Genomic DNA, 72,089 nt, shown 5'->3' on the forward strand with positions numbered 1-72,089 from the left:
TGTGATAGACATGAAAATTGCACGTCTCTTCTTTTCCTCTTCCCTTCCTCAGGCTCTGTTTCAGTTTCTTGCCCTGTGATAAATGGTACTTAGATCCAGGTGGATCTTGCTGTATCGCAGGCATGGCTTTCTTAAACATAACACTGTGCTTTCTGTACCAGCATGCGGACAGAGCCGTGTAGTCTGCGTATGGAGCACATACCTCCATCCAGCCTCCTGAAATTGCAGTGAGGATATGGGTGTAATCTGTCCTCTGTTAGGTCAGATCTGGAAAGCAAAACCTGATTTTTGTTTGTATAAAGCACAGAGCCAACATTGTCACCCAACATGACTGTGATTCTGACAATTTCTGCAGATAACGATATCTTTGGTCTAATACATATCATGGGGGACAGTGATGTTATCTTGCTTAATAACATTCAGACCTTTTCAGCTCCCTTTCTGCAAATTATATGACACATTTAGTGCTCCATGGAGAGAGAAGGCCCCTCTTTAGTGGACCAGATGGCAGATTTAGAACCTCTAAAGTCTGTATCCAAAACCCACTGGAACAAACTGACTCGGTCACTTTGCATCCAGTGACTCTTTGCTGAGCACATGAAACAAAGAGCTAGTTTCTGCACTCACAAAGATGCACAAAGCTGATCATTTCAGCTTTGTGAGGAGGGATTAACTCCTGGTGGCTGTATTTTGCCTGTGGGACAGGGGTGCTCCATATTACCGTACCTTGTGGAAGTCACTCTGGCTCCCTCCTAGCCCACATATCCCCTTTCCTCCCTCCAGATTAGGCAGAGGGCAAAGCAGAGGTATTGCATTTCCATATTTCTCCCCAACACAGAATCAAGATGTAGCTGAGTTAGATGGCAAAACATGGGAGCTAAGTGGTGCTCAGGGTCAGACTGCATAAATACAGTCAGTATTAAATTTGTATTATTTGCTTTCACTGCAGTGCCTTGGGTCTCTGAGAACCTTACTGTGCCAGGCACAGTACAAGTCCAGAACAAACTTATCCCGATATAGATTTGAATAAGGACAGTATTGAACCATGACAGAATTAGAACACAGCTTTTAAAGATATCATTAAAAATATTTTAAAACACTGGTTTTTTTTTGAGCAACAGCCTCCCCCACCCCTTTAGAGGGAAGACCTTGTAGGAACTAAATAAATGTTTACAGAAAGGTGTTTATGACTCAACATTAAATAATGATTTAAAGTGGAAATGTTGACAGAGCCTGAGTGCTAGCAGTATTTCTAAGAATCTCGATGCATCTGGGAATTTATTTCCTTTTACAGCCTATGATAAAGAAAAGAATAGCTTTATCTATGTTTTAAAATAAAAGCAAAATTTCACATCAAGGGCCAACCAAAATGATCTACAATCTCTGGAAAAAAGGAACCTCTACTGGAAACAGGGGCAAAATCTCTACTGTAGATGTTTCAGCAGGAAAAACAACATAAAAATTATCTCCATATGTCACATAGATTCCTTTTTCTGTTTACAAGTAATTGTTTCAGAAGTCAGGATTTTTAAGCAGTGCTGTCTTTTCTTTTCTCTATTCCCTTTGTCTTTTTATCTTAAAATGTGTATTTGCTTCAGAAAGCCTTCTTAATTTTGACCCACTAGTGGCCTGGCTAAGCGCTGAGCTAATATTGACCAATATTTCAAAATAAATTGCTCCCTCTAGTGAGATCACAGCAGTACTGATGTCTAGCAGATGTGACTGAAAACGCTTGATTGTGTTTTTCTGTACCACTCGATTAAGTGGTTTGCTCATTACGGATTTGATTCTGCTTTCTTTACTCAATAAAAACTCTAGATGATCTCAAGGAGGCTTGCCTGAGCAAGAAGTGCATGATAAGGCCTTCTGCATTTAAGATAATATTATTTACAAAGGCTTATGCCTCCTATGCCATTAAAACCTTCCCTTAAACAACACGCCAATTAACCAGCAGACCTTTGGAGAAGCATGCTAGCTTGCAGAATGCTAAAGCCTTTGCTATGAATAGGTTTCATGCAAACAGTACTGTTATCACTATCTCCTTCATTTCTTTCAGCTCCATGTTGTTTGACAAAAAACCCCAATATCTAATTACAGGTAGACCTCACACCAAACTGGTCCAAGCATCCAAGCTGGATGCTTCACGGTGCTCCTCTACATCCAGCAGACTTTAAAGTAAAAAAGATATTAATATGACATATTTTGTGGTGTCTTCAAAGGGCTCCTGAGCAAAAAGACATTAAAAAGAAACAGCATTAGCATTAATTTCAGCACCTTGTACCATGTTGGCATAGTAGTATCAGAACTAAAGCAGTTCATGAGGAAATGGGTGCCCTTTCTCTTTTTGACTAATAGGCCCACTCTGGGAATACTCAGGAATAACTCCTAGAGAGGAAAGGACTAGAGCCCTGGGATGCCTCTCTGCTAATTTGTGTCGGCTACTCCTTAGGAGCATTACCCTGAAGCTGGCTATGCAGTGACTACAAGTGCTGCAGACATCACCTGCCCCCCCAAGCCATGTGCCACGCAGCCATAGGAGGCCATTGTCCACGGAAGTCTCAGTGCAGACAATGGCCTTCTGTCCCCACATATGTAGGCAGCAGCTCCCTGACCAAAACTGTCCCAGCAGAGAAGTGGAAAACCAGTAATCGAAGTCTTGTTACCAGCCATCCTGCTTCCTGCTCTCTGTGGGGCCAGTCAGAGGCTACTGCTGGTGGAGGGCTTGAGGTTGTCCTGCCATAGTGGCTGGTGCTGGACCTGCTGCCTGTCCCACCAGCGGGTCTGGGGGGCTCTTGGCAGAGGTTACTTGCCAGCATTGCCAACCTGACGCTGACAGCAGCAGCACTAAGAAGCAATGCTGGCTGCTGCAGGGTGATTTCATTAGCAGCACAGCCTGATTTCATTAGTGGGATGATTGGATTAGCGTCTGATGAGTGACTGTAACAAGAGTGGCCTCAGCCCCCACCCCTCACACCCCGGCAGTGGGGACACAACCTGCCCAAGGTCTGAGTGTTGCCAGCCTTGTGCAGAGAAGGTGGGGTGCTGTAGACCACACAGTATGTGGCAGAGTGTTTCTTCTTTTTCCCTCTTGCAGCCCTGCCTGCTCTGTGGAGAAGACACAAACACTTGGTCAGCTCCTGGCCCCCTCAGAGAGGTCACCCTCATGATGGTGGCCTCCAGACTGCCTGGGACATGTTGTGCTGGTAGGGGACACCCCTTCCCTTGGGCTGAGCTTGTCCCCAAGCACCACCACTATCCACCTGTGGTGAGGATGCAGAGTGGGCTGTGAGCAACACTGATGGGAGAGCCCACGAGGGGAGCTGTGGCAGTGGTGTGTTTGGGGGCTGTGCAGGAAGCTCAGTGCCCAATGGCTGGCATGAGGTGAAGCCACAGCTACCCTGGCCGCCCTTGGGGTTAACAGCTGCAGGAGGCTGCCATGCCCTGGAGGTCCAATGCAGCTGTCATTCAGAGCCCAGCAGCAGGGCAGAGCTCCTACACATGCTTTTAGGGACAGGCTTTTTACTGTAAAAGGGAAAAATGTCGGCTCAGATGGCATGAGTATCTGAAAGAGGCCTCAGCCTCCTCATCTGCATGAGAATAAGGCTGCCCCACTGGAGGAGGCAGGTGTGAGGAAAGGCAGGAGACAAGCCAGAATACCTCGTGCTCCAAACTTCTTTCTGTCAGGGCAACCTCTGCCCCACCACTGGGCATGAGGCTTTGCTCTCCATAGCCTGTGGGTAATCGGCAACACCAGGGAGGCTTGTCCCTCTGGCAGCTTCTCCTCGTGTCCTGCCTGCCTGGCTGCCTGAGGGAGAGGGGCTGCACCGCCTGTGTCAGGTGCTGCCCTTCCAGGACAGATCCCCAGCACCTACCTGACTGCTGTCCTGCCTAGGACACCATTTCCTGGCCTTGCCCTTGCTCTCCAGCCTCCCTTTTTAACACCGTGAAAGTGCTACTGAATGACTGAGACTACAAACACAGCCATGACCGCGAGCCCAGGTACATTTTCTGTAGGTAAAGCTTGAGTGGCCAGTGCAGTTCTCTGGAGGTCTGAGCAGACCCATGTTTGCAGGAGGTCAGCTGTCACAGGCACCAGCGGATGATTCCTTCTTCTGTGAATGAAGTGATGATGACTTAAAGGCAGGTACTAAGGTTTCTTAAACAAATATTTCCTAACTTCTTTTCAGCGAGGAATAAAAGAACATATGACTCCCAAAAGCAATGGATTAAAAAAACCAAACACAAGCCCATTTTGGAAATGTTGAGAGCTTTGTTGTGGGCTAGTGGTAGGCCTGAGGGGGAAACTGCCTCTGGGGGGAAGCAGCTCTGCAGCACCGGCCCTGCCGTTCCCTGCCACACCTCCATCAGTGCCAAGAGCTCTTCTGCCTGCAGCACGGGTCCTGCCATGGCCCCTCAGCATTCTGCTGAGCACAGAGAGTTACTTAGCATGGTAACGGGTAGATGCTTGTTCCCACAACCCCTCAAAGGGCAAGTGTGTGTGTGTGTCTTCATAAAGAAAGGCAGGTTTGTAAGGAGGGGTAATATCTTTTTAATACCTCAGTTGCTATAGGTTGAAAAAGCTAACAAATGCCTGGCTTAGGATAGTGTAAGGGAGTTTATGGGCATTTATGATTGTTGCAAATTACACGTCTGTTTTTGCTGGGAAAACTGGCATGTGTAATTTGCATTTTGCTGGGAAAACAGGCATGTGTAATATTTCTTTTAATTTCTAAACAGCTGCTTGAGGTAACATAGCCATCACACCAGAGTCCAGTGTGCCTGTTGCACAGAGGCATGTATGCAAGTGCTTCTCAACCGTCTTGAGTTCTGAATGTCTGGCTTCTTGGTCCTCTGTAGCAGTGCCCACTGCTTTTTTAAATGTAACTTGCATTTCCAGCATTTTTTGATGGTGAGTGGCATTCCTTAGGGGTTGGTGTTGGGACTGATGCTGTTTAACATCTTTGTCGGCAGCATGGACAGTGGGGTTGAGTGCGCCCTCAGGAAGCTGGCTGATGACACCAAGCTGTGTGGTTCGGTTGGTACACTGGAGGGAAGGAATGCCATCCAGAGGAACCTTGGCAGGCTTGTGAGGTGGGACAGTGCAAACCTGATGAAGTTCAACAAGGCCAAGGGCAAGGTCATGCACTTGGGTCAGGGCAGTCCCAAGCAGAACTATGGGCTGGGCAGAGAATGGTCTGGGAGAAGCCCTGAGGAGAAAGACTTGGGGGTTTTGGTTGATGGGAAGCTCAACAACATGAGCCAGCTTCACTGTGTGCTCACAGTGCAGAAAGCCAACTGTGTGCTGGGGTGTATCAAAAGTATTGTGACCAGCAGGTCAAAGGAGGTGATCCTGCCCCTCTGCTCTTGTGAGACTCCACCTGGAATACTGCATCCAGTTCTGGGGCCTCCAATACAAGAAGGATGTGGACCTGTTGGAGCAATTCCAAATGAAGACAGGCTGAGACAGTTTGGATTCTTCATCCTCAAGAAGAGAAGGCTCTGGAGTCACCTTATAGCAGCCTTCCAGTACCTGAAGGGGACCTGCAAGAAATCTGGAGAGGGACTTTTTACAAGGGCATGTAGTGACAGGACAAGATTCGATATTAGGAAGAAATTCTTCACTGTGAGGGTCTTGAGGCACTGGAGCAGGTTACCCAGAGAAGTGTCCAAGACCAGGTTGGATGGCACTTTGAGTAACCTGCTCTAGTGAAAGCTGATCCAGCCCGTGACATGGGGGTTGGAACTAGATGATCTTTAAGATCCCTTCCAACCTAAACCATGCTATGATTCTGTGACTCAAATGGTTAAATTTAATTTTCAAAAGTGACATAGAAGCTTATCTCATGGGTTGGATTGTTTTGGGTTTTTTTCAAGCCAACAAATTTTAGCCTTAATGATTACCACGGTTAAGTAGTCTTACTCACTGTTACTTAGAAGCAGTCTTTATGCTTAGAAGCATAAAGCTTAATGACTGGTGCTGTTCATAGGATCTTTAAGGCAAGATGTATTGCAAACAGTTAAGGAAGTTTTTCCGTAAGCATGCTTGCCGTGTTAAAAGCTTGCATAATTACATGTAATGGCTACCAACTGTCACTAGAGGCTGCTCTTAATACACTGTGGAGAAATAAAACCGGAAAAACTTCGCTGCAGGTACTCTTATCTCCCATAAAGGAGACTTTCCTTTCTTTCTTTCTTTCTTTTACGAGAGGAAAGTAAGTTAATCACCATAATGCATCTGCATGGTTATCCTATTTGCTTCCATTGTTAAAGCATTCGTTTAACTGTAAAATCATTCTAGCTATTACAACCCTTTGAGATTAGACAGTAAGTGGACAAACCACATTTCCCAGACCACCAATATTCATTTCTTTCTAGTGCACACAGAAAATGCATCAAATTTTTAAGTTACATTTTAAGAATTATCTGAGCAATAAGTCCTAATTATAGTAGAATGTTTTACTTTAACATATGTTTTTCAAGTAATACATTTCCCATAGTGAAATCTTTTTTGGGGCTTGTTGTCTTCTGTTCTTAATCTTCCCCATCTGCCTGTCCTTGACAAACTTCATTCATCTCCTGTGTAAGGAGTCCTGGCTAAAATAATAAATATCCTTTCCATATTTCTTAAGAACTCTTAAATAAAAACTCTTTGTGCAGAACTGTTAGCATCTGAATCAGGTGTGTTTAAATAAACAAAACACAGGCTGTTTGTGTCACTAAGGCATGGATGTCAACCTGCTTTTGGCAACTCAGCTGCCTCTCTATTCCCCTGTCCCACACATTGTTTCTATGTTCATTTGGACAGCCTGGAAGGTACACCAAAGATGTATTTTTCTTGAATAAACCCACCTACCCATAGCATCAGAATGAGCAGTTTGTTTTGGCCAAATAAGGTGTTCTCTGTTATTTCAAAATGCAAAGGTGGTCAAACATTTATTGTCCTTCTCTGTTCTCCTCTAGCCATGCATCTGCAGACATTCGTAAGGGATGTGGGGAGCAGCCTGACCAGGGGTCAGGGCAGAGCACAAGGCACGTTATCATAGCATCATGTTTTCATGAATAATGTCCTTCATCCTAGCCCTGGCTTTTCTCACTGGACCACTCTACTGCCAGCAAAGACATGATGTTTGGCATTGTACCTGAGTTTCCCCTCCTGCAATCCAACCTTAGTTGTAGCTGACCTTCCCCTCCATCATGTTGTTTCAATGCTAATTATGCATTCTTGGCTCTGCTGGCTGTTCCGTTTTTGTAATGCAAGGTGACTGACTCAGTGTTCATTAAAACCAGTCCCTGCTTGCATCAGCCTTTCTCAAATTGTGCAACCATGCTTCTGTTTTGTGGCTAAGGTAATACCTGAGGGTGTAGTTTGCTCTCATTCACCTCCTAGTTTGTGCTGATTCACTTTCATGCCTGGAACTTGTCTTTCCTCTGTTGCAGTCTGGTGGGGAGCTCAGCAGCCCTATGTGAAGCCAACAGTTGTGTTATTTTGGGGCATTTGCTGTGGGGGCACTTTTTTGTTTGTTTTTCTTCTGAACTAGAGAGAAGAGGAGTGAGTCTGTGCAGATTGAATGAAGCTTTGTTTTCTGCTGAGGAAATGAAAAGCTGAAATCTTGTCTCGCCTGACACAGAAATGTTCCATTTCACAGGACTAAGATTTTTGGTTTGGAGTCCATAAGGTGGTAAAGTAAAAGAAGGGCTGGATTTGCAAGAGCACTGGAGGAGAGGAACGCCTCTTATGTGCAGTGGTTGGAGACCTTGTGCAGGAGGTTGAAGACTTGGTGGATTATTGTTTCTGCTGCAGAGAATTTTAAACCACATGTCTACCCTTCCAGGCTATCAGTCAAACCACTGTACTATGCAATGGTGCTCCTCTACATTTCTAGTTACTTAGAGCCTGTTAAGGCAGATCTCAGCTTATTATCAGCCTCTATTAAAGACATCCATCTTTACTTAAAGTAGTAATAAAATATAAGGGTCTGGTGATCATGTTCTCAGGTGCTCATGTAAAGCATCCAAACTAGACTGGTGATCATGTTCTCAGCTGCTCATGTAAAGCATCCAAACTAGAAAGTTACTAATTTGTCTGGCTATTATTTAAGTACAATGGTAGAATTTGGAAGATGAGGCCCAGTACAGTCATGTGGAAGAGTTCACATGCATTTCTGTGGAGGAGGCAGAATGGAGCCTTGATCTGCTTGCGTAAGAAAAAGTGGGGGTGATGACTTTTCATCAGTAGTTTTGTAACTTCAGGTCCATAGTATTTTCTCCAGCTGAAAATGCTTAACGAACCTGGGTGGGCTATAATTTCAGTTTGCTGAAAGTGACTACTTGCTAAAATAAATGGATCAAATCAAGTTTTGGCTGCCCAACATACATCTGGAAAATCTGCTTCTTAGGCTGCCGCAGCAACTCTTTTGGCTCATAAGAACCTGACCTATGGCTTAACATCTTTTTTTGCCCTAGCATTGTGTAATTTTTGCTCTGGCTTCTGCTCTTGGAGAGGTTTCTTCTCTGACCTCTAGTACATGAATGTGTTTGACAGCAGGCAGTACAGAACGGGAACTCTGGAATGACAGAACCTCATGATCTGTGCACTCCTTGGAAGAAATCATACAGTGACCAGTCTCTTGTTTGCTGCAAACAAGAAATTCAAGAGGGCTGGAAAGGATATCTTTCCAGCCATCTTTCATCCATCTGCAAACGAAAACTAACAATGATGATTTAAGCAAGGTTGGGCAGAGAACAGATTCAGAGCAGTCCTGTGGAGAAGGACTTGGGGGTGTTGGTCGATGAGAAACTGAACATGGGCCGGCTTCAGTGTGCGCTCGCAGCCCAGAAAGCCACCCGTATCCTGGGCTGCATCAAAAGGAGCGTGACCTGCAGGTCAAAGGAGGTCATCTTGCCCCTCTACTCTGCTCTCGTGAGAACTCACTTGGAGTATTGTGTGCAGTTCTGGTGTCCTCAACATAAAAAGGACATGGAACTGTTGGAACAAGTCCAGAGGAGGCCACGAGGATGATCAGGGAACTGGAGCAGCTCCTGTATGAAAATAGGCTTGAGAGAGTTGGGGCTGTTCAGGCTGGAGAAGAGAAGGCTGAGTGGAGACCTTATAGCAGCCTTCCAGTGTTTGAAGGGGGCCTATAGGGATGCTGGGGATGGATTATTCATTAGAGACTGTAGTGACAGGACAAGGGGTAATGGGTTAAAACTTAAACAGGGGAAGCTTAGATTGGATATAAGGAGGATGTTCTTTCCTGTTAGGGTGGTGAGGCACTGGAACAGGTTGCCCAGGGAGGTTGTGAATGCTCCGTCCCTGGTGGTGTTCAGGGCCAGGCTGGACGAAGTCTTAGGTGGCATGGTTTAATGTGAGGTGTCCCTGCCCATGTCATGGGGGTTGGAACTAGATGATCTTAAGGTCCTTTCCAACCCTAAATATTCTGTGATTCTATGATTCTAAGCTAGGGTGAAGGTTGCATAATGGGTATCACGTATATAGCTGCAACATCCATTTCAAAATAACTTTTGTTATTTACTAAGAACAATGACCCTGTATCACAAGCCTTCCTTTTGAAGAGTTAGGCTCCAGTCCTCTCTCGTGCCTGGATCTCTTTTCCCTGACCTCATGGTTCTTGAGACCATTCATACACATTGTTTCAGCGTCATTAAAACACCAGCAAGCAAATGTCTGTTTGGTAGCAATTTCTGGGTGTCAACTCATGAAGAAGCAAGGATTGACATGGAAAAGTTTTCTGCAGGTGAGGGATTACTGGAACAAATAGTGGGTACTACTTAAGAACAGTGTCTTTCAGATACTATGTCATAGTCATATTTTTCAGGATTTGCTCTTCTCTCACAACTCTTAGAAATATACACTGGGAAGTCAGAAAACTCTCAGACTTATCTGAACCAAATGCATTTCTGATGCTTTTATAAAGAATTTGTTTGGTTTTCTGAAGCTCATCTTGGAAAGCTCATCTGGGCAGCCGCATGAACCACTGTAGTACCTGTGAGCTGGAAAGCATTTCCTTAGTCTCATGTAGGTTTATCTTTCTTGTACCAGTTTTCCAAATACAGGCATGCATTTAGCTGCCGTAAGTGTGAATGGGAAGTTGGAATACCTCCAGGTCAGCTGGCTTCTGCCTAAATATTCAGGAAAACAAAGACAACCTTGTTTGACTAACTTTCATAACTTGTTACATATAGCACAAGATGAAGTTTTAATCTGGCAGTATGGTATTGCTATAACAATACAGCAACAGGAGAAAGTCCTATCCTTCTGACCCTGTTCAGGTAGTCTCTCCTGTGCCTGTTACAAGCTAGCTTTTTCCCTTTAACCTTGAGTCTCAAAAGCTGTTGGAAGATGCCATGACCCAAAATGATGGTAGCCAAGAAATGGCACTGGTCATTGTGGGAAGACTGGAGGAATACTTTCTAATTATATTCTCTTTTGACAGTGAGACATACCATATGTATATTTTTTGGGGGGGTTTGTTTTTTTTTTTTTATGTCTGCATACTTTGTAGCGATCTTAACTGCTGTTTTAGAAACTGACTCATTTGGGGAGTTGTAGATGCCTTAGTATTTGCATTGCTGCTATTCATTTTTTTTGGTTCTGTGCAGTAATACAATGTTTTCAGTTGTTTCTTTACCTGAATCATCAAGATAAAGCGTTTTCATACCTATCAGGCTTACAGCCTCCTGGGGCCCATGGGCTCAGGCTCTCCGGGACGCACAGCTGTAGCTGATATGAGAAGGATTTACAGAGCTAGTGTAAGGCAACACTGCAACAGTCACAATTGGCCCCTCTTTAACTCTACCGCATCTCACTTCAATTTCTCAAAGTGTTTCTCTACCTCACTGCACGCAATAGCTTTTTCTGTGGTACAGTAGGAGCAGCAGAGCCTCAAAAAACTGTGTGGATCTAAGGGGCCAGCTGGGTCTGCACTCCCTCACTTGGCTTTATCAGTGGAAATTCCTTCCTTGCTGATCGAATGACCGAGGGAAAATTATCTCTTTTTAAAACAGTTCACATTTCTTTGGGTTCAGTTTCAAATTGGCATTCTTAAGCTTATCACAGACCATTTGTAAATGCACTAGTTCCTGACTGAAAGATTTAGCATGTACCAGATTTGTTATCCATCTAGGACAAACAGTCTGAAAGAGGCACATGCCATACTGTACATTCTCCATGAGCTGTTTAAAGGTAGCAAGAGCACTACATAATCTAGAGAACATTATTTAAAATTGACAGAACATTTAGCCTACCGTAAAAGCAGTTACCTTCTAGGGCTTTTGAATACACTTCCATGTTCACCTACCCACTTAAAATCAGTGTAGAAGTTCAGCTAACCTTTCCGTAATAACAGAAGTTCCAGGCACCAGCCAAATGTCTCTCTGATCCAGTGTGGCTCAGATGCAAAAGCTTTCACGTGGTCCCATCTCCCTGAACAGAGTGAGAATCAAATGACAAGCAGCAATTGCTTCTTTTACTCTTTAAATCCACTTCTCCATTCACTCAGGGTCATGAGCTCAGTAGTTGTTCAGGCTTGCCCTAGGCTTCTTGGTTTCTCTTTGCCTTAGTGGTATTTTTCTGTTGTCTCTCTCTGATTGACCTTTTAATTTTTTTCTACTACAGTGATACACAATGCTACTAATATGTGCTTTCTCTTGAACAGTGGCATGTCTGTGTGATTCAGATGAAAGCTGTTTTTGCTATAGCTTTCCAACACCTTAGAAAATCTTCATTACTTGTTATGTTTTCCTTGATGAAAGCCTTGATGAAAGCCTACTACTGTAGCTGATAATGCTGGCTAGCCTGATCCCGCACAGTGGCAGTAAGGGCTACATGTAACAAAAGATAGAAATGTCTTAAAGTAACTGCTTAATTTTGTATCATTCCCATAGTACTCATCTTCTTTCTACAGCACATTGTGACAGAAGTGTATGAATAGTTAGAAAATCAGTTCTTTCTGCCAAATTTCATTAAATCTTTTCTGAAAGAGAAACCGACTGAGCTGTTGCTTGAACATCTTCACATCAGTTTTGCATTGTTGCACATCGTGGTCAGCTGGAGTTAAAAACTTTCAATTAAAACATGCAGCATCAGCAGAGCACAGAAATTTTTTCTGAGCAGATCATCCTGTTGGATAGTCCCAGTGTTAAAAACATGCTGATAGTACTGCAGTGTGATCCTCCCAAACCAGTTTGTGACCTTGAAACCAAGAAAGGAGGTTTTGGCTTCTGCTCCTTCAATTCACTCATCAAAACTGTAAAATTGTGAAGGGTGAGTTGGCATATGTCCTACTGAGCAGGCAGCTGCCTGAGGACAGTCTGCTCCCCATGTGCTGAGCTGCTGGGAGTTTGGGTGAGGGGTTTTCACTGTCCTCTCTGTGTGAATTGGAGCAAGAAGGAAAACTTGAAGAAACTGCCTGGCCTCTTGCCACCTCTTTACCTTAAAGATCAGCTGGTATTTGTAGCAAGTTGTTACCACTGTTAGTCAAAATCCTGTCATGGTTTGTTTGCAGGAGGCAAATGACTGACATTTTCCTTTGACATGTATCTTTGACATAATTTAACCCCATCTGGCAACTAAGCCCCACACAGCCCCTAGCTCACTCCCTCCTAGTGAGATAGGGAAGAGAACTGGAAGGGTAAAAGTGAGAAAACTCGTGGGCTGAGTTTAACAGGGAAAGAAAAGCCATGCACTCAAGCAAAACAAAACAAGGAATTTATTCCCACTTCCCATTGGCAGGCAGGTGTTCAGTCATCCCCAGGAAAGCAGGGCTACATCACATGTAATGGTTATATGGGAAGACAAAACCCTGTAACTCCAAATGACACCCCCCTCTTCCTTCTTTTCCCCTCAGCTTTTATGATGTTGTATGGTATGGAATATCTCTTGAGTCAGTTGGGGTCAGCTGTACCAAATGTGTCCCCTCCCAACTTCTTGTGCACCCCCAGCCTGCTCACTGTAAGGAAAACATCCCTGAATTATCAAAACTGTTTCCAGCAGAAATACAAAATATAGCAGCCAAAACAGAATATCTGACTTGGTCACCAGATTTGTCTGGGCTTGTTGCAGCTGTTTGGGTGTCTAGGGAGAGGTCCAAAACAGTTCCAGCCCTGAATCTCTTGGGAGAACAGGGTAAAGTGTTTCCATCTGGAACTGTATAAGGTTCTCTGTGCTGTACCAAGGTCCAGAGGCAGGCAGAGCCTGTACCCTGGGAATTCTGTACATTAGAGCCATCTCCTCAATGTCTCTAGCTTTCTCTTTGAATAGCATTGAAGAAAGAAGGAAAGTGCTTTTCCATGCTTCTGTCATCTCATCTAGCTGCAGAATTTCCCAACAGCTGTGCCTAATCTCTCCCAGGGCTACCTGCTGTGAGATGCTCGGTGGTCCTGCTCCCAGGGCATCTGGACCAGGACTGGCTCCCTTCTGCTGTGCCTTTTCCCCTACAAGACCTGGGAGAAGGTAAGGATGATGGGGCTGATGCTCATGTTTGCTGCTTGTACAGTGTCAGGACACAGTGCATGGAAACCTGGTAGCTTCAAGACATCCCATCTCTCAGCCTGGGAGGGCAGGCAGTGGCCCCACTGCCTTCTCCAGCATCATAGTGGCAGAAGGACCTGGGACCAAGAGTTGTTTATTTGCTGCCTATACTTCTGTAGTAGGCTGAATTGCAGCAGTGGGACTCATCTGCCCCTCTACTTGAATTTGACATTTCTTTTAGTGTTTTCTCAGAGGAGATAATCGATTCCCCCTCAAAAGCCACTGAAGGTGTATGTACAGCACATCTGGGCTATGCAACAGCTGCTTTTCTATATGCCAGGCAGATTTAGCACTTTATTAGAAACAGACTGAGATTTCCAGGTAGAGTTTTAAATTTTATTTTTACATAAGAGACAGTAAGTACCATATGTCTTGTTTTCAGTAACGGCTGCCACAAACTCTTCTTTTCAGAAGATTTAGAAATAAGACAAAAATAACCAAGACAACCCCTCCTCCAAGCTACAGAATCCCAACTAGTAATATTGAAAAAGAAGCTGATAATATTGATCCCTTATGCACTAGCAGTTAAACTTCAAAAATCAATGGAGAGGGAAGCTTAAATGGCCTTTCTGTAGTACCAGAATGCAAAGCTAAATCCCAAATGGAGATTTTTTAACAGCTATGAATATAGGAGATGATTTTCAGATAATGTTAAAATTACTGCTTAATACCCTTTCCTTCAGGAGAAATCTCCTGTGAGGTGCATGTGGAAAGGAATCCCTGAGTTTACTATGTTGGTTCTGTGTCAACCAAGAAGTAGCTTTCAGAGTGGTGTGAGGAAGGAGTGAGACCAGCTTGATCAGTGAGTACTCCAGTTCTGCCATCACTTCTGCCTTGAGTAACTTTAAATGTTTGTCTTGTTTGTTCAGGCAAATTCACCTCTCAGAATATAAAGCTATTCCTGCTCACCAACTGCAGAAATGTTGCTCTGGCTGTGGTCTCCCAAGTATTTGTAGAAAAAATATTACGCCTTGGTCCTCTAAGGTACCTAAGTGAGAAACCCACATTGCTAAATATCTCTGATGATCTGACTGCCCAGAATGAGTGCCTGGTATTTTTAACAGAGTAAAACTTTAAGGGCCTAGCTGTTCTTCTAGCCACATTTGTATTTCCTCCTTGTTTACTTTTAGCCATTCAATGTTGTTCTTCACCTGTTCAATTGACTGACTCCTGGGTGATTCTCCTGCCCCAGCATTAGGATATTTCTCAAAGAAATTTTCCATCTGGAAAAGAGAAAAATAATTGAAATGAAGCAAACATTGGGCAAATGGCTTTTTGCAGCAATCTGGTTGAGGGCAGTTTTGGCAGGGAGAGATATTTAAGCTCACTCTAGTAGCACTGGGATAGTTTTGCAGTAACTCATTCTGCTTTACACATTTAGAGAACAGAATTCAAGTTCCCTGGACAGTAGATTGTTAAAGATATTGATTTAAACCTGGTAGAAGTGCTGTCACCATACCTGCCAAAGCTGGAGCTCAGTGTGGAAAGTTTGGGTGATAGTCACTATTCGACCAAGGTATCTGTCATTGATAGTGAATCTAGAAAAACAATTTAATAAATGGAGCTTTATGCAAAACTATTTAAAAAAAAAGGCACAAGTAATTATCTGAAGCTTAAATTTCTAATTGTGGTATGATAAAACAGATGCACTCAGGTTTCAGCTGTTTTTAAAATACTTGAAAACTGATACCTCTATACAATATATGTGCTGTTCTCAAATAGATTTACTAATGGAGTGATCTCTATTGGGGGATTTTTTAACCTTTTAATTAGTGACTTTTGTCTCATACTGGAAATCAAGTGTATTGCTGACAAACGCTGTCCAGTTCACAGCTCTAGGCTTGCAGGTGTGCTTTGCTTCTGTGCCCTTTTCAAGCACTTAGAAAGGAGAAGGAAGGAGAAAGAAGTCACTCAAATAGGGAGGAGCAAAGTTAAAAGGTTTGCTGTTACTGCCACTGCACGTCTGCACATCTGCTCCTCGTTGTTACCACCAGAAGTTAAAAAAAATCTATACAGTCTTCTTGTTATGATATCAATAGAAAAAACAGAGACATGACTGACTAATTTCCAGGCAGTAATCATATATCTATATCCTTGGGAGAACTTTCTGTACTTTTCAATTACCATTTTTGGGTAGTGATCATTTAGGGAATGAACTGTTTTCAAGTTAACAGCAAAGAACTTTTTTTGTAGCAGGTGGATAGGATTATGTTAAATATGCTCTCAGTTTTCATTATTCAAGAGCCATTGATTACAGCTGTATAGTGAAAACATAGAAAAGCATGGCATATAACAAGATAGATAGATGGATGTAGACAAAGTTTTCAGTGAGTTCATTAGTATACCTGTCGACTAAGTACTCCCAGTTAAGTCGTATCCAGTCCCAGGTCATTGTTTTCCCGTAGGTGTTATATGAGATGTATCTCAGGACTGTGAATGCATCTTGGCTTTTGATGAGGCTGGTGTTGTAAATATATTTCAGATACCTAAGGGAAATTTCATAAAAATCAGAAAGAGCACAGAAACCAAGTGTAAGTTAACACTTGTAGACTTAATTGATGATGATGAGAAATAATGTGTATATTTCTCAAGTATTTGTCACCACAGTCTACATCCAATTTCCAGGCAGGGTTATTATTTTTGCCTACAGTATTTTAAAGGTGAAGTACACTGATCTAAAATGTAAGTTGAAAACTGGGTCAAGAGATAATTGTATTGAGAGAAATCTAAGCAGTTAGGCATTTCTTTAGAAAATAAATAGGGTTTATGTCTCTAGGTTTCTCAAAAACAGTGAGAAAACCATTAATTATTCCTGTACTTTAGTAAAATAGTGAAAACAAGATTGGTTCAGTCAATAGTCCAGCCTGTTTGTGTAGCCAAGCAACAATAAAGTCCCTTTCCTCCTCTCGAATAACCAGTACTCTGGAGGTCCTGCCTCCTTTCACTGCTTACAAAGGAAACATAGACAACTAATTTTTATTATTAGGCAGCTAAAATTATACAGGACGAAGGCACTGCTTGAAAAGCTGAAGGCTGTTGAATGTGTGAAGAAACTACCATGTATTCAATATCTTTCCACTAAAGGAGCAAGGCTTTTTTCTCTTACAGTACAATCTTGCGGGGAGGGAGGGTAGGTGTTAGATAACTGGTCTTGAAAATGTGTTGCATTCCTCATGCTGTAATCTGAAAAAACTGACAGCCCAGGAGAGAGGAGAGGGGAATAAGCAAACAGTGACCAGCTGTTTCTGTAGGGGAAGAAAAATCTTGGTGTGTTTAAATCACCTGTCCAAAAGGGTGATGTTCTTTACTGATGCCAGGCCATACAGCAGCTTTTCTTTTTCTTGAGCTAATGAAGTTTCTTGGTATTTCTCAAACATGTAATTCCACGATGTCTCATTGCCTGAGTTCTGCATCCCATACCGGTATACTAGGAGTCGGAGATTTGCAGGAATACTAAAATAAAGAGACAATACCTGAATATTCTTCCCCCTTTCTTGCTTGAGTTCTGTGACTAAGTCACATTCTGTGTTCTTCACCAGCAACAAAACCTGTGATCACTCACATTTGTCCTTGTAGCCATTGATCGAATAATTGAGAAGCATTGTTCAAAGATTCTGTGTCACCCATACTGCAGGCAAAGTCTAGAACAGACGTACGAAGGAGCCTTTAAAAGAGAGAGAGAGGGGGATTTTCCTACTTCTGTGTTCTTAAAATCCATCAATAATATGAGGAATAAAACCCTTAATAACATAAGAAGGGGAAAAAAATCTTGTTTAACCTCTCCAAATGACCTCCAACATCATTCCAGTGCAGTTGATCCACAATAGGTTTTACCAGGTGGCGGAAATATTCCTGGGGTAGAAAAAGGGGATTGGTTACTTGTGTAGATTTCTTTAAATAATATATTTGTGTTCATAGCTTATTCTCCTGCATTTTTTCCCAGAACTAGCATCTCTTAATTAAGAAATAATACAAACACACACTATCTTTCCAGATCACTACAGCCTGCAATTCTGAATGCCTGCAGTTCTGATCTGCATCTAGGACAAAGGCAACCTGCTTCTCTCTAGCCTTGCCTGTCCTCCCAAATGAAGGTTGGGGTACAGCAAGGACACACTGCCACAACTATTTTCCAAAGATAATACTGAGTTCAGGACATGCTTATTTTAGTGACCATTAACTCATGTTCAGCACGTTAGGTCAACCAACAAACCTGCTCGCTGCCACAATGAGATATAGCCACCCTTCGTGCTAAGGATGGGTGTCAGAGATTTTGCTGCCCTGTACATATTTCTTTATTGCATACAGGGCAGCCTTGACTAACAAATGTCTGTACTGTGACTTATGGTGATGGATTATAAGAATAACTAACATATTTTTCTCCTCCAGGTGCATAGTCCTGACTTGAGAATCCAAGTAATTCAGAGAACAGTACTAAGCAGTTCTCAGCACTTTTTTTTCAAGTACAGTAAAAAAAGTAAATGCTGATTGCTCAGCAACATTGAAAATGACTTAATCTTCAATATTATTGCTGTTATGTCTTGAGCTATCAGATCCAGTGCTGTCATGAAGAAATGTTTGGTTTTTTTTTCGCTTCATCACCTGAAACCGGGGGTAGAGATTTGTGTCGTCTCCAAGCATGTTTGTGAGATAAGTTACAGATGATATAACTCTATGCCATGGTAAATAGTCTGTTTCATTTATTAGGTATTTTGTGAGCTCCAGAGGAACAGAGTAATTCACTAGTCCAGATCTGTGGAAGGAGAAAACATAACTTCTGTTATTTTAATGAACTTGAAGAACTTGCTTCTTTAAAGATATTAGAACACTGTTTCCTTTAGAAGGTCTGAAATAAATTCTGGGAGGGGTAAGATAATCTCAAATGTAACCTGGGAGGTGTTTTCCAAAGAGATCACTGAGGATCACTGTTGATCAGTGCTGTGAGATGGCTGCTCACACTGTGCAGCAGGCCAGCGTGCCCAGAAGTGAGTAACTGTCAACTGACTATGGCAGCTCCTGTCACACAAAAAGGAATTGCTAGATCTGGAGACATCCTGAAAGGCTGAGGCAATTCAGACTTATAGGCTGTCTCAGAAGGTCATCTAAAGTTTATCTGTATCAGCATGGCTGGGTAAAAGAGCTAGAAGTTTCCAAGCAAACTTCTAAACAAGATAGCTGAGGTGGTAATTTCTTAATGCCATGCTATGCATTGTAGAAGTGCTTCTGATTTTCTGAACATCTTCTGGACTGCTTCTATTCTTGTTACTTACATGGCAAAAAACACCCGTAAGATCTGTGCAATTAAAGCCCTCTTTCTTTTTTCTGCCACTGAAGAGAAGGGTAGCATTTCCCTTGGCTGTGTTGATATTGCAAGTTGACAGTGCATACTTGAATTTGCCCATCTTGAAGACAACACAAGCCAATAAACAATTGTGATGTAACAAATTCTGAAACTTTCTTTCAACCACCTGAGTTACTTCCAATTGATAGTCAATGTAAAGTGAAGAGTCTGTGTTGAAATCTCTGCAGGAAATCAGTTTACCTTGCCAAAGAAAAGACATCATCCAAAATCCCTGCACGGTCAGCAGCTGAAAAGTTCTGTGTGAAAAAAGAGTGGTCAAAATATATATATTTTTTTCTGAAAAAAACGGCTTCAAAAGGCCTCTACAAGAGACCTACTGGGTAGGTTAATATTATTACACTCACTTTGTGGTTGCTGGCCAGAAGAGTGCTTAAACTGGCCCAGTTATGACTATTATAATTCACCCGATAGAATCCAATGTGGTCTGGATTAATATTCACAAAAGAATTGGGAGGTGATGGTATTGCAATTCCTGCAAAACAAACAGTGATCAGTTTGTGCATCTTACATGACACAGAACTCACTGGAGATTCTGTAACTCCAAAAGTAATATTTGGTTTTGATGAATATTGAAATGAGATGCAAACCTTCACTTTATTTTTTTTAATGGCTGTGAGTAAAGATGAGTTATTGTAGACTTTGATGAGTGCCAGCACTTGTCTTAGAATAGTGAATTATGGTAATTACTTGGGAAAGCTAGTTTGTTAAATTTAAAATGGAGATCACTGTGACTAGGGAGAGTGGTGAAAACTGGTGTCATTGTAAAAAGTAAAGTATTGCAAAGAAGCAGTTCTTGCAAATATTTCTAAAGGTTTTTTCACCCGCATGTTTACTGTTAGTTTTAAAGTTCTCACATTTTATCCTCAACTAATTTAATTTTTCAGTTTATGGCAACTAACTTTTTAAGGGTACATGAAGAGAAGAGCTGATTGTGATATTTCTGAAATTCTAACATGTGATGAAATTTAAAAACTCCCCTCCCTCCATTTTTTCCCCTTTTTGGCCACTAGAATTATAACTTCAAATTTGACTGCATCAACAATCATCAAAAATACCCATGTAGGTATTTTCTCATTCCTTAAATCAGCATTAGAAAATGTTTATGTTTAAAGCATACGTAGCTCTTTTCCTTTAACTGAACTCAGATTGCTGGTTTACCATGCCACAGGTGCGTTCACCAGCCTGCTACATCACCTCTTTCCTTAGGCTTGAAAATGGGCATATCAAATTCCTACTGGTTTTAGTACATCATAATTAAGAATATGCTTAGATGCTTTCTTGAATAGGGCTGGATTTAAACATATGCTTAAGCACTTTACTGAATTAAGCCTAAATTGACATGTGTATAGGGGAAATAATCATTGCAGATGTAACTACTAACTTTAGCTCAACAAAGGTCTGTGTTGGTTCTTGGATCTGAAAACTGTAAAGCATGAAAGTTAATTCTGTATTTTCTTTCTTGTTAAAGACATTAAAAAGCTTTATTCATTCATTACTCTTAAAAGAGAAAGGTAAGTTTACCTGCAGAATCTGATAGGTTGTAGAAAGTATAGTTTGTTGAACTTCCAAGTCTCCATTTCACTGGTATATTCCATTTGTAACTGAAATTATTTCAAGGGAAAGAGAATCAAATGACATTTGAAAGCAAATGCTAAAAATAAAATTCCAGTATATCTTTTTAATTTGTTTTAATGCTTAAATCTTGTTTTATGAAGCCAACTGTGTGCTTATGTACACATACATTTACCAAATATCCCTAGTAACAAAACATAGCTTTTTACCAATAGCTGTTGTTTGTGTTGTAAAAAGGTTTCTGTGCTATGATACTCTATTCAGGCAACAAAATGTCACATATTGGTGTGGTATGATTGGAGCAGTTACATTCCCTGAAAAGGAAAATAAAAAGTATGAAGTGTCTGAGATGGGAATAACGGTATCTTGTCTTAATACTTTGTATTTATCAATAGTTTTCAAAATTATCTTGTTAACTGAGAAAGGGATGGGATAAGATTTTGTCCACTGTCTGATGCTGATGTTTTAGACAAGTTAATATGGTACTGTGCAAATTACGTGCCTAAAGTAAAGGCTGAAAGCTGCACAACTTATCTGGTTGGGTTTGTGTTTTTTAAAAATCAATGGAACTGCTGGGGCCCTGTCCTTCTGAATACAATCTTCACCTCTTGATGACTCTGTATGCTGGAGAGGATAATAATTACCCATAATCAGAGAGAGATTAAATGAATGAATTTCCATTGTGCTATACTTTGTAGTTTATTACCACAGCTTTGGAACATGAAATCCTGTTAAGCAGTATCTTCATGTTATGTCTGATAATAATCTAGCAGGGTACAAAGCTATTAATTTAGTAAAAGATGACTATATGTGGATAGTTGATGTAGGGCTTTATGCAGGCACCAGTTAATCTTTTCAATGCTGACTTGAAATAAGTGGTTAGGTATTATTAAACCTTTTTTTTACAGATGAGAAAGCTGAATGAGCTTAAGCAACCACTGCAATACAGTCAGTAGGACCTCTTGCCTTTTCCAGACTGTTTTCCTTCTCCAAGATAATCCTAATTCTTCCAAAAGTGAGGCACTGGATGAAAGGGAGCCACAGCACAGCCTGATCAAGACTGTGACCAGGTAGTCAGGGAAGCAGGATGGCAGAGCATGCCATGAGCATACCTGCACAGCCACCTGCATAGGGCTGCTAAAATTGTTAAGCCATTTTGAGAAGTCAGCTGCTGTTCCATGTTAGCATATTACAGTCCATCCCAGCACTAGTTTTTGAATTTCCATTTCTTTTAAGTGCCAGCATTCAGGAGAGGACTCTTTTAAGCCAAACAAATTTGAAACAGACAGCTCAGGAGACTATCCTTGCAGGATTCAGGAGTTTTTTCAAGGCCTGGAGTTTTCACTGCTTAAATCAAAACCCTGAACCTGGAAATTAATTAGGCCTTTCCCATCTGGGGTAGGATCTCTTCAGGAGTCTCCTCATCTGTGAGGGTGGAAGGAGGAAGTATTGATTTTCAGTGGATTGACTTTCAGGCAAGGGAGTAAGATAGATAATATCAACATTATAATACATATTACTGCATTTTATTTCTAAGTAATTTATAAAGCTTACATATTCAAAACCAAATTCCCCTTTCACTTTGGAAATAGCAGAAGTAGTGCACAGTTCAGCTTCTTGACAGGTTAAGGTAGGCACAACACTGGGATTTCTATTCAAGAAATGACAAATGGCAGTGTACTATAAGTCCTGAAGTCAAGCCAAAGCATGATTCCTGAGTATGCTACCTGAGAGCATAGTGCAATAAGTCAAAATATTTAACACAAACAGGTATTTTTTTCCTGAATAGTGTGTAGAACCAGCCTTCAGATGGCACAGTGCTGTAGTTTGCAGCTAGAGTTGCTTCAAAACCCTGCAAGCTTTTCTGCTTATATTGGGAGAAATACAACATTGCAAATACACAGGTAATTATCTCATCCCAGCTCTTTTGCTACCTATCCAAAACTGCCAATACCATGGGACTTGTCATTGCTCAAGTTTTTTCTTTTGAATCACAATGAAATTAAGCTCCACAACTGTTTCTCCTTGTTCTTGCTCTTTGTACTACAATAACTAGTATAAGCTAATGCAAAATTGCATTTGGGTAGATTTAGTTCTGGTTCATACAGGCAAGTTTTACTGGTTTAGTTGACTGGGATAGTTCAAGGAATGAAAACTTCCTAATAAGAGTTAATTTGAATCTTTTTCACTGAAATGTTAGCAAAATTGTAATGCCTCAAAATTAGGCCTGGCTAAGAATATACACAATGCCAGCTCTGAACATTCATTCAGCTGGTTGATGCCATGGTGCAGCCAAGACAGTTTTCTGTGCAGGTCCATCAACCTGCGAATAGGGTTCATCTCCTTTCAGGCTAGTCATCTGTTAATTGACAAATATGCTCCTATAAAGAATCCCTCCTACCTTGAATACAGTAGGTGAATGTCTGCAGCTGTCTGACTGCCACATAAGAGTCCAAGGTGGCTAACTTTGACTAAATAACTATCTTTTAGATGAGTAAAATTATGCTATACTGTCCTGAGTTAAATAAGAAAAAATAGCTCTTGAGGAGGATTAGTAACATTTATACATGACTAGCTATTTCACAATAACTCATGTTTTTAAGATGTATAAAGAAGACCCTGTATGGTGTGTGAAGACCCTATGATGTGTTACAGATCCTATATCACATAGGAGAAGGAATAAACTCTCATGGTGCAAAATACCTGGGTCATGGTGTTTGGTTTCTGGGCAGAGACAATTTTGTCTCAGTTTTCCTCAGTCTGTCAGATTATATTTTGCAGTGGTTCAACAGATGGCTTGCAATCATCTGAGTTATCTATGTGTGGAAATAAATTTTCTGGAAGACTCTGTCCAAGTCTACTCTGCTGTGTTTGAGAAAGAAACCCTGAAGCAAAGGGCTGGTTATGTCCTAAATTTAAAATATTTGTGTCTAATTTCTGCTGGTTTCTTTTAAAAAACAAATGCTGAGAGTAAGTTTAGCCAGAATGAGTATAACACTGACTGTGTGTATTTCAGTTGAAGAAAGCATCTGTACAGTATTTCTGCCTGTTTTGGGTAGACATTTACAGCAGGAACTTACCCAAGATCAGAAGGAGGGTAAGAAGCATCTGCATTGGGATCCAAGAGAAAACGTTTTTGTGTGAATACTGAATTAGTTCCCATCTCCAAAACAGGGTAGCCCATCTGCCTAGTCCATGTGTCCATGACTTCTTTCACAGGTATGTCACTTGCCTATGAATGATGGGAGAAGGTTGCAGTGAAAAAGGAAATTCAGTCCAAAGTGGAAAAAAAAAAATATCTCTGATACTGAGAGAAAGAAGAGCAGAAAGGGGAAGAGGAAAGAGTATGTTCACTGCAAAAAATATTAAATCCTTTTGTGGTGCCTGTCATTGACAGAAGAAATGAGCTGGAAACTTGAACACAGACTAAGAAAATCAGAAGTATGTGGGCAGGAGACTAGCTAGTAACATGGACAAGAAATACTGAGGAAACTTTGAGGCCCCTTGTATGTTCTAAGATTATTCCATTTTTTTCTGAGAAAACAACTGATCAGGACAGAAAGTACATAAAGAGATTTTTCAGAGCCAGAAGTCCCCTTGCAGTATAAGTGCACTTATGAGTGTGAAGCCAGTAATAAACATTAGCAGCTGCACTAATGTAAAATGTGATCCATTCTGTGGACTGTGAACTTCTATCCTAGAGACTGGTGCTGCAAAAAGCTGCCACTGCCTGCCCAGGGTGCCATCTGTGAGGGAAGGGAGCTAAAGGTCACAGTTTCCTTCTTCAGATAAGTAGATGGTGTCAAGATGCAGACAGAGAGCAGGAAGAAGTCTGGCCCAAGGAAAAGAGGAAAACTTGAAAGAAGACACAAGTTGGTCTGTGTGAATGTCCATAGTGGTGGAAGAAAAGGTGGTATCATTGGGGAGAAACATGGCAGTATGCATGTGGGCTTTTGGGGGTAATGAAATAGATGGAAAGAGACAGGCAAACCTTAAGGAAAAATTAGAAAATTATGGGATAGAGAATGACCCAACTCAGAAGGGAAAGAAAGTAGATTTAGATTAGACATCAGGAAGAAATTCCACCACTATGAGGGTGGTGAAGCACTGGCACAAGTTGTCCAGAGAAGCTGTGCCTGCCCCATCCCTGGCAGTGCTCAAGGCCAGGTTGGACGGGGCTTGGGGCAACCTGGTCTGGTGGAAGGTGTCCCTGCCCATGACAGAGGGTTGGAACTGAATGTTCTGTAAGGACTTCTCCAGTGCTATTCTATGATTCTGTGACTCAGAAGCTAGAAACAGAGATAAGCAGCAAACTTACTTGGGAATGGATACTGTTGAGAGGTTTCGAACAGCTGAATCTAGTTAGAGATAATGGAGAGTATGAGGTGCATATGTGTGGTGGATGAGGAGTGTTTTCACCCATGAAGTGAGTTTGAGTTGTGGGGGAAATTTTTCAGTAGCAGGCTGTTTATTAGCAAGGTGTCCTTTCTTGTTTCTTATTCCACTCCCACAGTCTTATAAAAAAAAGTTGAGGAAATAATATATTCGCTAGATGTAAGATGCGTTGGGATATACTGCAAGGCTGCCTAGCTTGTGGTCTCTCATTAGTAGAAAAGCTACAAAATATAAAAATGTTGGGAAATCAATGGGTGAGATATGAAACGTTTATTAGTAAGGGTTTGGGTTGTTGCAAAACATACCTCTTCCAGAGCTTCCCAAAATTGATCTGTCTTGGCATTCTGGAAATGGTGTTTTTTCAAATATATCTAGAAAGAAATAGAAGACTGTGAAAATACTACCAGGTCTTTCTTTGCCTATGAAAACATATTCAGTTGTATAGAGATATAGAGGGTACAGAGAGCATGATTTGTAGTATTGGGAGCTGGAGGTTGAATGGATCAATATTCAGCTGATGAAGTTCCTTTGTTTTCCAATGCATCCTGTAATGCTGAAAGTCATCATTTTCCAGTATGACTTGTTAGTACAAAGCTAATTTGTATTTGAAGAGTTATTTATATTTTGTTTGAATGGACATCAGCGTACCCTGTTGCAAATTTCTGTCTGAGGTTGTTCAGAAGGAGGAAGCTGTTTCAGGAGGTTTCACTAGCTGTGGACTCAGAGTGAAAGAGGAAAGTCTATTCACCTCTAAACTGTGATAAAAATGATTGTTGCAAGGAATAATGGTATTCAGGCAAGTGTTTGCACCTCCTAAACACTCTTCCTGTTCTGTGTCTTACCTGGCTGCTTCACAAGTGTTTTTCTGCCGTTATCGGGATCCTGGTGATGTTTAGTCAGTAGATGGTGCTACTTGTTTCACTGTTAGCTACCACTACCTATTTCAATGATCTTGAAGGGTCTGTGTTAATCTCTTGTGAACAAGGTGGCTGTATTTTCACATCTTGTGGAACTATCCTGATTGAATATATGAAAGGAAAAATAAAGGAAAATACAACCGTCTTGTAGCATCCTACAAGTGTGCTCTCCAGGAGGGAGGGAGGTAAGAACAAATGTGGTAGCCTGTGCTATAACACTTCAAAGATGACAGATGTCAGTTCAGTGTAAAAGGCAGATAATCTTCCTCTTTTTTGGGAGGGCTCCTTTCTCCAATTTTTTCTTTGCATAATATTGTAGCATCATCCTTTTTCTTCCACAAGAAAGGACTATGAAATGTGCAATATCTCCCCTTTTACCTTGGTAAATTTCTAGGGCTGGGTGCCCCTGCAATAGGGCACCGATGAGCTAATGCCTGTGAAAGTGCCCCTGCATCGCAGGCTTGGGTGGGTTGGAGGACCGTGGTGATATGAAGCTGCAGATGGTAAAGCTGACAACAGGAAAACAGTGGGGTGGAGGAGGTTTCTCCACTAAAAGCAGTCATGAATTTTTGTCCTCACTGGCAGGCTAGCAAATCTTAATGAAGTTCACATTCCTTCTTCTATGGGAGAATGGAACTTCTTCCCCTTGATGTTGTCCACTCAGTACTGAAATGCATTAAATACTTTTGTTACTAATAGCAGGATCTCTGATCTTAATTTTTTTAATAATGATTTTGCTACTGTCACATGAGGATGAGCTGTATTTCTGGCGTGTTTTGGTGCCACCTTTACCTGACAGCCTTTCTGGAAGAGGTCTGGTGTCATTAAGTCTTGAAGCATTCTGAGGATTGATGCACCCTGAGGACAAAGGGAGAGGGTTAGGTCATTCTGAAGGTCATTCTGTGTAGAAGGTCATTCTACACAACTTTAACACTGAATTTCCATTAATCTTAAAAGCAACATGTGAATGAATATTTTATAAGGCAGAAATAGAAACCATCCATCTGAGAAAAGAAGCGTTTTTTCCGATTCCATCATAGCGTGGCATGCTTGTCTGCAGGAGCTTAATTCTGGATGTAAGAATGGGTCTTTAACTGTGATCAGACATGCATTTCCACATCCAGCTGTGTTAGCAGAAGGGCTCCCGAACCCTGCTGCTGGGGATTACTGTCTTGCCACTCTACTGGTTTGTGTGAGCAGGGCCCCCTGCTTCTCTATGAAGAGGACAGGGGTGAGAGCAGCTGGGAACTAGCGCTGTCCAGCAGCACAGCCTGATAGAGGAAGTGACTTCAGTTGAACACCCAGCAGGTAGGAAACTCAAAAAATGCTGCAAGTCTGGGCCTTTCCATGTTGTGGAAGTCATCTCAACATTCATGATGAGAATTTCTGAGGACTTGTATAAGACCTTTGGCCTCTGAAGCACGGTAGAAATTGGATCAGAGAACCTACTTACTTGGGCTTCACAGAAAAACAACAACTCGGACCTTGAAAGAATAAAGAAACAAAGGGAAGATAGGAGAGAGAAGCAGAAGAGTCACGTGGAACAAAGTGGGGCACAAAATGATGAAAAACAAAAGCAGTGCAAACCCAATCTAAAATGCAAAATATGATTTTAGGATTATCATATTTTCATTTTCCCAACTAAATCAAAGGGCTGCAGAGAGCCTAATGCCATGAATAGTTTAAAAATCCAGTTGTCCCATGAAAACAAGAATGTTATCTGAATTCTCAGTAAATCCTGTCTCCTCTATTTAGGTGTTTGAGAATAACAACTTGATTGCACAATGTATGGCAGAGGGAGTGTTGGAAGAGATATGCCCCAAACTGCTTTCCAGACTATTGTTGCAGAGTCAAGGTGGTTAGCAGATGACTCTTTTCCGATACAGTAATTTAGCATGCTTGCCATGAAATATGTTCAAAAATTATTCAGTAAAATTTAGAACAGATATCCATCATAAAAAATGTTTATGATTACTCTAATAATGCATGTAAGGCCACATGTATGCACTAGAGTAGCTCAGTTGCTCAAATTTGTCTATCAGCCACATACCTGATATCACCTCTCATAGACCATCCCCTCCCATTTATATTAAAAGTGAGAGTAGAAATACTCATTTATGCATGCATTTGGGAACAGTGAAGATTTCTTTTGCTTTAAATTGCAGTGTCTAGTTAGCCCCTTGCATCTTCTGCTGCTGTTTTTCAGTCTCTTCCGCCTGGTTTTGTTATTTGTCTGTAGTCTATGGTGAAGTGCATTTGAGAATAACTCAGATGCTCCTATAACTGGTTTAATAATTTTCCTTTCTTTCAACTATCTGGGGAGGTTCAGAGAAGTGACCTTGATTTGAATGGCTGACCTTGTCTGATGGGGATGTGGGGGGGGGAGTCTTTTATCAACACCCACATAACTTCTCCTAAAGAGCTGTAGCAATTGCCAAGTATATGACAAGATTGTATATGGCAGAAATATGGAACATTTAATCCTAAACTTCTTTAGCTGGGAGGTTCCAAAAGTGTGGGGATCTAAGAGCAAATTTCTAGCAGAACTTAAATTTAAGCATCTGTTTTTCTGAAAAGGTAGTCAATGTTTGAAGTCCAAAGACAAAAAAAATCTCATTGTTACTTTAACAGAATCTTTTAAACTAAGAAAGAGGATTAAACTGGAAAAGAGGTGAGACACAATTACTTTTTAAGAGCATATTAAACAAATTTATATGCATTAATTGTGTAGTCACCGACTCAACTTTAGTAGAGCTTTGCTAGGCACATAATGCACTACTGATCATACAACAGTTAAATGTTCGCTTACAGAATATACTGCAACGACTCCCCAGACCCTTAGGCAATTCATTAGAGTTTTAGGATTGTATAAGCCCTATAATTGCTCTGGTAAAACTAGCAGAGAGCATTCCAAAACATGCTTTATTTGTTTAGTGATGAATATTACTGTGAGGAGATTGTTTTCATAAGAAAAATGCAAAAGAGAAGCCAAAATAAAGCCAAAAAGAAACAAGTTAATTTTTTGTCACGCATTTATATGTAAATACCAACAGAAATTTGAGCTAAACCTACACGAAGACTTTCTCATTCAAGCCAAATTATATCCCAAGCAGACTGTTCCCATACAATGCATGAGTCCTCAAGTGTTTTCATTTAAAAAAGAAAAAAATGAGTTCATGTAGCAATTATCTAGGCACAAACAGATGAGTAAAAGCTAGGGTTTTTTTTCTCCATTGTTTGTTCAGACCATGCAAAAGTATGTCTCTTGCTTAGATCACCATTAAAATACATTTTGGTCCAGAGTATTTGATTTAGCTCTGTATGTTTCTTGACTTTTTGTTAGTTTGATTTAAGAACAGTGTTACACAATGCAGGTTTTCACAGAGTTTATAATTTGACTGTGAGGCATTTATGATGCAATAAATACTGGTTGTATTGTTGGATAGAGGATTTAGCAATTGAAAACAGAAAAGTGATGGAAATGGATGGAACAAGTCTAGCTAATAAAAGTAATATCTACAGCTACGGACTAGCACAGCTAAAGCTAAAGTCAATGCAATACATCCTTTGTGTTTAGCCAATAATGGGAGCTTAGTGGGAAAGCAACAAGCAGTATTTAATAATGGTGGATTTTGTGTGTTTAGTGGAAACTTGTTATGGCATCAGATAGGAAACACTGACTGAGTCATACAAGAAGCTGTCAACACAAACATGGTGTATGAGGCTCAGAAGTAACATGGGAGTTTGCTGGTTGAGGAGAGAGAGTCCCAGCTCCTTCCTCATTTTGTTGGCATATATGGGGGTGAGAGGGAAGAGGGACAGGGGTGTTTTCTCCTGTTCTTCTTCAGACTTGTCTTTCAATGCACTGAAAAAGAATAACTAGAAGCAAGCGTTGTCAGAATAACTAGAAGCAAGTGTTGTCATTGCTCGAGTCAAGGGACTCCCTCGTTAGATACCAGATAGATAGGGAGTCTGGGGGACACGTGCTTTGTTCCATGTCTGAGGTTGTCTAAGGACAAAATGGCTTTGGCTATATCTGATATGGAGTGAGACAAGTTGGCTTCAGAATCCTAGTCTGGATCTTAGCTGATCACATCAAAGTGGTGATCCTCAGCATGGCAGCCGGCCTCTCTAATGCTCTGGACCTCAAAGCAGTTTTCTATAAGCGCTGAGCTCCTGGCTGGTGTCCCACACAGCTAGTGCTACTAGAGGCTGTGGGTGCAAGGAGCCTTCTGTGTGCCCTGGTCACAGCAACAGCTGGATTGTACCAACATCCTAATACCTTGCTGCTCAGAAAAATCCAGTGTATTCTTCCAGTCAGTTCCAGCTGGCTCCTGAGAGAGCCTTTATGGCCACAGGTCCCCACCACCACTGACAGCGACAGCCCCAGGATGAGCATAAAGCTTGTCAAATACCTAATGTGGTGTTCACTACCATCTGCAGTCAGTCCTGAGCTCTACAACTGTTAGTGAAACGTGGAGCTAATTTGTCTCCCAGGCTAGGGCCAATGCCAGTAGAGGCTGGTGTAGTTCATCTTTGGTAAGGCTTCTAGAGTGGCTGGGATACTGTGAGCAGTATGAGACAGAAAGTTACTTTCCTGTTGTCACTGCTTGGTTATACTGCCTCAAAGGTGAGATGGGAAAGTGAGAGAGTGGACACCTAGACATCTGCTCTTGCATCATAGAATCATAGAATAGTTAGGGCTGGAAAGGACCTTAAGATCATCAAGTTCCAACCCTTGCATTATTAGATTATGAGGCTTGACATAACTGGGCTGTATCATCGCATGAGGTGGTGGGAGAAGGATGTGCTTAGTATATATTTTTGGATAATTTTAAACCCAAAATCTCCAGTGGCAGAACCAGCTGACGCTGTGATATCCCTGCATGTCTGTGTGCAGGTTTGGAGCACAGTGGCTGACTGAGGTTCTGGCTGCGCTGCTTCTCTCACAGTTGCTTTTGATTGAATCACCACTGACAACAGTCAGAAATGTCATAGGAAAAATATCCACACGGACACAGACCAAGTGGGTTAGGAGCTATTAATATAAGCTCTCCTGAGTTTATAATCTCCCTTTCCAAGCCCCATTTTTTTTGCATCTAAAGTCACAACAGGAGGATACCCTACCTTACTGTAGGATATCCCATCAAACACAGACGTGATTTCAGCTGTAGATGACACATCCACCACAATTGGATGGGAAGACTGCAAAGAGTCATCCATCATTACAGGAAGCACATCATCAATTAAAACCTGTTCAAGCTGAGAAAGAGAAGGTGTTAGGATAGAAACAAACGCAGGAGTATATGACTAACTTCACAAAATAAGTAGCTTGAACTGCAGCTTCTCTAGGGAGAGGCAGTAGGAAAATGGAATGAAATTTTACTTCCCCTAAAGAAGGACTTGCAAACATCTGCTTTATGTCTGAGCGGGGAGGGGTAAATTTTTTCCTTAACTAAGATAAATTGCCTTTTGAAAATCCTGCTTTCCCATGTGTATCATAACACAAAACCCCACACACTAGGCAAAAAATGGAATTGCATTACCAATTTCAGAAATGTGACAATATCTGCAACACATTATGGGTTCCTCTTGCAAAAATGGAGCTCAAGAGGAAGAGAAGGAGGGAGGAAGGATGCAGATTCCCCATCCCAAGGTTTATGGTTTTTTAAAGGAATTATTAATTTTTATTATTAATTATAAATGATAAATGATAAATTATTAATTATTAATTTTTTAAACAATGAAGTTGCCGGCAGTCAAAATCCCCTTACTTCCTAATCAATATTGACTGAAAAAGACTAATTCTCTATTTAGTTTTCCTCTTCTACTCACTAGGATGCTAACACTGAAATGGCTTTAGATTTTAAATGAACATGGTATCTAGATACAAAAAGCTATTTCAAATTTTAGGCTCATTAATTACTTCTTTTTTTTTTTTTTTAATGTAGTTACCACAACAGATCCTCTACTCCAAAGTGTAAAAGAAGTGACCCAGGAATGATTTTATTCTCAGCCTCACATAACGTGGATGAGAAGAGATATTTATGGGGAGCAGGGGGGAAAGCCGGGAAAGCACCAAATAAACATTGCCTGCTTCTAAAGTCACTAGGTGAAGGGGTGAGTAGATTTTGACAACAGGGTCAACCTCTGCAAACCTACCCTCCTTCCTTTCACTGGCATATGTTATATATTTTCTGGTAGCCAGAAACTCATTACACTTGTACAGCTGAGGGAAATATTGCATGCTATGTGCCATTGCATCTGTTTGGGAGGGGAGGAAGGAGAGAGCAAGCCTCCCTTTATTCACATGCTGTTATCATTCCTCAGAGTATAATGCATACTTACAGCTACCCTTTTGTCTGCAACCCCCTTAAAGTGACTGGAGTTTGTTTTGCTGCACAGCCAGTGCTGTGGGCCATTCTCTATCACTACCTTTTTTTGCAGTGTGTGTACTACAGATTGTCTGAGCTGGGGCATTTGAAATGACACTTTAAATGCTGGCAGCAGCTGAATGGGGGAGCTGATATTTTCCTTAACAAATAGCCCAAACTGTGAAGGCAGGCCCAGGTTCCCAGCCCTTAGACAAGTCTCATGAAAAGACACTACAGCCGAACTAAATAAATGAGAAACTCCATCTTCCAGTGTTAGACCTTCCAACAACCTTGCAAAATTGCTAAAGTTCTGTCCAGGATCCACCAAGTATTACTTGCCATAATAATAACCAAACAATTGACCTACTTTGTTAAAAAGAATGACTTTTCCATGCAGACCGATACTTTACAAAGTTTTGTTTGACTAGTCTCAGACTATAACATAGGTAGGTAGAGAAGCTTAAAATAACTTTATGTTGCATTGCACTATGTTAGTTTTCTAAAAACATACTTTAAATCTTCATCATCCTTGTCTAATTTTTACTCCTTTCCAAAATGCCTCCCTCAGCCCTGCCAACCCTCCACAAGACAGAAATAATTACCATTTGCCAATCTGGTTCTGCAGCATTTACTCCCAGGAACTCGAAATAACTGGCAAATCCTTCGTTTAACCACAAGTCATCCCACCAATCCATGGTCACAATATTTCCAAACCACTACAATTATAAACATTGTTTATGTTTAGTGTTAGCTAAATGGTAAATGTACATTTTAGTGTCTCACATCTCCATATATAACATTAATTTGTTCACTTTTCTTCCTATTGCAAGATGAAAATTACCATAATACTGGGGTTTAAGTAGGAATTCAGGCTTCGCCTTGTGTTAAAACATCCCTTGTATTATAAAATTGCATATTACTGGGGAGATTGCTAATGATTCATGAGCCAATGAAAAATTTTAGTTTCTTCCTCTTGATTTGATGATTTGTGCTTGTAAGGATATGTTTTCAGGCAGCCCCTACAGTGTATACTTCTCCCTATTTGTTTGCTTGAAAGAGACATCTGCACATGCAAATTAGTTCCTAAAAGACATTTCAGAGACATTTTCATAAACTGGCTCACTGTCTGGACCTGAGCATCTACCTTCCAGAGAAGAATTCAAAGGCAGTAGGTAAAGCTCTAACGGGGAACTGTTTTAACATGAAATTTTGCAATCAAATTGTGAGCACACATAGAAGATCCTGAGATGGAGTGAAGAACAGTATTTGCAAAATAAAAACATTGGGAGTACCCTTTTGAAGCATGGTAAAAGTGAATCATAAAAATGTACCTGATGAACAAGCTCATGGGCTATCACAGCAGCTACTCTCTGTTTGTTGGAAGTGGCTGACTCATTGGGATCATACAGCAGGTTTGTTTCTCTGTATGTGATCAGCCCCCAGTTCTCCATAGCACCTGTCCCGAAATCTGGAATAGCTATTTTATCTACATTGAAAGAAAGAGAACATGATTACCACTGTATCCTTTATGCCACTTATCTGGGCCTCTTACTGTGTATTCACAGCCTGTTTTGCTTACCATCTGTGGTTCTGGCTTACTACTGTGGACTGCAGTCTCTAACCTATGTTTAAGAAGCTGGGAACTGGCCTGGAGCAGCTGATAGCAAGGCTCCACTGAGATTAATAGAGATAGCAGCAATTGCACTACTGGGGATCTGTCTTGCGAGGTGATGGTATGCCACCTCCTGGGAGCATGCATATCATACATTATTTAATTTTGGCTCTAGAAATTAATAGTATTGTCTGGGGATGTGTTGTAGGCCCTAAACCTGAAACTATCCACAGCATAATGAGGCACGCTGTTGTTTGTCACACTGTTGTATTAAAACTATTTATTGACATGTTAACTGAAGTAAATCCCCCATGTCGTGAACAACATCTGCTTCTATTCCTGGCAATTTGTGGGGGTCAATACAGGTTTAAATTAGAACTGTGAGTTCAGTTGGCCTGGCATTTTCTTCTGCAAATAATGACCACATTATTTGGGGTTGCTGAAAAAGTGCAGGTGGATTTAAAACTCAATAGAACAAACAACCTCACCCCACCCTAACAGAAGATAAGAATTTCTTATTTTAATTTAAACAATTTGATTACAGAATCAAAGCTGATAGTCTGCCAAGGGGTTCACCAACAGTCTAAATGAGAATCACAAAGAGAATGTCAATGCCAAAAGCCATAAATCAACATGAAACATAGTATTTAAACAAATCATTATGCATAAACATATTTGATTCATCAGGGTTGATCTTGATGTCTTCTTATACAGAGAGAACAACATAATAAGTAAAGATCTGTTATCCAACAAATAGACATTCTGAGAGGAACAGTATAACATCTGCAAGAGCATCTACCTTCTGATACTGCTGACCTGGGATTACCAGTCCACCCTGTAGTGGAGACAGGCCCTTATCCATACTCTGAAGAAAGTTTGAATATGAAGCATAGGTAAGATATAGTCTCAGTTATTACTGGGTGTATGAAAGAACTGGTTTCCCTAATTCAGTTGTTATGCAAACAAATATTTACAGTAAACTCAGATGATGTTTTTTGAAAGGATGTAAAAAATCTGTTGTTAAAGTAACAGAGGTTAGCCATACATGTACATGTATGAACAGCCAGTAGAAGGTTTGCATAGCATTGTTAATCATCTTCGAAGTTGTTTGTTTGTTTGTTTTTCCCTATTACATTGGCTTAACTTGTTTATAGTTAATATTTTTACATCCTTTTAAGTTCATGAACCTAACTGAATTACCCCTTTGGAGGTCTCAGGAGGGGGCATTTCCAAAACCCTGATTACATTCTCTACTTTATTAGTTCAAACTGCACAAATCAGATCCAGAATCCAAACAGCCGAGCTAGAGGACACCCAACTACACAACTTTTTCTTTGCTTGTTTTGTAACCATGGGCAAAATTTGATTGTGTGCCCACTGTTGTTTAGCTTTGGGTCTTTATTTAGCCCAGCAGTAGAAACAAAAGTTATATGCTGGACCACGCTCATTCTAAGAAGTGGATACACACCCACTTTGCACTAAGGTTAATAAATAGTATGACTTTCTCTCTGGCCGTTTGCATCCTCACTTATCTCACTGCAGACTTCTGTCCAGAAGTTCCCATGGAAGTGGTACATATTTTTCTCAGACTTCTTCTGGCTCTACTTTAGCTCATGATATTCCTTTGCTGATGACACCAATGCTTCCTTGATTTTCCACAAGATGCTTGACAAGACACGCGGGGACTGGTGCTTCAGTTCAGCAAACTGAACTGTGAGAACTGGTAACAAAACGGTTACTGAGACCAACCCTCATGACATTTAAGAACATCTTGAACCACATGGTATGGTTTTAAAACCTCCTGACATCATAGCAGCATCTAGCAACTAAATGCTTTTGTGCTATTTTCCACCAAAGCAGAAAGACCTTAAGGAGAAACATAACTGTTACAGTGAGTTAATAAAATGGAAAAAAGTAAGTAATAATAATCACCTAGTTTTGGAAGAGAATAGCTCACATTAAAGTACTCTTCAAAGAAGTCGAATACAGTTTTTGTTACATTTGCTGCATATTCTGCTGTGTGTATTTGCAGTGGCTGGGCATAAACTCTCAGCTGTAAAATACAGAGTGACAAGTCTTCAGTTAAAAGAAGTTAGAAGGTGGCAAGCATTGAAAAGTCATTTAACATACATACCTATAACACTGCAGGTTTTCCTAAGAGACTGGCCTGAATAATGAATTCTGTTCCATAACACATTGATTCCATAAACTTTTTCAAATATTGCATGTAAGGGAGACCAAGTCAACATAATCTGTGCACGCCAGAGTATGCTTAAATTGTGAAATGGCAAAACCCATGTTCAGAAGCTCACAGAGGCCAATCTTGAAGCAATGCCTTGGTGCATATTAGCCCCTCCTTCCCCAAGGTCTAGTTTTCTCAAGATGGAAGCCCAAGTAAGCACAATTGAAGGGAATCCACTTGTTCTGAGCAGTTCATTGGTCTAGAATGATCCCATCAGATTGATCTTTAGGAGCACAGCTATACTGAAATCTGTCAGAAGCCCATAACACCTTATTTTCTTCAATTTCTCCCTACCTTTTCTACCTACTGCCACCACAATTTCCTCTTGTCCTTTTATGCTTGAAGATCTCAGACCCTTTGAAGTTAGTGTGTTTACCAGATCTGTAAGTCTTCCTGGGCATGCTGACCCATGCAGGTTGAGTGGCTGGTTGCCTGGGACCTCAGGCCATACAGCCACCCGGTCACAGTTAGGGTGCCTGCTGGGCTGCTGCACTTCTGGAAATACCAGACAAAAATTAACTCTCTGGCTCTCCTCCAATCAGGCAGATCCAGGAAAACTGGCCTGTTTGGTAGCTCTGTGTGTGACGAGTGACCATTTCTCTGCTCCTTTTGCATATCTGAACATTCTTTTTTTCCTGAACACAAAAATTAGTGTGTTGAGTGCTGCCCTTTCCATCTCTGTGGCTTGGTGCCTGTACTGCTTTAGCTATTACTGTCAAGCAGCAGGAAATCTCATGCCCTGGAGGACTAGAGCCCTTATGGCACCCATAAGGATGAGGAAGCCTACAGCTTGAAAAAGCTTTGTGGGATGTTACCTCCACATCATGAAGACAAAGTTCAGCTTCAGAATTTATGGAGCCTTTTGGGGGTCTTTCCCTCAATCTCTTTATCCCAAATCTCACAGAGGTCTCTGCCCCAGAGCAGAGCCATAGCACTGGAGTGTCCACTGGCAGGAGCTATAAGGTGTTCTCTTTACTGTCCTCCACAATCTTCAGTGTGGGAAGTAAGAGGTATTTATTTGGAGTGAAGTTTCTGGCTTTAGGAAAATGGACCCATCTAATTTTGCAGGCTCCGTGACTCTTATGAATGGGCCACATTTTTCTGCCTGTGCTGGCGTGGCTTGTTTACTCCTCAGTGCTGTCTTACAGCCAGGAGTTTAGAGTCCAAATGGAGCAAAGGAGCTGGCCTACTCTAGAAGCCCTCTTAGAGCTTGACAGCACATTGATTTCGATACCATGAAATTACACTCTCTCCAGTGAGAGGGGAGGATGGGTAAGTGGTCAGAAATAAAGTTGGAATGAAAAAAACAAAACCAAAAAAAGCTTATGAAATTCAATCGGGAATTCATTCCAAGCCCAGGGATTTCCCTCAGGGTCAGTTTGCAATTACAGTTTGCAATTTCCACTTCAGTAAGCTCTTCACCCAATTTAGCAGTCTTTGGTCCCCTAGCTGATCCATGTTAATGGTTTCCAAAACCTTCAGCATGCACTAGAAGTGACTTTGGGTTTCATTTGTATAATCTCCTCTGTGATTTTCCAAACCAGACATTTGGTACCTGACAGGTAATCAGCTCAGGAACATTGTTTCCAGCTGTAAGCTCATTTCCTACCACTGATTCCATTAATATCTTTAAGACAGAATGGCAGAGTTTTTAAATAATTTACTGTGCCACGTGAGCTGTATGCTGTTGCTGTTGTTTATGAAAGCAATATATGGATCACATGGATTCTTTCTGTTGGATGAGGGATTTATAGCTAGCAATTTATACAGCAAACTGTGGAATGTTCTTTTCAGCAGTCTGTGAATCTAAATACCTCATTGCTCGGCTGGGCTTCAAAGTTTTTGGAAAGGAACACTTTGGTCAGGAGAAGGACTTTCTAAATATCTGATTAAAAAACTCCAAAGGTAGCCTGGTTTTTCCTGGAGAAAAGGTAATTTTTAGTTATGGAGGTTAAATGGCTCCCTTAATTAAGAACATTCTTACACATATACTTTATATTGGTAAAGCTAAAGTCCATGGTAAGAGAAAGGAAATGGTTATGATTTTAACCTCACTTAAAAACCCAAGTGTGGGCAACTCGAGTGCAGGCAAGCCCTCAGACATTATTTAGTGAATAGCATTAATAAAATATGTAGTAACCAAGGTCTGAATTAGAAGATGTTTCCTCAGGCAACCTCTGTACTGACATGAACACTGCTGCTTCTACACACACAGCTTTAATTACCACATTTCAGTGGAACACTCCCTTTTATTTAGAAAAGTTACAAGCAGTCAGGAACATTGTGGCTTTACTGTTTTGCTTGGAGGGAAAAAAAAGTAAATATTGACCATAGCCATAGTCTAGAGCATGGCATGGATAAGCAGAGAATGCTAACTTTTGCACCTAGGAAATAGAGTTTTACATGCTTCCCCCACCATATTATATTGTACAAATCTGCACAAATTCTGATTCTGAACTTAACTGTAGAGAATATCTATCAAGGCCAAATAATCAAAGTCCTGCCTCTGATAGTGAATGGAGCAGCCACGCTTATCTGGTTAACAAAGTTGTGTGACTGGGTGGCCTAAAACATTTCCCTGTTTTACAAATTAGTAAGCCAAAAACAGGGATCTAAGAATATTGCGTTGCTATCTCAAACCAGGCTCTGTTTGCTTGGCTAAGTGTAATTTAGCCTTCGCTATTTGTCAAGAAATAATATAAACATAACACATGATGCTAGCGAGGGTGTAGAGGAGGGAGGCCTCAGCACAGTGCTGTGCCAGGAAGTCTTTGCTAAGAACTGGATCAGCACTTTGGAGATTTATATAAGGCAGATTTTCACATCAGTAGAGAGCCTTAAGTAGGGAAGGATTTGTTGAGCTTTTTCAGATAGAGAAACTCAGGAAGAGCTTCCTTGCTAGGGGAACAGTGGTTTGGCTCAGGCTTTGCTCTAGATTACTTGTCCATCAGTGTCACTTGCCTCCAGAAGAGGAGGAAAGCACTGCCAGCTCAGCTGGACTGCAAGACCATGTATTACATCCCTAAGGGGAAAGAACAGGGAAGCAGCAAGCGCATACAGTCCTGAGATCATCATCTGTCCCAGATTAACATAAAATGGAAACCGATAATTAGTTAACACTAGTTTGAGCATCTCAGACTAGGTGTAGGCCAAATGAGAAGTTTATGTTGAGAAGCAAATTGTATTTAGGCTTTCAGGTTGTGATTCAATGTAATGTCTTGTGATCTCCTTAAGCCTCATCACCTGCACCTTCAGGAGATTTCAGTTCAAGTGAGAACTGGGTATTACTGCATGTTACATCTAAATAAAGGTGATATTTTGATTTAATGGATTCAGATTCAAATATATTCACTTCATTAGGACACCTACCAAATATCCAGCTGTGCAGGCAGGCACTGGCACTGCTTATTTATTGCTGCTTCAATACTTGTTTGTAAAGAACTTACACTGGGCAGCTACCTTTAGACACTTGTAAAGTAAAGAATATTAAAGCCAATACATAATGGTACATAGCATTGTAGTCCTATGTCTCCATGACAGGAAATAGGAAGACATCAAATGCACAGCTTCACACCTTTTAATCCACAGAAAACTGTAAAATATTTGTATCTATGGCCATGAATGTCTTGTACCCCTGAACTTGTGCATTACCTCATACTCATAATCAGGGAGGATGCTGGAGTAATAGTGCTCTTTCCTCACCCATGCACCTGTATGGGAGGTACTGACTGGTATCTCACTAAGATGGAAGACAGGGAAGGACTGCAAAACACTGTATGTAGTCAAAGTCAGAAGGACCACTGTGAACACCTAACCTAATAAAACAGGCCGCATAACACAGATATAGGAAAGGAGAAAAAACATTCCTGTTTGTATCATAAAAAGAGATGTTTGGTGTTTTTTTTTTTAAATGCAAATCCCAGTACATCTGTCATCTGAACCATGTTCAGGAGGCAACAGGACTTACAGGTTTTCCACTAGCAGATATTTTTTCTATCCACTGAAACTGATGCACCGCAAAGCACACCAAGTATGTGCTCATGGGAACTGATTTTTCAAAAGTTGTCCGATTCCAGTTATTGCCCAGCTGTACAGTTTGCTGCAGAAATGGAAAAATAATTAATTTGATTTTTGGAATTGCAAACACATGCAGAATAGGGTACAATACGTCTTTAAAGGCTGAAACTACATAGGACTCATAAATCACCTCTCCAGATTCATCTCTTCTGGCATCCCAGTGCTGATGGCATGAGAACAGATAAAATGTTTTTTCTTTTTTTTTCTGCAATACTGCAATACTGCAAAGTCCTACACAAAATAGGACTTTGTTTTTCAGCACTAAAAAACTTTACCTGGTTCTAATTTTCATCAAGGATTTGAAATCATTCAGATGCACAGGCATTTTGCCAGCACTTTTGCAGTGTATGCTAGTGTGTTTTGTTTTTGAAACAGTTGTATAAAACAACATCACTTTGGACAGGTTAGAGAAGAGGCTGGATTCTCTCCTCTCTTAAATACATGCATCATGTAGGAAGCAGGGGTTGCAGAGATGCTACTTAAGATAAAAATAAGTCTAATGAATATATTCTGAACTCGTTCAGATACAAATTAGCACTGCTAGTTGGTGGATTGTTTAACTGTATATAAGGTTTAGTGCTGATCATAGTTCTTACATTTTAAATACCATTCCTGATTTTCCCAAATGTCCTTAACTCTCAAGTGAACTCTGTGACCAAACCTGCAAGCTGTTCTATGTGATTCATCCTCTAAATATTTACTTCTGCTGTTCATTATCTGCTGTTGCAGGTCTTGTAATTTTTTTGTGGTTCTGACTGGATGACTAACTTAACAGGATAAAAGCAAACAACATATAAAACATACTAACCTTCTACTAGATACAATACTTCAAGAGATGTGATTGTTATAAATACAATGTAAATAAAGCACAGATAATGAATGTTAGAGGTAATATGAGCATGATTCCATGTGCAAAAAAAATACCAACCCTTTTCACAAATTTGTTTTTTTCACAGAGATGAGATATTCACAGTCTACTTTTACATTACTTGACTAATTTTGACTCTATTTTGATATATTTTGTTCTTTCACCAAAGTCAGAACTTCACTAAAAAAATAAAATTTAACTCCAGTGAAAAATGCAAATGAAATATACGAGTTTCTGAATTTGCTGAGTTGATTTTGCAGTGCTAATTATAAAGCTCCACACCACCAAGACTGCTGTGGGATGTGTCACCCACAGTTGTGTGCATTTACAAACAGTTATATTTCCACCCATTTAAAAGATTTCCCAACAAGCTTTCACTGCTAAGAACAGAGCTACTGACCTCATGAGCACACCATATGAAAAAACACCCTGCTATCATCTGTTAGTCAAACCTGAGTATCAACCCAGTATAATATACATTTCCCTGCTTGTACTTGGATTTTAGAAGATTAATCAACAAGTGGTAGCTAGCCCTTTGAATTTGAAAGCTTATTTTTGTATGTCCATATTAGAGGCAAAGTGTGCATGTAAAGATATAAAGTAAATCTCAAAACTGACTAAATCTCCACAACATCTAGCCTCATCCCCGCACTTTCCTTGCCAGTACTCTCACTTATCTGAGGTCTGCAAGGAAAGGTACAGCAAATACTCTCATTTGTTGTTCATCAAAGTGCCTGATGTTCTATCATAGAAAGATTTTTAATAACAATACGTCAGAACTTTAAGTTTGCAAAGGGTCTGGGAGGCAGCTGTAGCAGATTGGTAATAGTTCTGTCAGCTGCATTGCTAAGGGATAATTAAGGTTTGGGGGACTCTTTAAATAAAGCAGTACACATTAAAGCAACCCTTTGTTTTCTGGGTGAAGGAATGATTTGGAAGATGCAAATGTCAACAGCCTGGAGGCTGGAAGCTCTTTATTTATTTCTTCTTTTATTTATTTTTTTTTTACTTGGCACTTTATTTCCCACTTCAGAACATATTTATTAGAAATTATACATTGGACTACACGTTCAGTTAAGCTATTCATTAGAAACTCTCTCAGATGAAAGCCATTCAATCTTCTTCCAGAAGGCCCAGAGGTAAATAATTGATGCCATTGAATTTCATTAAAAACTTGGAATTTGAACCACCAGGTCCAGAAATAGATTAGTTAGGAAATTACATTCATGGTGTACTGACAAATGTCCACACCCATGATCTGAAAGATGGGATTTTAATTTCTGTATTATTAAAAATAATCCTGGACTTTCTTGCTAGAAGGATCCTTTACCGTCAGATTATGATCAGCAGACCCTCGCTTTGGATTGTTATATTGTTTCAGTGAATATTTTGGAATTCCCATCCTGGAAGCAGCTGTCTTCCAGAGCATTCCTTCTCAGAGTCCACCTGGTTTGACTGAAGAACCTGCCAGTACCTATTTATAGTTAGTGAGGGATGCTTATCTAGAATATCTGAACAGAGGGCCAGCTAGCAGAAGACAGAAGAGATGTTTTGTTTCTGCTTTGGATTTGGCTCTGTGTTGCCATATTGTGTGCTTGTGGACCACTGGGATTCCTAACTAACCATCCAGTCCTGTTTTATGGAATATTTATTAACCATTCACTTTACAGTGTCTGGATACTAGAATCTGTGAATATGCAAGGACCTTGCAATCCATGTTACCTTTCCAGTGCCTTTATAATAAGAACCATTCCACTTAGGCAGCAGAGCTGGGAAATACATACCTGTACTGGCATGTTTGATAGTGCTTGGTATGTGTCTTGATGGATGATAGATATGTTGTAAGTCGCCTTTTTGTTGGGCTCGTCAAAGCAAGGAAAAGATTTCCGTGCATCTGTTGGTTCATGATCTGTAGCTGCAATGCTCCTTAAACAAACAACACATTGGCAAGCCTTCATTACGTACCTTTTAAATCCTATCTGCAATTTCTAAGCACAATTTTAGCAATTTCATATACTAAAGTCAACTACAAGTATTTGTGTTTACTTGTCCATTCATAAAAGCAGGGAACATCAGAAATGCAGAAGCTGGCATCATAGAGGCATGTGTAACATGTATACCCCAAAGTCTGTCATCAACATTCTCTAGGTTTCAGAGTAAAAGCTAAAATCAGTTGCTTATCACAAAAAATTTTTAGGAGCCAGGCAATGTTAGGAATGACCACTCACGGATGGTAAAAATTTTGCTCACCTTCCTCATGAGCTTTCCCATTGATTTATGTGTCTAAAAATAATCTATTGATGTTATAATCTGAAAGAAAATTAAGGTCATGGTATAGGGATGTTTACTTTAGTCACTCCATGTGACTTAAGTCTTTCACCCACTAGAGCAGATGTTCAGATTGGAGTCCTGAACATCTCCTGAGAAGACACTTTGGAATTGCATAAGTGCCCCTAAAATCTCATCCTATTTGTGTGTTTCTTTTTTCTGCAGTTACCAATTACAGTTTTCTGCTGGTGCTTCCCTGATTCCATTGATGAAACTGCTGGAGGGAGCATGTAAATTCCAGCTGAACATCATAGTATGTAACTGATGCTATGCTAGCTGCGTTGGGGGGGGGGCAGTTTAGAATGTCGTCTCAGCTATTCAAAAGCAACTGGAGGAGCTAGACAATAAGGGTCACATAAAAAATAAGGTGAAATTTAAGAACATTCATATCATATGATTACTTCTCACAGTGACATCAGGCTCCCACATACAGTAGCAGAGAATATTTTCCAGTGATTGATGGTGAAAGGGATCACAGATGCTTCTTCAATTAATCTGGAATGTTGAGCATTTTCTGACAGCACTTCTACAGCTGCTCTAACAATATTAAGGTAGTTTTTCTTTCCAAAAAGTAATTAAAAGTGCACATCGTAAATTACTGATCTGCAGCAATCCTACAAGCTCACTTGACAAACAATTTTTTCGATGTTTCTGTTGCCCTTGGCATTTCCCTGTGACAGTTAAATTCTAAACTGGTCTTTAGGAACTTGTAGCAACAAGGGTCATTTACAAGCCTGATGGAGGTAATATGTCTGGGTTCTTTCTATTCATGTTCATAGGAATAGTAACTCAAAGGTTCATGGGCAGAAAGCATAATGAACATTCACCTTAACGTAACTTCAGGGTCAACAGTTTCTTTTTTTGCTTGGTAATTTTTTTTTTTCTTTATGTCACCCTCTACTTTCTGCAGGATTTGAAAGCCATTTCACAATTCAGTTAACTTCAAGTCCCCAGGGCAATGCTTCACAGCTGTTGCTTAAAAAATTGTCTCTATGTTTTGACACATTTATATCTTGTTCCTTCAGATTGATAGGACTGTGATATCTCTGTTGATTTATAAGGTGATAATCCATCTATCCTCATATATTTGTGGAGGCATACAGCCTCCACATTTGCTGATTTGTGCATCAGCAGTGCAAAACCTTAGCACTACGGGATAGATGATAAGTCCAGGCAACATCATGCATAGAAGTGGCGCTAGAAACATAAAATGCCATTTCCTTTCACACTGTATAATGTAGGTTTTGGATAAGATTTTCTTCATTGCTTGGTGGCTTTTGCCCTTCTACTTGCTGTTGATATCCAGACCTTTAAATGTGAACTGGAGGTGACGGTTGTAAATATCATAGTAATAAGGAATGAAGATCTGGCTGAGACTACATCCAGCTGTTGTTCCCAAAATAAAACAGTGCTGCATTTAGAACCATGATGAGTTTCCACCACCACCCCTCCTTTATTATTTCCAAAGCAGAAAGGGTTGTGCAAAGACTCCTCCCCTTGGGATAATTAAGGCATTTTTCTCCTAGTCTTTCCTAAAATTCAGATTCACTGCTTCTTCTGAGAAAATTTCCTCCTTGAAGAAATCCGGAAGTGCTAGTTCTGTATGCTAAAGAGTGTTCTGCCTTTCCCTAATCAATCAAACCCTAAATTCAAGTCGCTCTGTTAGACATGTGCCCAGCTAAGTATATTTTATAAGCCTCTGGTTTTCCTCTTATGGAGGACAGGGGGAATTCCTATAACAGAGAAGCCACACCTTGTCATTAACAGTAATGCAAAATAAAAAAAAAAAACTGTTGTGACATTTTTGTATTATCTGCAATATTAACAAAATTAAAAGGGGTTTTATTACATTCCTTGAGAGTTAAAAGAACCCATTACACCAAGTAAGCACTGCTGTTGTGTTCCTTTCTGTAAAATATTTGAGAATAACATATTTATGCTCACTGCATCATGCAAAGTAGGGAAGAACTGTTGTTCCCCTTTCATCAAAGGCGAAATGATGATATGCGCAGAGTAGCAGCTTTACAAAAGGACTTCAGTTCTTACAGCTGGAATTGGGCACCCATAGGAGGATCTAAGTAGGTGCAATATAAAATCTGCATTCTCGAATTTTATGCTTTCCTGATCCCTACCCACATGTGCACATCAATTTAAATAATCGTGTTCCCAAGGTATCTCAAAATCCACTTCTGAGCATGTCCAAAACCACCTTTGTCCTCATGGGGATTGTGTGATCTGTTTGAACAGGATTCCCAAATGAAGCATTCTTCTCCCTAAGCCTCACAAGGATACCAGACTTGCAGGTGTGTTCATTGCATGTCTACCTGTTTTCCGTGACATGTGATGGGACATTTGAATCTCAGCAAAAGCAGAGCCTGGGCACATGCCCAGTTTGTAAAAAAAGGCATTATATCAATGCTTTGGCAAACCTTTACCTTCACAGATAGACAGCTGGGGAGCAGCTCAGCCCTGGGATCTGACTTTCCAGTATTATAAATTTGTTCAAAAAGTCCCACTGCTTTTAGCACTGCCCGGAAGGGAGGAGGAGTAAGTTAATTACATGTTGGCTCTCATTTTCACCTCAGCGCCCTTCTCTCTAGCATCCACTATTAATAGTCTTGCTTGACTTTTGCTATTACCCAATTTGATCTGTATTTACTTATAACATGACAAAAAGGGAACTATTTGGGTTGAAATTTTCCAGGGTTGATGTCTGCCTCAGGCAAAGCTGAAGTAAAAAAAGATAATTCTAGTCAGCACTGTTTCTTAAGCAGAAAGCCAGGGGGAAATGCAGTTTCAATAGGTAATAAAATCCTTCTCTTGCCATCCTTCTTCACCCCATCCTATCACCTACCCCAATTTGCATAGCAGCAACTTGGCTGGTGGTTGCTTTCATTTCAAAGCTGTACTTATCACTGTCATGTACATTGCTTCTGCCCAAACATAACCACATGGAAAGCATTACAGAAATTACCATTCACTCATTCTTACTAAAGCCCTTCTCAAGCTTAACAAACACACACACTCAAGTTCCTTTTTGTATTGAGTGTGTCAGACTGCTGGCTAAGATCACCCTTGCAATTGTAGCTTTCAGCATTCAAATCAAGAAGTAGGAACCCTCTTGAAGTGAGCTCACATTTTATGCTTTCTTTAGCTTATGCAGTTCTCTTTTCTTCCTAACATCAGATGCTTGGTCATTGTCTTCCTATACTGTCTGGATCTGAAAGATGGTCACTCACCTATTCTGCTATGTGACTCCGGAGACCTTCATTCTGGCTCTGCTGTTCTGGTGTTGTGACAGACCTGGAGCAATTCACTTAATATCTAGGTATCCCTCACTAATACAAAGGAAGTAACACACCTCAACTTAGAAAGATGCTAACAGGTTACACTTTAAAATTCTGCAGGCATGTCAGATACTCAAAGCATAAAACCAAAGCACCTTCTGAGTCAGAGCAATACAAAGGTGGTATTTGGAGAAAAACAATAGGGAAAGAGCTGTTTGGGGTCCAAGCTGTTCTTTACATGGCTTCTTCCCAGATCAGATAAATACATTTAAGTAAGTATGAGCAATTAATGTTTTCTTTTTTCCTCTGCTTCTTGGATTTTCTGCTCCTGGTGCCTGTCACTGCTGCTACTCCTGGCATTGCCTGCCAGCAGCTGAATTGGAGCTGAGGAGACTCCCACTCATGACAACATTATCCCAGGGGAGCAAACAAGTGAAAACACACCAGTGTTTGTCTCCATGTTCTGCTACAGGGACTTGGAAAAATCTATCCAAGTTTATCTTCTAGACATAAAGGCTGTAATGAGTCACTTCAGAAATGTAAATATTGAAAAAAATGAGTGTTCTCTCCATATGTTAACTGCAAAGAAATGTCTCTGAGCAGTAGGCAGTGGCTTTTTCAAGCTTCCACCTGAAAATAGTGCAAACCTAGGAAGTGGAAGGGGTTAAATGGACTGGCAGAGGCTTTGTAATCTTTCAATAACTATTGATACATTAAAAAGGAAGAGATGGAGAACAAAAAAAAAATCCAAGTCAAAGATAACCTTAATCATTTGGACTTTCCTACCCATAATTTAAAGCAGCTGAAGAGGGGACAGGGAAGTCTGGATATTCCTCAGGCTTACAACATTAAGGAGGCATGATGTCAGGAAAACTATCACAGGAACATTTTGCACTAAACCTGTTATGTTGGGGAGTGACAGGAGAGAGCTGTATGCTCTTTATAAAAAAAGGCCTCAATCCTCCAGCTCTTTGACAGAACCATTTGTAAAGCTCAAAGGTAACCTGGGACCAGTAGAGTTTGAAAAAGTTTTTCAGAATAATAATAACAAACCCCTCATCTCTCCAGCCCACACTCAGCAGCCAAAGGGTTTTGAATACAGCATTTTCCTTTGGGGAATGAGAAAACTAAAGAACAGCCCAGAAATGTCAGCAAATTGGTGAGAGACAAGACTGAGAAGCTGAAATAGGAATAGAGCACGCCTGAAGAAGTAGGGAAGAAAGTGTAATAAATAAAAGAAAAACTGCTTTACTTGATAAGTCCGTTCTCAGTGTAGGTGGTCCTATAAAACCCAACCAGGGAACCATTCAGCCAGCCTTGAAACTTCAGGGTGAGTATATAGGGATCACTTTCATCAGTGACAGAGAGCTCTGTTTCTGCCTTCATCACTATGTATTCTTGTGGCTCGTAACCAAAGCAGTCATTCACAGCAATTTGCTGTCCTGAAGATTTCTGGAGTGTTGGCATTTCTGTAATCTTGGTCTCTCGCAGGTGGAGCCACAGGTAGCTGGTAGATTTTTCCAAAGCAATGGAAATACTGACTGTCCCAGTGTAAGTGTCTGTCTCCATTTCAGGCTTCATTTCCAAATCATAGTGGATAGGCTTCACATAAGTGGGCAGTCTAAAATGGGTCCAGTCTCCAGTCTCATCATTTCTAGAAGGACAGGGACTCAAGTCCGCTGAGGGAGGAGGGTTTGTTGGCTGATCTGTTTCCCCTGAATGTTGCTGAGATTTAGGTCTGCTCAATCCCACGCCAAGCCCCACGGCAAGACCTACAATGACCACGACGCCACAGATGACAGCCACATGCTTTGTCTTCATGCAGTACCTCTTGGTCTTCTCATCCTCAAAATGCATGCCCTCCATCTCTGGTCCTGGGTCTGTCCTCAGAGGAAAACATTAACTGTAAAAAAGCTTATTAGTCACTTCAGCACTCGCATTCAGTAAACTCAGCAGACTTGGTTTGTATTTTAATGGTGTAGCTATAGCTGTTGTCTGCCCATCTCCCCCACCTCGCTTTCCATGAGACACTCAATTAATTAATGACAACATGCATTTGGAGGAAATGTGAATGATCAAAAGGAGTGCAGCTGGGCTGGGAGATGGAGGGAACTGACACAGAAGAACATTGTTCCTGCCGTGCTCCCCTTATAAGCAGTGCAACCCCACCCCCAGCCCCTCCTGCTCTGGCCTGAGTTAAATATAAAACACTGCTATGTTAATCAGCAGTCAGGGGATGATCAGATGCCAAAGCTCTGTCAGCAGCTTTCAGAAAAGTTTTGCACATAGAGGTGTAAGTGCTCCGAACCCTCAACCTTTGCCACTACCTCTTCCTGCTTTTCCCCCTGCTGTGCATTGTTTAGGTTTTCAAGGTTTGACTTTTTTTACTTTTTCTTCTTACTAGCAAAGATTTTCTTGAACTTTCACCCTATAGTTTGGGAAATGACATCTCCGAAGGCTCAAAAACCCAGCAAAAATCGCATACATCTTTCAAGGCCTTTTCAAATGTTTCCCCTCTTTTCTAGGCTCATTTACCTTTACAGAGTAATTCAAGGGAGTCATGGCCTAAAGAATGCACAGAGGAGCAATAAATTTTGATCACTGACTTCAAACTTTAAAACATGTTAAATTCCTCTTCCCTTCTCATAGGGCCAGTTCTTGGGAGATTGCTCGTAACATGCATGCAATCTGGTAGCCTGGGATTGCATTGCTTTGTTGGGCTGCACAATTACAGTGCAGACTGTGAACTCTTGCTGTGAGGGACACTTGTAAATAGGCAGTTATGTGATTTATGTACTAAAGATCTAATTTAGTATTTGCTGCATGTCATCACAATGTGGTGCTCCATCAAAACAAATTAATTGAATAAAGCCCGATTCTGCTTGGTGAAACTTACTGTAAGTAAGGCCTTGCTAAGCCTGGAAGCAAAATGTTGTTAATGCAGTGTGAAACTGTGTAAAGCAGTCGTCTTGACCTTATCTGATGCTGAACTAAAGGAAAATGGTGTAGAATAGAAACCTCAGTCCCTGGATCTCTTAACCCTTTTTCTCCATTTACGGAGCCCACTTGAGCAGATTTTTAATCAGGCATATCAGTTTGGCTTCAAGCCTCCTGTTTTAGTTATTAGGAGACAGGTTAACATCACTCTTCAAATCAGTTACAAATCTCTGACAACTGCCTCTTTGTTTGTTGGGTTTTGTTTTTTTTTTGAGATGGATGAATTTTCACCTGGATGGGTTGACTTAAGCCCTAGAATCAGTCAACATATGCTCTGAGTGAGATGCATTGAATCGGGGAAGGAGCTTTTCCAGGATAGACTTATCCAGTCTGTTTAGAAATGGATCTGCTCACAAGCTTTATAAGTCTCACTCTGAAATGTCACCAGCCATGGGGAACTTTAGCCACCCAGTCAGCATCAGCACTCTTACAGCACACTACTATTTGAATAGCATCTTGTTTTAAAGGCAAGATTTTCCAACAGGAACTGAGAAAAATATAAGGTCTTTTTCTTGCAGAGCATCAATCTTACGCAGATATTTTCAAAAGTGAAAAAACAATGAAAAAAAATCAAGCAGAAAGCAAAAAATCTGTTTCATATTATGTCTGTTTTTATTGTTTCTCATTTTTTTGCTATGATCAAAACTAGATATGACATGGGAAATAAGTGCCCTTTAATGGATTGGGTAAGAATTTAACTTCTAGCAACAGAGCCAGCATTGAAGATCATGGACTTAACATTTAAAACCATTTCAGCTTTTCTCTTGTTCTGATTGGACAGGACATGGAAAAAAGCAGGAATAGATTTGAAATAAGACATTTTAAACCAGAGCAGACCATAAGTGACAAGGTAGTGTGTTTTAATTTCAGGCATGTTTTCTACATCTGTCCCATTTTCATTCTCAGCCATAAGCTTTTCTGCTACATTTTTAATCTGAAAATTAAAAATGCTGTTTGAGCTTATAGACTGCAGAGCAGGTTATTTACTGTAATTATGATGAGACTTGCAGATTTCTTCACTGGTAACAAGTATCTCCTTCAGTAAGAGCTAGAAATGATGAGCTGGTCCTAACCAGCAAAAATATATGTGTTTCTTATCCTAAGCCTTAAAACAACACTAGCAGTAAAACCCATTACAAGCCAATGACAAGTGACAAACAAATTAGCTGAACAAGCAGCAGAGATAATAATCTCCAATAGGTTTCTCCTGCCAGTCAATAGCGGAAGTGCAGTTATGCACAAGCTCAAGCATTGATCTTCTCTTTATAAGGTTCAAGCCTAGTTGAAGCCAAAAATAGGTATAATATATTTCTGATAGTGGTAGTTATGAGCAAAGTTATCCCTCCCATATCAGAAATATGTTTTGTTCCCAGCTGACACCGCTGGGGTCAGATAGAAGCTGCCTAGCTGCATTGACCTAATATACATGTTCAAGGATAAGACAGGGCTCAAACTATTAATTCCTCTACACAGCAGCAATAAAGGATGGCAGAGCTCCCAAAGACAATGCCAATGCTTTCCCTGCTCTGCTGTCTCCAGGTAGAGAGGGGCAAGGAACAAGATCTGCTTCCCCAGAGGAGATAGATACTTTGTCTACCCTCTCACCTCACAGGCATAAGATAATGAATCCCCATACGGAAAGTGGAAGAAAGCTCACACCAAGCTGCTCCAGCATAAACTGCAAGTATGACTGCAGGCAAGAGCTAGCCAAGCTTGGACAAGTTTAAATTGCTTTAGTTTAATTTCTGGAAAAATGAAAAGATATTTTAATAATCTTATCAGTCACCTGGGCAATGCTAACATCTGCTATCGTTTGGTGCTGATTTGTAATTGAAGCAATTTCATCTGAAGTTAGTGCTTAGTTCTCAGTCTGCACCATAATTATCACACTAGCTTTTTTAGGTAGCCGATTTAGCTACCTAATGTGGGCATGAAGTCACTCTGCTCTGCCATGAAATTGCTGGTGGGGACATGTACACACCCCTAGAAGAAATGCCCAGTGATCTTTTCAGACAACTACCAGGAATATAAATGAGTTTTAATTTTTATGTCCAGATTGACAACCATTCATTTTCAATACAATATCCAATTTTAAGTTTGGAAAATGGAATAAAAATCAGCTGAAGATGACAATGAGAAAAAGAGCTGCTCTGGAAAGCATCAAAGATGTGGAATGGCTGAAGCATAAAAAAGAAGAAAAAAACCAACCTTTCACTGCAACTCACAGAGCTAGCCAAGCTTGGACAAGTTTAAATTGCTTTAGTTTAATTTCTGGAAAAATGAAAAGATATTTTAATAACTTATCAGTCACCTGGGCAATGCTAACATCTGCTATTTTCGTTTGGTGCTGATTTGTAATTGAAGCAATTTCATCTGAAGTTAGTGCTTAGTTCTCAGTCTGCACCATAATTATCACACTAGCTTTTTTAGGTAGCCGATTTAGCTACCTAATGTGGGTATGAAGTCACTCTGCTCTGCCATGAAATTGCTGGTGGGGACATGTACACACCCCTAGAAGAAATGTCCCGTGATCTTTTCAGACAACTACCAGGAATATAAATGAGTTTTAATTTTTATGTCCAGATTGACAACCATTCATTTTCAATACAATATCCAATTTTAAGTTTGGAAAATGGAATAAAATTTTTGCAAGTGACAGCCAGGATCAGCACTAGCAGAAACCTGCTGTAGGCATTCAGGAAAGAGTCACACAGTCCTAGGAAATCCTTATTGAAGATGACAATGAGAAAAAGAGCTGCTCTGGAAAGCATCAAAGATGTGGAAATGGATGAAGTATATTAAAAAAGAAGAAAAAAACCAACCTTTCACTGCAACTCACAAATGAAAATCCAAGCCAAGTCCGTCCTTGAAATAACTCGAAACACTTACTGAACCTATGCCAAGGAAGTCTTTGGCTCCCTGTTTAAAGGGACGTTAAGGCAACGTAAGGGCAGCAAGAGCCTCAGGAGGACTGCATTATTTCCTGCTGCAGACTGAAGAGGTTCATGTATAACATGCTAGACGGAAGTGCAGTGCAGTCCCACCACCTATTTTGAGTTTCTGCAGTGTTTCCCAGCAGGTCAGTGCTATTTTATTGCTAGGGTCAAGGCTGAAGGGAATTACCTGAAAGCCTCTTTGCAACAAACTACTGGGAGTTACCTTTAGTAGAGACTTTATTTTGTTCCTTTCCTTTTTTTTCCTGTTAAATTCCAGAACATAGATTCTTTGCCTTGAAATGTGAACGTCATCTTGTACTATTTGTGTAAGCAAAGCAATTCAAACTGTATTCATTTGCTTTGATATATCATGTCATATATCTTATCATGTCACGTCACATCATCATTTAATCTTCCATTTCATTGCTACCAAGATGTGCTTGCTTTTAATCATTAATATCTAATTAATTAGTTTTTAATCATTAATCTCTAATACAAAACCAGAATAGTCTGGATCCTGGGAATACAGTTCCAACTTTCCAATTCTGACATATTTTATTGTTTTTACATCTTAGTACCATATTTCTTGTCAACACTGGTCATTAAAATAATTACAGTTTATTGCTCTGCACTTCAAAGAGCAGAGCTTCCAATGTGAAATTTCATTCTTGTCTTTAAAAACATGCCTGAGGAGGGTTCTACTGTATGAACAAAATACAATTTATCTTATATGGACATTTTTTCAAATTCACTCAACATACATTTTACTTATCAACTTCCTAAGCAAAAGTGAGAAGAGCAACAAGCTTTTACAGTGAAACCTCTGGATAGGCTGGGCCACCAGCAGGCCTACCAGAAAACAAATACTGCAGTTTAGAAATTCAGTGGGAAATTCCTTGATGAGCTTCTGAAGGCATTTTATCCCCTTAGAATGACAAAGTTACTTTCCACTCTCTTCACTTTTTTTTTTGAGGGTGAGGGACTATACCCTAGAAAGCCCCCTCCCTCCACTTGCCATCCAACAGCCTTTAATCTGTCTAATTTGCAATTCCCTGAGGTGTCACCTCTACCCTTGAGCACTGTTGTGTCATTTGGTGCAGTTATATTGGTCCATTTCTATGTCTAGATAGCAGGGCATAAGAAGAAAAGCATTTTGATGGAGAAGTGTAAAATTTCCTTCTTACCTTGACTGGCCCCAACCTGAAACTGTTAACCTTCAGGGCAGGCTTATTTGTACTGCTTTTCCCTTCAGAAGCAGGGTAAGTTCACGGAATGAATAAATGAAAACAAAGCATTAGTCAGCCCAGTAATGATTTCTGCTCAGTGTACAGCAATAGTACTAAATCCAAGTATGAATCTAGCTTCACTGAACATTACTCTGGAAAACAGTATTTTCAGTTGAAGGCATGCTTTCACTTACAGTAAATTGTTGGTTTCTCATTTTACTGAAAAAATCTATAGTGGGAATAAAAGAAGGCATCCAACTAACTGGCACAACAAAGAGAATAGAAGGATCGATCATCCTTTTAATCACTAAAAGAGATTGAGACCCTGAATCTTGCTCGATTACAATGGTGTGCACTGACAGCAATACCATAACAGTCAATAGCAAAGTGCTTGAGAATCTGAAAAAAAGAGTGACATGATAACAGTGCAAACATAATGGGTAGCTTAGATTAAGCTATTTACCTGTGCCATAATATAATACTAAGGAAACTCATAGAGCTTTAAGAGGTAGTAAATTTGACACAGGCTAGGGGAAAGCCTTTCAAGTTTCTCTCACATATATTTCTTTCATAGTGGCATTCATAGTGAGTGGCCATAGATGCTATTCATGAAGCATCTAATGCAAGCCACTGAGAAGCAGAACAGTGGACTGAGGTTTCTGACCTGTTCTGCTATGTAAATTCATGTAGTCCTTTCCTACTTAAGATGCCTCAGAAATCATGCCCAGTCACATGAAAATAATTGCTTGCATGATTTCCAGCACTAAAGAACTTAATAATTTAATTTCATAAATGAAACCAAGTTAATGGAAGAGGAGATGACAGTTAATCATTTTTGCCCAGTTGGAGATGTAATCTCAGGGGAATTGTCTGTCAACATGTATTTAGGTTACTTCCAAGCCATTTTCTTGGCCAGAGTGATGAAGCTGATAAACCAGTTGCAGTGGCAAAAAAATATTTCATTTACTATTATGTAAAAAAAAGAAAAAAAATCCTTTTTTTCCCCTTTGTAAACAGGATTGTAGTTATATTAAGGCATTTGAGAATTAATCAAGAGATTGGGGGATGAAAGAAAGTTGACAATTATAGATCTAGCTTCCTCCCTTCTGCCCCACCCCTTCCCCCAGAAGGGAAGAACTTTGAGTACTAGTGTTTTACAGGACAAGTTACAGAATGGGATATTGGTACAGGAAGATATTTCCCGTAGAGCTTTTTTCCCCTTCTCACTTTAATTCACATTTTTTTTTCCCTCAAAGCCCAGTGATAGACTTTAGCAGGAATCTTTCTTTGCTAAAACAAACTTCCTTCTGATCACTTCTGGTAATAGAAGCCATGAAAATACCAACAAACCTAATAAAGGAAAATGGACATAAAAGACAACTTTTCAGCCTCTGTCCTAATTCTTTTAGAAAAACGTACTACTACTTGTATATGCTATTTTCGGGCTATTTCTGGATCCTTCTGAGGTCAGTAATAATGTTTCCATTCACTAAAGAGAGATCAAGAAGTAGGGCAGGGAAGGCCTACATTTATTACTATGTCTGAGGGGAGCATTTAGACATAGGGTATCAGATGCTTCTTCCTCACAGAACTTTTTTCTATTTATATACTTACATTCAAGAGCAGTCTAATGCTTTTAGATGGAGTAGAGGCTTTGTCCTTGCCCAGAGAGTGCGTCTATTGTCATGTGACATGAGAAAAAAGTAGGGCACTAAGAAATGGAAAGGGAGAATGAAATGAAGTCGTAGGACAAGTATATTGGTATAGCCATGTAGGCAAATAGGTATTTACTATTCATCTTGATTATTTGTAATCCAACATACGCAATTCATATTACATGTAATTCACATTACATGACAGGCTTTCATTCTGTTGGCTTGCTTCTCATGATGATACAGGACTTTATTTAAAGTTCTTCAAATTAAATAACTCCATTAAGATATCTACTCAGTAGAGAAGAATACTTACTGGACTCTAGGACAAAGCAATTGCCAGCTGAGTTATCAGTACTCATATCTATGGTGCAATCAACAGTGTTCTTCAATGCTTGTGTGTCAGTCTAAAGATTAGAAAGTCAAAGGACAAACTGTTCAGCATAGTTTTACAATGATCATACCTTATTTTGCCAAGAAAAGGAAGCTGTTTCTGAAGCATATGCATAGGGTAACAAATGAAGCAAGGTGCAATCTACTGAAGTCCTCACACCTTAAAGTTCCATGTGATTTTTTATAATGGAAATAACTTTTTCTTTTTTTTTGAGAAAGATACACTACTACAACAATACACGGCAACAAAAGAGCTCTCTCAGAGACAGAACTTTAACAATTTTATTTTTTTAAATAAAAATCTGTGCACCAAGTTGACAATGACATAAGGGCTTGTTTGTACAAGAGCTGAGTCTGTCTATTCCAGCTGGAGGGCCAGCCTGTTTTTTTGACAAAAGCTATGCCACTCCCTTCCATGTTGTTTGGTCTGTAATACCTCTATTATTGACAGAGATGTTAAAATCTTCAGTCTGTCCATACTGTCTGCTAATCAAGTTGTTGGGGAAAAATGGGAAAAGGTGCTAAAGCTAATCACAAATTACCGAGAGGCTTAAAACAATACTGTCTTTGTAGTCAACTACAAAGTTGTTAATGTAAAAGGATACCTATTTCCATCCCCCAGTTCTTCCTGATTACTATTTTAATTGTCCATTATCCCATACCAGGGCAGATACCTGAATTGCTGATATTTGGGGATATTTTGCCTAGATTACAAAGGAATGCTTCTGACTGTGTAACATTTAAGAGTGCTGTTTTAACAATAGTAGGTAAAAACCCTTTAATGTTTCAGATAGAGAAATAGAAAGGCTCCTTCTGCTTTGCCCTTTGGTTTTCTTAATTCCTATTTTCCTCTAAGTGGTATCTGCACATTTAGTGATGCAGGGAAAGCAGAGTTCATACCCTTGCTTTCAGGCAGACTCACTACAGTTTAACATGCTGCACAAGCTGTTCCCTATTGTCCTGTTGCAATATTTTGGCACACACTCAACTGAGACTCCCAGCTTCACATGAAGCATTTAAACAAGTGGCCCAGTTTTTCAAGTGCTTCCTAGTGAATGTAACCATCCAATCTTACGCTTAATCTTCAGAATAATGAAATAAATATTAAAAAAAGAATTGCCAAAATTGTAATCTAGTTTAATATTTTTGTGAAGGAAAAAGCAAAAAAAAGAAGATATGTAGGAAAACAAAAGTCAGCACTTGTTTTCCAAGGTTATCCTGAAAGCTTGTATGTATTATATGCTGCAGCTCTGTGTTCCTACCATTCTATCAAAACCAGTGTCATACCCTTGGCTATATCTAGATTTGCAGACAGATATACAGCCTCATTTTAACAAAAAGATGAGTTCTGGTTATGCTTGTGTGATCATTTGGATTATTGCCATCACCACATTGAGCTGTGTGTCTGTGCTCACGTTGTGCCAGACCTTCCTTGTGGTACAGGAAGACTTAGGACTTTTTGTCTCCTGAAATATACTGAAAAATTCCTACAGACAGGGAGTTGATACATTGCTTTAGGTCACACACGTGATCAGTAGCAGTGTCCAAGCGAATTCTCTATATGGATTCTTAGTGCCTTTTACCTGATGACTCAGTGCAGGGCTCAGATGAGGACTCTGCAATCTGGCTCTGTCAGGAAATAAAATTCAGCACTAATCCCACAGCCTCACCCAGGACAGAAGACCCAGTGCAGCAAGGATTAGAGCGGTCCTCCTGAGCGGTGCTGACCCCATATTCAGCCTGAATCACAGTCACTATTAGTAGCCAAGTGTAATACTGTGTCCCAACAAGGGGTACTGTCTGTCGATACTGTCTGCTTACCAAGTTGTTGGCAACTAGTTCAGTTCAGACAGACCATCATTTCTACAGCCTCTGTTTAATTTCTGCAACCCTAAATACCATGTCACCTCAAAGCCTTTGTATTCCTCCATGGGCGTCAGTAAAGACCCTCACCCATTAATGCCTTCTGATGAGGGAAAATTCTAAAATTCAGTTCCTCAGGTGTTTTCCAGCATACATTCACAGATTTAGGAGTGTCAGAAATTGTAACAAGGCAAACAAAGTGCTTTTATGCAGCAAATCACTAAAGCCACCTCCCCCCTGGGAACAGCATGAGCTAGTCTCTTAAATACAGTTCCAAATCCCTTGATCTGCTAGGATTTACAGCCTCACCCAGAAAGCAAGTGGTGAAGCCAGGCAATGACCAGAGGAGCAGAGGGAATGGCCTTAACTGTTCTGAACAAAAGAGCTGGGGAGAAAGTGGTCAAAGGAGGTGTTGACTAAAGGAATTCGCTTTCTGAGGTGATGACTGGGTGAGATTTCTGTATATCTGCTGTAGAGGATGATTATATGTAAAAATATTTCCCTGGATGGGCAGTTTATGAGGCAACCCAGTTGGTTTTGGTTGGTTTATTTTTGGCACTTGTGTGACTCAATGACAGATGTGTGGCACTTCAGATTCAGTTCTCTTGTGCTAACATTATATGCACAGGCTTTTAATGTTCTTCTCCCACCAACATAAGAGCAGTCAAGACCAGACCTGTGTTTATGCCTGTTTCCAAAGCTGTGTGATTATTTCTATACTTCAGATAACCAAGTTACAAAAGCTATGAGCCAAGTGACTCAGCAGAGATGGAAATGTGGCTCTGAGGGATGTTTGTATCAGTTTGTGATTTACTTTCCTGTTCCAGCAAGTGGAAACCCACGCTGTTTTTCTGAGCTGTGTATCTTGAAAAGATACTTTTGCTATTCTCATGAGGGCAGACTGCCATTATCTCACTCTGTGGCAACTTCGTTGCTCATTTATAAATAGGAACAGATGTTTCACTCACATACCAATGAAGAACAGGTGTGGAGAATAACATTGTTTCCTCCCGATTTAGTAGTGTTTCTCTTTCTTCACACTAATGTCTCTGTGAAGGTAATCCACTCATGTTGGCGGGCCACTCAGGCTGGAGTGGGAGAGCTGGGTTGTGCTCCCTCCTATGCATGCTGCCCTGAAAACACCTGGATTTAACTTTCCTTCTCTCTTCAATACCCAGAAGTACAAACCAGATTACTTTCTGCAGCTGTATGAAGGTGGCAGTGAGGGAACCTGAATCATATTTATTCAGGTTTGCCTGGTTATGCAAATGGTGTCACGGTACTGTTCTGTTTTAAACTTCTACTGATAGATTTGCAGTATTTTGAGTTTAGGTAGCCACAGCTGTTGGCTCTAAGAGAAGCATGTTGCTTAAATGAAAACTGAGCATTCATTTTCAGAGGAATTCCTGTACTATAGTAGTGCAATTAGTCTCCTAGTTTAACAGGTTAATAGTTTACTCAGGATTCACCAGTATGTTTTGAAATGCTAGAAATGGTTCTATCTTATTGCATGCAATTGGACTTTATTCTGTCATCAGGAGTGGCTTTAAAAGTTGCAAATTACACAGAAATAGCATTAGTGTCCTCACATATGGAAAGTGGAACAAGCATAAACCATAAACTGATATGAATGTTTATTACCACAGAAAGAACTTCAGCTAAATAACCTCAAAGTTGTATGATAAAGGCTGTGCGTTTCAAATGCTGTTTTGTTCTGGAGATTACCCTCACGTGATGGTTAACTCCCATGTTTTAGCTGCATCGTTCAGTGATAGCTTTTGCCAGAAAGAAACCAACAGGCTAAAAGGACAGGCTTTTACTGCATCTATGTGACGTCCCTCTACTCAAGTAAACAGCAGAATAATGTTTCCCTGCCATGCCACTGTGAAGTTAGATGTTTAATATTGCTGATGCTTCAAGTGCACTTGATCACCCTGCTTCTAAAATGTACTTTCTTTGAACTGTGCTACTATCGTTTTTACAACTTAGATGTTTTTAGAGCCAGACTCCAACATTTCATTACAATGTAACTTAAACTGCACCATTGCTTGCCCCCGGTAGATGCAAGTTACTTCTCCGGAATGAAAAAGGAACCTACTCCATTAAAATGCTTGAACTCCTAACATGCACTGGATTCATTTGCAAGACAATACACAGGCATCTGGAAGTTTACATGTTCAGATCCTTCATGCTAATTCTGGTGCCATCCAAGAGAAATGCTGTATTTTCTAGAGTATGACGATAAAGTCTCTGTTCATGCTTTGCTGAATCTTTCCAAATTTTGCAGTAATTTTTCCAAAGCGATGGGAGGTACATCGGTTTCTTTCTTACCTCATCTGAAGGTGTTCTTCTCAACTCCATTATGCCATGACTGTGTTTGTTGGTGTTATCCAGAAGGCAATATTAATGTTTCTTTTAAAGAACTTTCAGGAGGGAGCACTTATAGAAGATGTTTAGTGAAGATGCTTAGAAGCCTTTGCCCATGCACAGGGCTAAAATACTATCTGTAGTGGCAGTTGATGAATGACATAGAGTAAAATGATAAAACACATTCTTTAGGAGCTTTCAGGTTTTTCATATCTGATTACATGGCAAGTAGCACAGCTTGCCTTGCCATGAAATTCTGGGCTCAAAGCTTGAAAGCATGCTAGTAAATTCTGATGAAGCGCCAGTTCACCATGTGGGTGTCTACAGTGATGAAAGAGGGCTGAGGTCTAGTTGGAAAGTGAGTCCATAGGGTAAGAGTCCTAAACCACTGACTGGCAGTGCTTAAAAAAGGGGATAAAAGCCCAACCTGATCCTAGATAGGGCTCCAATACGTAGGGGTGTGGGTCCCAGCTGGAGCTGGTCAGGACCACAAAAGTCTGTTAATGTAGTCTGTCCCTGATTTGAAGCTTTTGATTCTTGTTAAGTATTGAAATGGCTAGTGTGTGCTAGGGCAGGGGAGTCAGGGCAAGATTCAATTTTTCTAACAATGCCAAGAGATCTTGAACAATATCTTTGATGAGGATTTGTGTTTTTGTGGTTTTTTTTTTTGTTTTTTTTTTTTTGTTTTTTTTATGAAAAAGAAGGAAAGCTTTGCCAAAATGCAGAATGTCAGCTCTAATTTAGCTGGAGAAGGATTTTGCTATGGTGGGATGACATGGTTTCATGTGCTGCAGCTAGTAATCTGAGCTCGGGGTAGCATTTGGTTGTGTGGCTTATATGAGTTGGGGCAGACACCTTGCCTGTGCAGGTTGCTGCCCAAGAAGGAAGAAGATCTCTGAGCAGAGGTGAACCCCGGAGAGGTACAGAAGCTATTTGCTTCCTGCCAACAAAGCTGACAGTTCCTGATTGTTCGTACTGCTGTGGACTAACTAGAATGTGCTCCTTTTCAAAAGGTGAAAGGGGTGCTCCTTCAAGAGACCAGAGCACCCCATTCCTTCTGTCTGCATTTTATGTTCCTCTTGAACACTCTCCCCTTTCCTAAGGTGTTGACTAGCTGAGGGACATGTTAACTCCGAATCTAAATGCAAGGGTAGCAAGAAAATCTTCTGGAGGCAGAGATTTGAATTTGCACAGTTTCCATGCTAAAACTCAGATGCTTATGTTAGATTCTTTAGACACTTTTACAGCACATTAAATACAGAGATACTTGCAGATGTAAAAATGAACATGAGCAGGCATTGTGCGCTTGCAGACCAGAAAGCCAACCGTATCCTGGGCTGGATCAAAAGGAGTGTGACCAGCAGGTCGAAGGAGGTGATCCTGCCCCTCTACTCTGCTCTTGGGAGACCTCACTTGGAGTATTGTGGGCAGTTCTGGTGTCCTCAACATCAAAAGGACATGGAACTGTTGGAACAAGTCCAGAGGAGGCCACGAGGATGATCAGGGGTCTGGAGCACCTCCTGTATGAAGATAGGCTGAGAAAGTTGGGGCTGTTCAGGCTGGAGAAGAGAAGGCTGCGTGGAGACCTCATAGCAGCCTTCCAGTATCTGAAGGGGGCCTATAGGGATGCTGGGGAGGGACTCTTCATTAGGGACTGTAGTGACAGGACAAGGGGTAATGGGTTAAAACTTAAACAGAGGAAGCTTAGATTGGATATAAGGAGGATGTTCTTTCCTGTTAGGGTGGTGAGGCACTGGAACAGGTTGCCCAGGGAGGTTGTGAATGCTCCATCCCTGTCAGTGTTCAAGACCAGGTTGGATGAGGCCTTGGGTGATATGGTTTAGTGTGAGGTGTCCCTCCCCATGGCAGGGGGGTTTAGAACTAGATGATCTTAAGGTCCTTTCCAACCCTAACTATTCTATGATTCTATGATTTCCTGCATGTTCCAAAGTAAGATATATACTCAGTGCATCGAACTGAATTTTCTGTGCTGTGTAAACCAAGTATTATTCATACAGTGCAGACTGATATCAGAAAATTCCATATACTCTTTTCATACTTTAAAGAGATGTAATCTAGGTTTAAAAGATGCAATAATGTTTCGTGTAGTCAGAGTTTGTTCTGCTCCTTAGATATGCTTGTGCTAAAGATCAGTGTTATTGCTAATACAGTTTAGTCCTACAAACCTTGAAGGCAGCCATAAAAACTTCAACATAAGTTCAGCTCAGGAATAGCCTCTACTGTTGCAACACTAAGAAATATAGAGGGAATGGTGAGATCAGATCAGAAATCAGAGATGTTATCTGTTCTGTACTGCTGACACCAGTTGGCAGGAAGATAATCATTAACAGGATTAATACAGTAAAGATTGTACCATCTATGTGATAGTTTTTTACTCTTTGCTTGGTGTGACAAACTTTAACTTTACCTGGTGAAGACCAATTTAGATAAAAGGAGGATCGCAGGAAGTATTCTGACGCAAGGGTCTATTTCCTTGTCAATCCATTTCTTGATCTCTGATTTTGCAGTCTAAGGGCTTGCACATCACTCATGGTATTACAGCCATTTCCTTGTGCTAATGGCCTGGTGTAGAGGCAAGGCTTCTTATTGTCAATAGTAAGTTAATATAAAAAGCTGGAATCCTGTTCATAGCAATGTGAAAGGGTCAGAGAACAAGTACAGGTAAATATTCTTGTTTGCTCTTCTAGGGACCTCAGAGAAAAACATTCTCCTTATCTTCAAAAGGGTTATCAATGGCTGTGCAGCTTCCATGTGTTCTGTAGGCACTCCAGAAGTAATGGACTCAGTGGGATCTCATTGAAACAAGTAGCACTGTGGCCTTACTAGGAAAGAACCAGGTCCTTTACACATTTAAGAGAAGCCAACAACTAGCTGCACAACATCTTTTTTTCAGATATGGACAAAAATTCAGTGACAACAATCACATTGGATTTAAGAGAGTCAAGAAACCCTTGTTCTGAGAGGTCTGTATCAGAAGTACTAAAGCTACTTCAACTGGGGGAGTTGTGTGTCTGAAATTTACAAAGTCATCTTACAAAGAGGAACTTAAACACCATTTAAAGACTTAGTTCTTTTCCTCATATCACTAGTCTTAAATTTGGATACATTGTAAGGAATTTTATTCTTGTCATGTATGTGGAAAAAGATGCTAGAAAGCAAGATCTAATATTACCTTAACATCTCATCACAAAACTGGAACAAACAAGGATCTGGTGGCAAAACATAAGGAGGAGGTTGAGACGCTGAGGACCATCAGGGAGTGTGAAAGGGAGATCAACTGGTGGAGTAACTCCCTGGCGTGCCAGTCGGAACGGTTCCAGGGAGATACCCCCCAAAAGGGGAAGGACCCCCTGCCTTCTCACACAGAGGGGGATGGCCCGAGACAGCCCCTGCCCTGTAGCTGTTGCGCAGAGGTAGGGGACCAAAAAGACGATGAGGGTTGGAAGCGAGTTCCGGTTCGGCATCATCGGAAACCCTCCCCCCTTCCTGCCCTGCTTCCCCAGATGTCCCTCCGTAATAGGTTCGAGGCCCTGGATCTTGAAGGAGAGGTAGGTAAGAGTGTGGGGCAAGGCCAGCCCACAAGGCCACATAGGAAAAGGGGGTCGACTTTGCACCTCAAGACTGCCTCTGATAAGAAAGAAAGAAGGGTCATTGTAGTAGGGGATTCCCTTCTGAGAGGAACAGAGGGCCCGATATGCAGAGTTGACCCTCATCATAGGGAAGTGTGTAGTCTGCCTGGAGCAGGAATCAGGGATATCACCAGGGCACTCCCCAACCTGGTGCACCCGACAGACTACTACCCGCTGCTGGTCTTCCAGACAGGTGAGGGGGAAGCTGCTTCCCACAGTCTGAGGGGGATGAAGAAAGACTCAGGGCCTTGGGGCGGATGGTGAAAGAGTCTGGGGCTCAAGTGATCTTCTCCTCACTACTTCCATCTTCCACTGATGATGTGGGAAGGAATGGGAAGATTCAGTTCATGAACAATTGGCTTTGAGACTGGTGCTGCAGGCAGGGCTTTGGATTCTTTGATAACAGCTGGTTTTATAGGGCACCAGTCTGGACAATGACAAGTGGGAAAGGTTTATCTCACAGAGGCAAAAGGATGCTGGGGCATGAATTAGCAGGGCTCATTTGGAGAGCTTTAAACTAGATTCGAAGGGGGATGGGGTTGTAGCTGGGCTTGCCCCAGTGGGGCAGCACTCCAGAATTGATGAAGACTGGGAGGCCTCCTATAATCCTAGGGTGAAGTCGGTGTGCTCAGCTCGCTCCCTGGAATGTCTGTACAGCAATGCGCGCAGCATGGGAAATAAGCAGGAGGAGTTGGAAACCCGTGTTAAGTCAGGAGACTATGATCTGGTGGCAGTTACAGAGACGTGGTGGGACAGCTCACATGACTGGAATATAGTCATGGAGGGCTATGTCCTTTTCAGGAAAGACAGGCCAGCCAGGAGGGGTGGTGGGGTTGCTCTTTATGTGCGGGAGCAACTACAATGCACCAAGTTCTGTCCAGGGACAGATGACGAGCGAGTTGAGAGTCTGTGGGTGAGAATTAAGGGACAGGCTGGCAGGGGGGATACTGTTGTAGGTGTCTGTTACAGACCACCAGATCAGGGTGAGGAAGTTGACGAGGCCTTCTACAGGCAGCTGAGAGCGGCCTCACAGTCACAGGCCGTGGTCGTCGTGGGGGATTTTAACTTCCCTGATGTTTGCTGGAAGGACCACTCGGCAACCCAGCCACGGTCCAGGAGGTTCCTCCAGTGTATGGATGATAACTTCCTCCTGCAAATGGTGGATGAGCCGACCAGGAGAGGAGCGCTGCTGGATCTCACCCTCACTAACAAGGAGGGTCTGGTCGAAGCAGTAAGGGTTGAGAGCTGCCTTGGTTGCAGTGACCACGAGATGGTGGAATTCAGGATCTTGTGTGGTAGGACCAGTAGAATAGCAAGTAGGATTGCAACCCTGGGCTTTAGCAGGGCAAACTTTGGCCTTTCCAAGCAATTGCTAGGGGAAATCCCATGGGCAAGGCTGCTTGAAGGTAAAGGGGCCCAAGATAGTTGGTTGGCATTCAAGGATTGCTTTTTCCGAGCTCAAGATCGGAGCATCCTGACAGGTAGGAAGTCAAGGAAGAGGGCCAGGAGACCTGCGTGGCTAAATAGGGAATTGCTGGGTATGCTCAAGTGGAAGAGGAGAGTTTACAGGTCATGGAAGGAGGGGCTGGCCACTTGGGAGGAATATAAGGCTGCTGCTAGAGGATGTAGGAAGGCAGCTAGGAGGACTAAGGCCTCCTTAGAATTAAACCTGGCAAGAAGGGTCAAGGACAGCAAAAAGAGCTTTTTCAAATACATGGCAGATAAAACTAACACCAGAGGCAATGTATTCCCACTGATGAATGGGATGGGTGCCCTGGTGACAGATGGGTGCCCTGGTGACAGAAGATACAGAGATGGCAGAGTTACTGAATGCTTTCTTTGTCTCTGTCTACTCTGCTGCAGGCAGTCCTGAAGAGCCCTGTACCCCTGAGACCTCAGATGAAGTCAGGTCAACGGAGCGGTTTGCCTTAGTCCATGAGGAATGGGTTAGAGACCAGTTGAGCAATCTGGACATCCATAAATCCATGGGTCCAGATGGGATGCACCCGCGGGTGCTGAGGGAACTGGCAGAAGTCATTGCTAGACCGCTCTCCATCATCTTTACCAAGTCTTGGGAAACGGGAGAGGTGCTCAAGGACTGGAGGAAAGCAAATGTCACTCCAGTCTTCAAAAAGGGCAAGAAGGAGGAGCTGGGTAACTATAGACCGGTCAGCCTCACCTCCATCCCTGGGAAAGTGATGGAACACCTTATCCTTGGTGCCATCTTAAGGCATATCAAGGATAAGAGGGTTATGAGGGGCAGTCAACATGGCTTCACCAAGGGGAAATCATGTTTGACCGATCTCTTAGCCTTTTATGAGGAAATAACACGGTGGATGGATGATGGCAGAGCAGTGGATGTGGTCTACCTTGACTTCAGCAAAGCATTTGACACAGTCTCCCACAGCATCCTCACAGCTAAATTGAGGAAGTGTGGACTGGATGATCAGGTAGTGAGGTGGACTGTGAACTGGCTGAAGGAGAGAAGCCAGAGAGTTGTAGTCTATGGGGCAGAGTCTAGTTGGAGGCCTGTAACTAGTGGAGTGCCTCAAGGGTCAGTACTGGGACCAGTATTATTTAATATATTCATCAACGATTTAGATGAGGGAATTGAGTGTACTATCAGCAAGTTTGCTGGTGGCACTAAGCTGGGAGGAGTGGCTGACACGCCAGAAGGCTGTGCTGACATCCAGCGAGACCTGGACAGTCTGGAGAGTTGGGCAGGGAATAACTTGATGAAATATAACAAGGGAAAGTGTAGAGTCCTGCATCTGGGCAGGAACAACCCCAGGTTCCAGTATAGGTTGGGAACGACCTGTTAGAGAGCAGTGTAGGGGAGAGAGGGACCTGGGGGTCCTAGTGGACCGCAGGATGACCATGAGCCAACACTGTGCCCTTGTGGCCAAGAAGGCCAATGGCATCCTGGGATGTATTAGAAGGGGGGTGGTTAGTAGGTCGAGTGAGGTTCTCCTTCCCCTGTACTCTGCCCTGGTGAGGCCGCATCTGGAATATTGTGTCCAGTTCTGGGCCCCTCAGTTCAAGAAGGACAGGGACCTGCTGGGGAGAGTCCAGCGCAGGGCAACTAAGATGATTAAGGGAGTGGAGCATCTCCCTTATGAGGAAAGACTGAGGGAGCTGGGTCCCTATAGTTTAGAGAAGAGGAGACTGAGGGGTGACCTTATAAGTGTCTATAAATATATAAAGGGGGAGTGTCACGAGGATGGAGCCAGGCTCTACTCAGTGGCAAACAATGATAGGACAAGGGGTAATGGATACAAACTGGAACACAAGAGGTTCCACTTAAACTTGAGAAGAAACTTCTTCTTAGTGAGGGTGACGGAACACTGGAACAGGCTGCCCAGGGAGGTTGTGGAGTCTCCTTCCCTGGAGACATTCAAAACCCGCCTGGACACATTCCTGTGTAACCTTATCTAGGTGTTCCTGCTCCGGCAGGGGGATTGGACTAGATGATCTTTTGAGGTCCCTTCCAATCTCTAGCATACTGTGATACTGTGATACTGTGATCTGGACAACAAAAGGTGTTTTATCTGTGAGGCTCTGTAAAGTTTCCAGAAACTGGGATGAAGGTTCTCTTTTAACTTCATCCCTCCTTTTTTACCTTATTTTGTCTTTTTCTGTGATTCCAATGAATATTATCTTGGTGAGATCTTTTCCTTATTATATCTCTTAACCTCTGTCCCATAAACCAGAAGATTTTATTGAAGTCTAATGAGGCTTTGTTTCAAAGGTTTGAATAATTATCAAAACATTCCATTCTTTGCAATAAATTTACAAACAGGTCTTTTATAATACACTCCTAACCAGAAAACTTCAGTAAGTGTTAGTTGCAGGCCAGCTAACTTTGGTGGATTCTTAATGAGTTCTCTCAGCCTTCAGTCTGGGGACAGGATCCATAATTCTTCTCATTCTTGCTAATAATGATGACACAGTTTGTTTATTTTAGAAGAAAGAGGTTCATAGCTACCTCAGAGCACCTTCTCAGGATAGTGAAGATGACTGCTCATGTGCTTGATTTTTTACTATGACACGGGGAATACTTTACTACTTGGAGACAGGCCTTCCTCAAAAAAGGGTTCCTTGTCACAAGCAGCTGAGCAGAGTTCCCCAGTGTATCCCCACATATCATTGGTTGAAAATGGTCTGACACTGGGTTTGCATGAAGTGCAGAGGCAGAAATGGTTAATGTGACCAAGGCTAATCTACACCTGGTGGTCATGTAAGATGTGACCATCTAAAAGGTCTACTACGACAAAAACAGAACTGTTACATTTTTAACACTTGCATTGTGAGTTCATCACCCTCCATAGTGAATTGGCCTTTAAATATGAAATTCCCTTGAAGACAATAAATCTTGTTCATCTGCAGCCATACAGATGAGAGAAGAATTTTCCTGGTAACTCCGAAAAGCCTAGAAAAATCAAGATGCTGTTACCACAGATGATGCCTTTTTCTTCAGATTATGTCAGCAAGTATGTCTCCAAGCAACCCTGCATGGTGGTAGTGACATATTCTGGCAGTCAACATGGAAGTACGTACTCAGCTGTTGGAGCTCTTGTGGATAGAGTACACAACCATACCTCTGGAGGTAGATTAATGAGGACGATTTGTAGGAATTATTTTTGCCAAAACTATGAAGGACTGCAGTTAGTTTTTACTTACTGCTCATGCAGAATAGAGCTGTCATAAATATTTATAGTCGGTACACTTTGACTCTTGCTATAATAATTATAATATAAATATTTCCACATGAATATATAAGAAATTGCTTTCCTTTGGTATTGTATGGCATTTGCATAATTATCACTGAAATTCATGGCAGATTCAAACTGTCAAGCCTGTTTACATTGCAGTGGAAAATTATTTACTGATCCATACAAATGTTACATTTGCATCTGTAACAGAAAATGCATACCTCTTCAGTTTACTAATGAGAAAAATTATACATCTGGTTAAAGAAACTTTGCAGAGGCAGAGCTGGCATTTCCCGTATCCTATTAACATGTGGAAACATTTCTTTACGCCCCTGGAATTTCAGTCAACTCTGAGAACATGCTGTTGAGGAAATTGAGTGGTGCCAGAATTTATATGAAGTATTAAACCCCAGGCTTCTGAGCCATTGATTTATATTAGTCACAGTCTCATTTGGCTGACCAAGTAACAAGTACAGCATTAATACAGGTTTTAAAACTAGAAGAACAAAATAAATGGGACATTGCCCTGTTCTTTAAAGGCCTCAGAAACAGTGTCTGAGAGAGAAGGTGCTGAGTACCCAAGAGGTTTTACAATCAGGAGACTCAGCAATCCCTTGCAGCTGTTAAACCCCTGACTGGAAAACTGGATGCAAACCTGCAGTTAGACTCTATGCAAAGCAGGTCAGATCTAGTTAGATTTATTAGCTTAGCCTCTATAGAGATCAAATGAAGCAGCACTTAATTTGTCCAAATCTGGCTTTGAGGGACCATAACCTCAGACCTGAGAGAACATGGTGGAGCTAATACCACAAGGCTCTTCAGAAGTCAGAACAAGTCCAGATTGATTTGGTACATGTGGGTTGGAGCCGGCCATGCTGGCTCTCAGCTGGTCTTTTGGAGAGAAATTCAATGTCATTGGCCTGTGCTCTTGTGTTAACCGCATGGGAGAAAAAAGAGAACTTGGCTCCCTATCGGTCGGAAGAGTGGATCACTGCAACAGTCATCTTGTCCTGCTAGATGCAAAAGGAAAACCATGTACTCTGTAACTGCAAAAAGAAACTAGATTACAAGAATTAGCTTGAAGAGGCAAACATTCAAATATTAGGGTTGAGGTTACAGCCAACATGGGTCTGGCTTAGAAGATACATGTTCGGCTCAGTTTAGTTTTGGAAACTTCTAGGTGTACTTGGTGAAATTGCAGACTTATCCCTTTAAGTTAGAAAGACGACAGGTTTTCTTGTCATACGACTGAACTTGACATTCCTAGTATCAGGAAGTGGGGCGCTAAGTAATGCATCAGTATCTATGAAACTTGAAACCAGCACTAACCCCTTCTGAGCTGATGACTCTGTATAATCCCAGACTTCACACCCTACTGATTGCCTCGAAACATTTATACGAGCTCTTTACCTGGTCAAAGATACTTGTCAAAATGCCTTGCTCTTAATACAGGAGGTGTGATAGAATCAGAAATGCTTCTTTGACATTAAGTGACTTAAGGAAAACATTCTTGTTTAGATCCAGGGTTTTATTTTGTGCCAATGTCCATGCTGAACTGAGATGCTTGACCATTTAACTTAGTTCTCCATCATTTAAAGTTATAATTTTAAGTAATTTTTCACATTCATAATAGTGACCTTCAAAGTAACCATTAACTCAGAATGTCTGAGAAGTAAATAACTAAACCATGAAAAGTGTCTTTTATTACATACACAGGATGAAGCTGCTTCTTGGCCCTGAACACTTAAGTTCCTTCCTTCCATGACTCTTTCTTCTAATAAATGCAGCTACCTCATTCTAGCCATCAAAGTGAAACATTAGCTCTTTTCTGTACAAAAATACATTATATTTGGCTTAAGCTGTTCTTGCTGTAACCTGTGGAAAATTCTAATTTTTGTTCTTCTTTTCTTAGGTAATAGGGCTTTTAAGTGCTCTTGTCATTTTCACACTACACCACTATATTTTTATCTTTAAATGGTGCCCATGAAATTGCTTATCATTCATAAGAATTGCCTCAGAAGCATTTCTTTGAGGTTAAGGCATTTCTCAGATCAGAAGCCTGTTTTATTGATGTTTTTAAATCTTCCTTTGGAATAGTTTTGTTTTCTTAGTACCAGTTGCTGTTTGCAATATATTTGCCTGTGGCCTAAGGTTAATGTAATTTGGATGTATATATAAGCTGGAAAATTGACATACCTTTAAAATCTTAGTCTGAGTTTCAGCAATTTTTGAAGAGAGATGCTGTGTTTTGGTTTGTGTCCTCTATAGTTCAAACTGCAGCCTCATGGTGTTATGTCTCCTCTGCATTTTCTCCATTAAAAAACAAAAAACAAAAAATCAACTTTTACTCATCTTTGTAATAAACTGGAGTGTTGTCTCAGTCCTGGACTGGGGCCAGAGATGATCTCCATGGTGGAGAAAAAGATGCAGTGGTAGAAATTTGGCATCTGAAAGCATGCAGCCTGCCTTCTGCAAGAAGGTTAGTGCAGTAATGTGAGAATTTTTTCCATTCTTTATGCAAAGCGTCCAACTTTCAACTTTAATTTTCTATTTTGCTCTAAACCCTCTGCTATTTCTTCTACAAAACCTTCTCCTCCCAGATGTGATTGACAGCTCCAAGGTCTCCCTGTGATGGAGGAATTCTGTGTCCAAGTTCTCATCTTTTTCACATCCCTGACAAGTACCTTGACCAGCTGGGGCTTTAGAACAGTATTTCCATAATCCTCCAAAGGAGACTGTGTGATGGTTGTGACTTGAACATGGATGAAGAAATATCAAAATATGTTTCTGGGGGTTCAGTTTATTTTTATAGGAGTGTGTCTTAGGGCTTCAGGGAAGGCTTTGGCCAAAACCTGCTCAATAAAGAAATTACCTTCTGCTGAGCACATTTACTTCAGGTTCTCTAGTCAGTAACAGGCTCTCCCCTCATGGCACAAAAATCCAGTGAAATTTAACCTCACAAAAAGAAACCGACTTCTCTGGTTCACAGGGTGTTGGGCCACCGAGGCAGAATATCTACATACCTGATTTTCTAGGCGGCATAGGAAGCTAGAGATGTAGAATGAATGCCATGAAAGGAGAAGAAAGTGTGGCCTGTATAGTGGGCATGTCCATGGAGATTAACAATAGACTTTTTGTTGGGATGGAGGGCTGAGAGTGTGACCTGATCACACATGAAAGAGAACAGGGCCATAATTAGATGCACAGTACACTTTTCAAAAACATGTGGCAACTGCTGTCCGAAACCTTAGAAGTAAACTCTCTTATTTTGTTGTGCTTGAGTTATATTAGCAACCTAAGGACCTGACAGAATTCCAGGTGTTCAGGGCTTTTCCTAATATCCTAAAATTTCCTCAATAGCATTTCATTGTAGGAGTCGAAATCCTTGATATTTATTTCTTTATTTTTACATGGAAAGTTTTACTTTTGGTTCATTTATAGGGTCAATATTAATGCAATCCGATATACATACTCCAAAACAGACGAGCAGAAGCTAAATTATAAGAGGAAGAAAGTTGAAAGCAGCTTCAGCAAATCCAGGTTCTAGAAAATTAAATTGCCTTGCCATGCTCCAAGAAGCAAAGTTATGCTCAGGTTACAGAGCAAGGTTTAGTTTAATTGACTGTGTTGTAATTTTCCCACACCCTTTGGTCACAGAAATCAGATGCAGTTCTCTGATGCCTGCGGCATCAAACCAGACATCGTCTGAG

The 72,089-nt window shown here is 40.9% G+C and overlaps 1 protein-coding gene across 1 annotated transcript; it reads right to left on the reverse strand.

Moving 5' to 3' along the window:
* Positions 1–13,871: 13,871 nt before the first annotated feature.
* Positions 13,872–48,715, reverse strand: ENPEP (glutamyl aminopeptidase). The gene is made up of 20 exons (XM_062636629.1): positions 47,836–48,715; positions 42,753–42,894; positions 39,991–40,122; positions 35,714–35,834; positions 33,501–33,655; positions 32,772–32,885; positions 30,923–31,057; positions 26,588–26,653; positions 25,184–25,249; positions 23,564–23,715; positions 20,433–20,512; positions 19,256–19,383; positions 19,092–19,147; positions 18,152–18,302; positions 17,328–17,401; positions 17,112–17,213; positions 16,832–17,002; positions 15,895–16,035; positions 15,009–15,087; positions 13,872–14,772 (listed from the first exon to the last, which is right to left on the reverse strand). Exons 1-20 carry the CDS (start codon positions 48,447–48,449, stop codon positions 14,623–14,625), a joined length of 2,829 nt encoding a protein of 942 aa, XP_062492613.1. The 5' UTR covers positions 48,450–48,715; the 3' UTR covers positions 13,872–14,622.
* Positions 48,716–72,089: the final 23,374 nt, after the last annotated feature.

The sequence above is a fragment of the Pezoporus occidentalis genome, unplaced genomic scaffold (assembly GCF_034315485.1).
Source record: "Pezoporus occidentalis ecotype Australia unplaced genomic scaffold, CSIRO_AGI_Poc_V1 ctg49, whole genome shotgun sequence".
NCBI lineage: Eukaryota > Metazoa > Chordata > Aves > Psittaciformes > Psittacidae > Pezoporus > Pezoporus occidentalis.

What these genes read in the sequence shown, in the direction of transcription:
- ENPEP (XM_062636629.1), bottom strand. Translation starts at nt 48,449, where the DNA reads ATGGAGGGCATGCATTTTGAGGATGAGAAGACCAAGAGGTACTGCATG. An exon ending in GTTGGAGGTCATTTGGAGAG is followed by an intron (nt 17,214 to 17,327) that starts GTTAAACAAGAT and finishes TCTCTTTTAAAG; the next exon opens with GCTCCTTCGTACGTCTGTTC. An exon ending in AACATCACCCTTTTGGACAG is followed by an intron (nt 16,036 to 16,831) that starts GTGATTTAAACA and finishes AATTTCCCTTAG; the next exon opens with GTATCTGAAATATATTTACA.